This window comes from Mizuhopecten yessoensis, unplaced genomic scaffold (genome assembly GCF_002113885.1).
Source record: "Mizuhopecten yessoensis strain PY_sf001 unplaced genomic scaffold, ASM211388v2 scaffold716131, whole genome shotgun sequence".
Lineage (NCBI taxonomy): Eukaryota > Metazoa > Mollusca > Bivalvia > Pectinida > Pectinidae > Mizuhopecten > Mizuhopecten yessoensis.
In genome coordinates, this window is record NW_018479963.1 from 84056 (window position 1) to 156144 (window position 72089).

Sequence of the window (72089 nt, forward strand, 5' to 3'; positions counted from 1 at the left end):
TTTATGCTGTTGTGTTACATTCCAAACATAATATTTTAGTGAGCAAAGAAAAACCACGAAAGTTTTATCCCGCGGAAGTAAAGCGCAATACTGTATCATAAGATTTTTAAGTAACTACAAATTCCAAAAAAAACTTTTACAAGCTATATTGAGTTTGAACATATCGTGCTCTTCTCTAGGGAATACTCCACTTAACCGTTGTCTAGGTGAGTATACTCGGATTTCAATACGGGCAATATTCCTCCGCACACGACTGTAAGTGGGTCTGCTTGATAGGACCATAAAAGACGATACAGGAATCCTGCATGACCGAACTCGGTCACCTCTAGTTTCGTTAGAGGTGAGGAAGCTCGTATATCCCGAATGGAACGTGCATAGAACAATTTAAATGAAAACAATCAAATATCTAATTCTGGCCTATAACTAAAACACCGTCGACTTTATAACTCTGCAATCGATCGCCTAATTTAAGTCGACAGTTTCTTTTTCTCCTTGGTGTCACGTGATCACGTCAAAATATGTCATATTGCTTTCCCAGACGATGTAAAAACGCTAACATGTACACCTATATGAGACGAAATGACTTATGTTTACACTTACAACACCTAAGTGCACGGAAACGTTTCTTCCTAATGTGCTGATAGACGGAGTTACATTGGTACTATCCTTCATGCATGCCATTGTTGTATCCGTCTAACTCGCATTCATATAAATGAGATATAACTCTAACTTAATATCGGATATCGATATATATGCTTCATTTGAATATAAAACTGAAATTGTCGTATTGGTTGTCACGTGTGTTGCTGAAACGCTAACTTTAGGCGGAATAACGAAGTCTTTCTGTGCTCTTTGGCTAGCGGTTCATGACGGTTTCTTTTTGTTTTTGGTTTTGCTCGGTTCTATATATTCCCCTCATGTATGCTGCAATTTGATAGATTCCATTTAGATGTGTTTTCTGACCGTTATGTCAGAGATATTACACATTTTCTTACAAGAAAACAATAGCATCAGTGATTATTTTTTTTATCTAGACTAAGTTACTTAGTTTATATAACATTCCCTCTCGAAGGTGAAAAAGGATGCAATACATTCTCGTCAGTTCATCTGGATGATTAACAACATCTACATGTGTGTTGGTGCATAGCTGGTTTTGTTTGGATCAGCCGACCGCTGCATGCGTCTTTCTTAAGTTAAATTACCTGTAATGATACACGCTTGTATTTCGTGTCCTATGTGAACATGAACTCCTGCATGTTTAAATGCGTCGTCTGTAATTGAGGGATTAAAAGTCAATATATGGTACACAACCCAGGGAGGGTAAGTACTACCCGTTTATGACCCCCAATCATGTCTCACTTGGACTTTAACCAATGTCATGTTTCATATAGAGTATTTTCTCTTTTAGAAGCGATTTTAATGATAGATGACAGCATTTGAAACATTCTTTGTTGTTACAGAGACTCCAACCCAATTTCTTCACTTTTACCACCTTCGTTGCCTTTGAAGGCACTTGATTCAAAATGATATATTTCACGTGTGAGTGACCGCCGAGATCTTGTTTTCATTTCTCCTGATAAGAACAATTTAATTCAGGAAACTTTAAAGTCATGTATAGGATACATATATATGTATACGTGTAACAGAGGTGTAACAGAGTATCATCACACGAAAGACAATCAGAACTCAGATAAGATGGAAAAACATAAGGAACTTAGAACACTGAATAAAACAAACGGAACGATTCGTGAAACTCCAGAACAAAACTGAAGGTAAAACAATGTGATATTAGATGTCCAATCAAGCCGTCACTGGCTATGACAAAGGACACAATACTACGGTGATATTAGATGTCCAATCAGGCCGTCACTGGCTATGACAAAGGCCACAATACTAAGGTGATATTAGATGTCCAATCAAGCCGTCACTGGCTATGACAAAGGACACAATAATAAGGTGAATACACATGGTACAGCAAAGCAAGTGGAGTGGTCACTTGTAATAAGTATCATCTTTTCCTGCACCGACAGACAGATAATTACTTCCTCAAATGTAAGTGTTTTATGGGAATACACATTAAAATAATACCCCTGTGTGTTCTAACTTAACCGAAAACAATCCTTCTAAATAAACGTTTAACTCAAATCAGTACCAAAGCGAATCTGAGACAACGAAATAAGAAAGATACAAGGATGTATTCAAAACACAATGAAATACTACTCTACGTACGCCTCACCCGAATACACACTAATGAATAGGCCACAGATGGTTTGCACTGAGGGCGCTCCATACTTACTACCCTTAAGTATAAGAACACACCTGGTACCGGGTGGCTCTGTTTCCCTTCACTGCTAGGTGTATCCCATGTCTACAGACTTTTTCCGCGGGGAAGAAGGAAATAATTTTAAAAAATTGACCTAATTATCATCTGTAAATTATCTTAGACACTTTTCGAGATATTTGGAAAATATTTGCTTTTGGATAGTTTAAACAATTTGTCAGCGTGATGAAGTGTACCTATTTACTTGTGCAGTTATTTGGAGTGTTTCATGTCATTAGCGAGGCGGCGGGTAAGTAACAGATACGATCTTTTTTAATATCCTAGCATTATACTTTATGATTTGATATGCATCCACTTTTATTTAAAACAGTTTTAAACAGTTTTCCTTGTAATTTTTTATAGTAACTATTTTACAAATATATGTTTTCAGATAGCTGTGAAGTTGAAATAGCACGTTAAAACGATAAACCAATTTTAACGCATATCTGTTAAAGTTTGCAATGGTCAAAAAGAGAAATAGATATAAAAGATACCATTTCATCATATCTTTACTAAGGTAATAGTTATGAAATTTCCTTTTAAAATCTTATAAGTAAAATATTACGTTTTCATTTTAAGGTACGATTCCTGTTTGTACATCTCTTTATAGTCGGAAAACATTCATGCTACGCCATTGAATACCTGTTTAGAATTTAAATCATGTAATTACTCGCATCCATAAATACAAAAATTACATAATTCTAAATCTGTTTTCACTACCCTAAACGCTTATTTTGTTTTGTGAGTGTATACCCATTACTTTCTGCGTTAAAATGTGCAGCTCTAGGATAAAGGAATGACTAAATGATTCACTATCGCACATTCAAATCAAATGTCAAAAATAATATTTTTCAAGCACAAAGATATATGAAAACGATAGCACTCGTGCATACGTTATTCTTTCAACAATAGTATTTAATGCCTTTGTTATGCTTTTCGTCTTAATGGTTTTTTAATGGAATTTTGAGAAGAAAAAGTATCGGCAGCAGGCGTTGAGCAACGATCCAGTCGTAATATCCTTTGTTAACAGACATTAAAAACATTTCTTTTCTATATTGTTGTAATGAACATTATAAAAATATGTACATTGTTTTTGGAGTGCTTACAATCAGAACTTACAATCAGTGCTTACAATCAGGACTAATTTAGTTATGATTCTAACTCACTACGTTCAACCGAACATAAAGCATTTATCATATAAAACTCAACACCTATGTATGGGAGTGGCCTTCGACGGTCAACCATTTTATTAAAGGACAAGTACATGAAATACAAAGGGCACGTGCCCGATCCTTCTTCCCTTCTCCCTTCTCTTCGTCCTGAATCCGGGTCCTGGCAGACGCTAGGAATTCCTTTTCCAGAATCTTCCCTGGAGTTCGTGCCTGTCTCAAGGAAAACGGGGAAGTTTCATAATTCTATGGTTTAACAAAAGGAAATATAATTTCTTGAAGTGAATCGTTGAACCGTCAAGACTCGAATGGCTATGTTACCCTCATATCTGGACACTAGTACACCCTGTACTTCTACCTGCACAACATATACATTACGGTATACCGTGACTGTAATAATTACATGTATAATGTGTTAGCCAGACAAGGCATTTTAATGGAGAATGCCCAAGCCTGAGGTTTGTTAGGGATTAGGCTTACCTCTTTCAAAATAGCATGCCACGCTAGCTAGTTTGGTATGCTAATGTAAATGATTGCTTCTTTTTTGTCTCTGTCACTCAAGACAAACATATTCAGAAATAATTCCATTGGTTTAACTGCGTATTATTTCAATATAGATCAAACAATACAATACACATTGTCATAAATATTCCCTCTTTTGGTTTACCTATTAAATCGATGGAAAGTTGTGCTGCAAATTTTGCAGTATTTCAGTTAATTTTTATCGGGTTATCGAAAAAGTAGATGTTGTTTTTGTGTGTTAAAATTATGCAATGTGCTGTAGTTGTGTGTTTACAATATGGTCCATGTTGTTGTATGTTGACATTAAGGCGTGTATTGTAGTGTATTGACGCAATGGATTATGTTGTCGATATCTTTTGACGCTGTGTTGTATATTGTATCGTGTTGACGCTATGGTAGATGTTGTCGTTATGTATTGACTCTGTGTTATATATTGTATCGGGTTGACGCTACGGTAGATGTTGTCGTTATGTATTGTCTCTGTGTTATATATTGTATCGTGTTGGCGCTACGGTAGATGTTGTCGTTATGTATTGTCTCTGTGTTATATATTGTATCGTGTTGACGCTACGGTAGATGTTGTCGTTATGTATTGACTCTGTGTTAAATATTGTATCGTGTTGACGCTAGGGTAGATGTTGTCGTTAAGTGTTGACGCTGTGTTGTATATTGTATTGTGTATATGTCCCAATTTTTGACACATTGCAAGGTATTGTAAAGATATACATTTCCCCGAATTAAATAGCATTTGATTATTTTGATTTTTAAATAAGTTGTGCCGCTTAAATCTAGACCATTAACTGGGGCATACGTCATTCAGCTCTGGTGACTATTTTGCGCGCGCTCTCTCTCCACTTCTCCCCAGCCAACATCCAACATCCAAAAACGGAAACGGATCACCTTCTACCTTCCACTCCAATTAGCTCTCCAAATAGAAAATCTTGTTACAATAAATAGAATAGGCTTATAACATTATAAACGTAAAAAAGTGTTGGATCTACCGTAATTTCAGTTTTCCCATGTGATTTTCATAAGATTAGTTTAACCTTTTATGTACGAATGTTATCTATCCAATTCCTGTCGTATTTCAAATGATTAACTTCAATTATGATTTCGTTATCAGGTATGTATATAAATGATTGGTACGATTCAATCCATTTACAACGGTTTTATGAATTTAATAAATAGGTCACTATTATTTATTAGCTCAATCTTCAGCCAAGCATTCCCCTGTTGAAATGATATCAATGCATCTTCAACGTTTTACTAAACTTTCAGTAACCTTTGACCGACAGTTTATGGCTAATAGAATCAAACAAGTTTATGACAAGTGTAAAGGGTATCATTCTCAATAAACATAATCATACACTGAAAACACGCATATTAAGTAAGGTAGATGAGAGTTAATGTACCATGTAGCGACCCGCACCACCAAGTCAATTCGCTTGATTGGTGTGATGTTGGATGTCATTCACCCTATCGGAGGATGTATACACTTTCCTATTCAGTGTTCTCTGAACAATCAAAACTCTATTAGAATGTCAATATGTGTTGAGGGCCATTCACTTCAGCCTATTGGTAATCGTCGACCTTGACGTATGATACATAAGGTGTTCTTATTTCGTGCATAATTCATAGACGATCGCATGGGAAAAAATGCAACAATCCTGCCGTTTTGGGCTGTAATCCAACAGAAAGGTCACTTCCGCTGTTTCTGTGTATAAGTCTGTTGAGTTTTATTTTGGCTGGATGAGATTTTTAATTGCTCTGAAGGGGTGTATCGAGAAGATTTTAGCCTGACCTTGACCTGAAAAGGTTGATATAATTATACTAGTTTCTCATAGGATTGATTTCCATGTGTCATGTTATCAAGGTAGGACATACGGTAATATAGATATAATTATGTAATACATCGTCAGTAAACAATGACAAATCAGACGCAAAAACAGAAATAAACACCCAAACAAAAGGCATTAAACACCCAGATACAATATAATGTTCTCCGTAAACATAAAACATTTCAGGACCATAGGTAGAACCTACAATGACGTCATATCCAGAAAAGTGTGAAAACCACCAACGACCTACAGGATAGGTTTTTAAGGATACCTGTCTCACTGCATCGTGGTGATTTATATATACCGTAACCTCCTCTTAACCTCGCTTAGGTTAGAGCGACAGTCTATCAGTATGAGGTCCAGGGTTGGAATCCCGTTAAAGCCCCGCTGCCTGTTTTACAATGGTTCTTGATTGTACTTTGTTTATTTCGTCTTTATCATTTCTCATAAAAATCAGCACGATGTGGTTTTCTTTTTATAAATGTTTTAGCAAAGCTAAAGTCATGCCGGAAAAACGATTTCCAACACTTGGTGTCAGTTTTTCCCACTTGAACACCTGCCTACCATGCGTATTTTGTAGGAAATTTAAGATGACTTTTTTATTGTTTTGTCTTGTCGCTTGGTTTTGTTGTTTTGTCACCTTTTCAGTTCCTGTTGCTTTCTTGAGTTTATTGTCCCGGTTGTTTGTAAGGAGTGTTTGGGACGCAGCTCAATAATTCACTTGCCACTTGATACTATAGTATTTTATTTGGTTTCAATCTGGCCAAGTTCACATAAAACAACCATTACTGTAGGCTACCAGATAAGAAAGAATGCCATGAAAATACTTGTAAGTTATCTGATCGTAAGTTTAGAAATTGGATCACCGGACTATTGATTTAAAACCAAAGAAACGACATTTTATACAGCCGAAGACTGACTAGTACAGCGTGGTTAAGACTGTGGTTAAGACTGTGTATAACCATGTTGTTATTAAAAAAAAAGGTCATCGTTTCTAAGTTGACTTTGATTTTGACGAAAACAGTCTCTGGCCGACAAAATTCGTACAGCGCTTGGTAGATATTCTATATTGTACAATATCAATCTCGACCATGTTGCATTAGCTTTTCGAATTTGTTTTGTGTGTAATACCATATGACTAGAATTCCTTGTTCGTCGAAAACCACAAAAATAACGCTTCCACTAAAAATAACCTGGGGATAGTATATGTGATTAAACAGTTTAGCTAATGGTAAAATATATAAAATATCTGTGTAAACAATTTTTTATGGCAGGTGACGGCAGTTTATATCTAGATGCCCCGTTTGTTCAGTATCCTCACAGAGTATGGCGTTTCAAGTGCAGCTCATTAGCAATTGAATACACGTTATAAAAAATCGACATACGTTAATATATTTTTTCGTATCGCTCTTCACACCTGAACGAAGGCTAGTATCCATCAAGGAACAAGAAATAGAACTATACAAGTACAAAAGATAATATTTTGATATGTACGACATCAAAAGTGTTGAGAGGTCAAAGCCCATGCGTTAAGTTTAGGTACACAGGCCAGAGTATGATTTTCTTTAATCGTTAGTATACTTAAGTTGTAATATATACATAATTGATCCCAATGTAAGCATAGTTGATCCTTCTTAAATGTTTAGGCTTAAGGCGATTCAAGACCAAGTTCCACATTTTCAACTGATCGGGTCAACGAAATACTTATTCTCCTTAAAGGTCATTTCATGTGAGGTCTCATTTTGTCTGTCCGCTCTTCCCTCTTCCCGACTGACCATGTATTCACAGTGGTCATTCTTGCAGCTCTAATGAGACAGATAGCGTTCGCTAGATTGTACAGGACATAAGTGATGGTCAATTATAATAGAAAACGCTGAGATTGCAGATTTAGATCTCTGAAGAGTTCACACTTTAATTCCATAGTTAGTTATTTGTAAGAGTCTTCGTTAAAAGTGCCTTTGGTGTAGTGAGAAATGTTTACCCTTCACTATCTCATGGTCTCTCTAGTTGTTTTTTGGGAGGGTGAATGTTATTGTTACTTTACGATATCTCGAAGATTTGATTTCTTATTTCGTCATCAAGTATGTTCACACTATACACTTAGTTCCATGTCATTTAATATACAGTTAATATTTTTATCACATTGAGTATTATTGTATTTTGGAAAATTCGTCGAAGAAATTCACAGTAGTTCACGTTCTACTTTTATATTTTTGATTATACAACTGGCGTAACAAAGGTAACAGATTGTATGTGCAAAGTCAAGCCATCTTAAACACAAATAAATATCACCGTCAGATATATACTTGATGTACACCGATGCAGAGAGATATTTTAATATTGAAAATTACCGCAAAACATTATAGCTACAGTACTAGTGATGATACAAATGGGTGCATTTTATTGTGATTTTATTATCTTTAACTTTGTAGTTCTATGGAATAAACTAAGTGCACACTGATAACTGTATAACAAACAATCAGACAAACTCATATGTATATATATTATGTAGTCACAATAATATTCCATATTTAGATACGGATTTTGATTTGTCCCTTAAAACTACTGATTTGATCACGCGACAAATCAGTTAACCACGTGATACATCAGTAAACCACATGGCATATCAAGAAAGTAAACGATTTTCACTACATTGCGTTGTGATTAAACATTTATCCAAATCTGATACATTTAAGATAATTGTCCATGTTCTCTTTTTTATATACATCCTAACAGAGAGGTAAATTGTATTTATTTTTAACATAACAAGTAAGTTGTTAATTGTACAATTTATTGAATATAATTACACACTTTATATTGATACCTTCCACATACCTTCTGCTCTCTTCATTGACAGCACACGACGAGACGACTATATGTGTTGTTAGCCATGTAGCATGTATTGTGTTGAATATTTTCTTTTATCAGAATCACAAAAGCAAGGCCCTCTACATCTTTGGAATACAAATATTTCGTTTTCGATATATCTGTGTTCTCATCAGCAATAAAATATGTCATGACAAAATGGAGGGATAAGTACTCGCCATCTTGTAGATGATACGACTACCTGATACGGGTCCCTGCACATCTTTGATCTTCTTTCAACGACATCAAAAGAATCAGGTGGCGACGTGAATATCACATTGATCGCCTTTAGGTAGCTCATCAGGTATAAGCCTAGCGATTAGTCGGATTTTATTTCTATATCTGAAACCAATCTAATTGTAAACTGTGAGCTTTCCAAATCTTCAGGGAAAATATAAGTGTACAGAGCTGATTGGTTTATCGAAAGCGAAGGCCTTAGATTTTGGACCTTGTCATTTCAAAAGGTTTTTGTCAAAGTATGGTGTTGCAGAGTAATAATTATTGTAGTAAGTATAAGAAACAATAGAGTTTGCTTAAACATAAGATAAAAACGTCAGAACCTTCGCTAAACTGAATTGGCATCTGGTTTTCACTTAAATAATCTACAACGAACGACAAAAAGACATTCGCATGGTTCGAACTACATTGAAGTAAATGTTCTCGTTGTAAATGTCGTTGTTCACAGCAGTAGAAACTTGAGTCATAACATTATGTAAATACAAGGATCACTTACGATATAAAAGGACACCCGGTAAAATCTCAGTATCTTTAGACATTTATAACGTTTAATTGAAGGAACTAAATAATCAAAATGAATTTATTTTTGCTGTAATAAAATGTTAACCCATTAAAGGTCACAGTATTTTAACAGACTTGAATATAGTATTGCATGTTAAAGACGGTATCTTTAAAGAGCTGAAAATAGCATTATTAAATTCTTCATTTTTGAAAGATTCATATCTTTACCACTTAAAACATGATGTGTTTAACTTATAAATCATGGAACCTATACAGCGCAATACTATCAGTTGTTTAAGTGTACACATGCTAATTAAACACCGTGTTAGACGATCTCTACATTAAACTCTACGGGACAGGAGCACAGTATGATGGTCCGGAGATATTAGACCACGCCAAAACTAAACGATCAAAGGTATCGACCTTGAACAAATGGGTTCAAAAACAGTATGTTTAACTGTGTCGTATTTCAACAATTTGCATACTTTTTATTTGTGTGAACCTCCAATGAATTAGTAACGGTACACAGGTAGTTTACATATCTTACTATACGACCAATATGGGCCCGCCCGTATTGTCTATAAATCAAAACTATGCGCCAGTGATATTATATAGGGAGTCAGAAAATAAGGAACGCAAGTTTGTATAAAACGAATTACACAAAAAATCAGTATATGGGGCGAGAAAGAAACTGCAACAGTGTATACAACATAATGTGAAAGTTTCAAAGCCATTCGCACATTTATCACGATACATAACAAAATCACACGGAATAATAACATGTTACGACAAAATATTGAAATTAAGAAAATTTAACCTAATGACTAAAAAACGAAGATTTAGGCTAGTGAAGCCGAGAGGGTAGTTACTACTTACATCATATCAAAATCGAAGAAACTAGAGCATATATATTTAAACAAACAAATAAATGATGTATATAGAGACAGTTTAAAAGATACAAGGAGGATAAGACAAGGTGTTCCAGAAGCGCAAGCGTCTACTAGTTGTTATGTTAACCTTGGTCGAATAATGTCACATCTTCATAAATGAACAGGAAAATAACAATTGTCGCAATCATAAGTCAAATGATAAAATCAATGTTAGCATCAGCTCGTAAGTATCATTAATATGGCAAAGGTAAAAAAATGGTGAAACGGCAAATCACTAATAAAATTGCGTTCCCCACGTTTGTCGCCTAATACGCGATTATCTTTTTGATAACCAAATTTTATTTTCATGAACAAAATTGATACCCTTCGCTTTTTAGTGGAAGGGGTATTGGCAATAGCTAGAGAAATATTAGAAATATAACAAATAAGATCCAAGAAAAGTGAGATTGTAAGATGTGTTAATAGGAAGTTTTTATTTTATGTGATTTATGCATATGCACTTTTTAATACCATGTCTTGCTATAATTTTGTAAGTTATGTCGTTACTGGCTGTGACTATAACAGGTGATATGTATCGGGTTAATCAACAACTTGTTTTTATCATCTACACAATCTGAACCCATTAATTTTAAATCCTGTTGATAACAAACGTGTACATGTTTTGCATGACCGAGTTAAGATTAACTTCACAATGTCATTGCAATAAAGATATCTTTTTTTAGATTTTATCATTACAATGAGTTAATGCAGTGCTCCTTTGTTGTTTAGTACTAACAGTGTGACTAATGGAGACACGTTACAGGCTACTTCCTGTTTTAAGTATGTTTATATAACAAAGTGTAATGATGGTCCACAAAACAATGGAGTATCTTTAGCTAAGGTTGATCTAAGTTGACATCGTATAGTCAGAATATTGTCATCACGTGTTTCTGTTTTGAACTGCTGCTGTTATCATTTTAATCTAAGAATTTTTTTGTTAAAGATTAAACGAAGATTCTTAACAAAACAATATTTGTTCAGTTTAAAAATATTTCTCAGATGTACATGCATCATTTTGAATAATCTGCTCGTTACTGCCTCGTTAAGATTACCATTCTTTGAACAGCTAGACTTATTTCTTTTCTAGTTTTTATTTATTTTTAAGTCTGACAAGTATACCCTGTAAGTTTTTAACTTAGATGGTAACTTTGGATTCTTCTGATTTCGAAGTGATAAAGGCAAACACATTTTAAAAGTTATGGTAAAAATTATCAACTTAACATTAGAAATGCTTCAATTGATATGTAAGCTTAATGAGAAGTAAAGCAAATTGATTTTACTCGTGTATTTTCTCATACATTATGATGCAAACTTTTATATGGAAATCACCATCATACATGTATTTCGTCTTTTCGTATTGCAGAGTTATCTGCTCTTGAGAGCAGGTATTGATTGTTACGTCATTAGTTTGGGTGAGAAAATTACGTCGTTTTCTCAAAATGTCATGACGTTTCTCTCACAAACAAATGACGTAACAATCAATACCTGCTCACAAGAGCAGATAACTCTACAATACGAAAAGACGGAATATGTGCCTCTAATCCTACATTGCACGTGACCCTGAACAACCGCAACAAATGTAGCCCACAAAATAGTTTACTGGAATAAAAACTAATGAACTCTATCCTCTTTTCAGATTGGTCTTACACAGGCACTCATGGTAAGTAAGAGTAGATTCAGACCCTACTCGCGTCACTATGACGACGGCTGTTTAGTGAGCTTTTTAAAGGGATATTAACCTAACAAATTTGTGTAGTATTTGCAAATCCAATGCAATGTTAAGAAACCCAATGCAATCCTTAATAGAAATAGAGAAATGTTTCATCGTTTCTGCATGTGTAGGGTTGTTTATTTTTGCAATGCTAAACGTGTTATATATATACATTAAAGAGAAGTAACTCTTTATATTGATGTCGAATTCTACAGGAGTTCATCTCTGTTGTTTTTTCAAACCTTTTAAATCTTATCGTAGAAGGTCATATAGGTGTATGGGTTCGTTGTATATAAATCAAATACACTTCGTTATATTCTGGGGGTTTTCTCCGCAGTATGACTTTGGCAATGTTTTGTTAAAACGAACCATCACATTTTAATGAAAATCGTACATAGAGAGGGCAGCATTGTGTTATATAATTACTGTAAGTACTGGGAGGGGACAGCACTGTGTATTCCTTTTGGGACCAGTAGGAAAATGAGTAAGAGTAGGGAGCAGCACTGTGTAGTATAGTTACTGTAAGTACTGGTAGGGGGCAGCACTGTGTAGTATATTTACTGTAAGTACTGGTTGTGGGCAGCACTGTGTAGTATAGTTACTGTAAGTACTGGTTGGGGACAGCACTGTGTATTCCTTTTGGGGCCGAGTAGGAACAGCACTGCGTTTAGTATAATTCCCATGAGTAAGAGTAGGGAGCAGCACTGTGTAGTATAGTTACTGTAAGTACTGGTAGGGGGCAGCACTGTGTATTCCTGTTAAGACGAGTAGTGGCAGCACTGTGTGTTCCTTTTTGGACCAGTAGGGGCAGAATGGTGTTGTATAATTCCCTTGAGTAAGAGTAGGAAGCAGCACTTTGTAGTATAGTTACTGTAAGTATTGGTAGGGGGCAGCACTGTGTATTCCTGTTAAGACGAGTAGTGGCAGCACTGTGGGTTAAATTTTGGACCAGTAGGGACAGAATGGTGTTGTATAATTCTCTTGAGTAAGAGTAGGAAGCAGCAATTTGTAGTATAGTTACTGCAAGGATTGGTAGGGGGCAGCACTGTGTAGTATAGTTACGGTAAGTATTGGTAAGGGGGAACACTGTGTAGTATAGTTACGGTAAGTATTGGTTGGGGGCAGCACTGTGTAGTATAATTACTGTAAGTATTGGTAGGGACCAGCACTGTGTAGTATAATTACTGTAAGTATTGGTAGGGACCAGCACTGTGTAGTATAATTACTGTAAGTATTGGTAGGGGGCAGCACTGTGTAGTATAATTACTGTAAGTATTGGTTGGGGGCAGCACTGTGTAGTATAGTTACGGTAAGTATTGGTAGGGGGCAGCACTGTGTAGTATAGTTACTGTAAGTATTGGTAGGGGGCAGCACTGTGTATACCTTTTGGGACCAGTAGGGGCAGCACTGTGCTAAGTATAATTCCCTTGAGTAAGAGTAGGAAGCAGCACTGTGTAGTATAATTACTGTACGTACTGTTAGGGGACAGCACTGCGTGTTCCTGTCGGGACGAGCAGGGGCAGCGCTGTTTATTCCTGAAAATCTTATCTTTATTACAGGACCTGGCCATTGGGATGATACATACCCTATCTGTGGCCAGAGTTCCCAGAGTCCCATCGATTTACCTTCCACGGTGTATTATAACCCTGACCTGAAGCCATTCAGCTTCAATAACTACAACGACCTCTCCGATTTTACTCTTAGGCTCCACAACAACGGTCATGGAGGTATGTGTGATTTTTACTAGTTTGCGCTTAATCTTACCGATATCAACACCAGCTCTAAACCATGAAGTCTCTTTTGATATGCATTTATATTTTTACCTAATAAGCTTTGTTTTTTTGCATTTCATTCGTTGTCATCTGTCAGTTCTATTTTCAATGTCATCACTTTCGTCTAGCGCAAGTCGACATTACTTCCGGTAATATTGAAGACGTGACAATAACCGAGGGAGGGTTGCCAGGAACCTTCAAGGCTGCGCAGTTACATTTCCATTGGGGTTCAGTAGACACGAAGGGTTCAGAGCACACCATGAATGGTATAGCGTATCCTATGGAGGTGAGTATAATTATGTAACACTTGTTACTCGTCTTCCGTTATTTCTGTTTTGTTCTAAACACTCATGTCATTACGGTTTACGTTAAAAGACTCTGAAACTCAAGAAGCTTATTTATCTGTCACTGTGAGGGCATGGGTCGGGCAGACCTAGGTTTTGGTTAGTTCCGGTATAATCTATATGGTATCTGTTTTATATAAAGTAAATGAAATCGCCCTCCTCCTTTTCTGTCAATGTCTTGATGAACGTTTCACTTATATCCATTTCTAGGTGCATATCGTCCACTACAACACAAAATACGCTGACATCGGCACAGCTATAGACAAACCCGATGGATTAGCTGTCCTTGGCGCTTTCTTCACTGTAAGTAAAGCCACATAAATTATACTAGTGATACTATAAAACCATAGTGTTATTATCACTTTAAAATTAATGTGTGGTCAAATGTTCAAGAAATATTTTTAGTTACTATGCGTATGTACTTTAATTAGAATAAAGTCAATGATAGCAGGGTTAGCAGTCTTGTCTGAGTGAAAACGACGGACCTCGACTGCTGTTGATTTATTTGGACAGTATCCATGTGTACGGGATTAACGGTTATTTGATGGTCAGCTAATAACCTATTAAAATTTATGTTAATTTTCGTTAAACATTGCAGGTTAAACATAAGCCTTTGCTAGTCAGCTCGTAATATATATGTATTTAAGTTCACGTAAAGGTTCAATCAACATGGCTAGCTAATCACGTTGTAGATAAGACGTAAGACAAACGTTCGATTGAACCGTTGATTTACCTCGCCAATAACGACTTAGAGAAGTGTTCCGAAATAGACTGCACATAAAAGATAATCGACAGAATACGAACCATTTTAAGAAGGCGGAGTCGATAAGGATATTTACTGATAAATCTAATTTTGATATACAGATTTATAACAAGTATAGAGGTTCCCGGTCACTTAATGTTTAGAACTCATTAGCCTGTTAACGTGTCAAAACTGGATAAAACATCAATATCCCTCTTGAAACTGTCAGTGCGCATCAGATAATATAACAGTTTGGAATAAATAATTGTTTTGTGATTTCTGATTTGGTATATAAAAGTTTGTGATGGACGATAATATTCAATGAATGGAGTCACTGATTTTTGTGTTCTAATTTTTTTTACAGATCTCCACAAATGATAATCCATCATACGCACCGATCGTAGACAGCCTAAGTGACATTACATATTATAGTAAGTTAAATACACGACATTCGTAGACACTTAAAGTGACATTACATATTATAGTAAGTTAAATACACGACAATCGTAGACGCTTAAAGTGACATTACATATTATAGTAAGTTAAAAACACGACAATCGTAGACACTTAAAGTGACATTACATATTATAGTAAGTTAAATACACGACATTCGTAGACACTTAAAGTGACATAACATATTCTGGTAACATATTATAGAAAGTTACATACGCACCAATCATGGACAACTAAAATGACATACCATATTCTTGTAACATATTATAGTAAGTTAAATACGCACCAGTCGTAGACAACTTAAATGATATACCATATTCTTGTAAAAAATTATAGAAAATTAAATACGCACCAATCGTAGACAGCTTTGGTGACATATACAAATTCATAGTAACATAATCAAAGCACGTGTTATAAGCAATTTAATCAAATCAACATGGATTCCGGGAAACGGAGACATATCAATAAATTTTGATAGAGTTGCAGAGACGAACATATATCATATATATAGTATATAGAAACTGTCTGTAACAATCAAAGTTACAAAAACTGCTAAATTGACCACCCTGTTTTCAATATCAAAATATTATAAACTGACAATACACATTAAGGTAACATGTACAGCAACATCAGAACATGTAATAAAAAAGACTTATGACAATTATTAATGATAAAATACAGAGGAAAAGAAGAAAGAAAAAATAGAAACGAAAGTCATTACAATATCATCTTCTTTTTCAGAGGACGACAAAGCGCTCAGCTCCTTCAATTTGATGACTCTGTTGCCAAGCAATAACCTTGATAAGTTTTACCGTTACCAAGGTAGTCTTACCACTCCTGGTTGTTTCCAAAGTGTGACATGGACAGTTTTTGAGGAAGCCATTCCTATATCAAGTTTCCAGGTGAGTTTAAGATCCTTCTCCTACAGTCTACATTGTTACAGGATTATGTGGAAAAATGTCAATTACGAATTTGACGTCAGTACTTCTTGTCTTTAAAAAATACCGACAAGGTGCAATCAAACAAGCTCTTTATCCAGCTGAAACCACACAAAAGATAGCCTAAACATTATTTTGTTGATGACCGACGTTTTCCCCTATATTTAATATTACACTATGCTGACTTGATACATGCAGATACCACAAGCGTTAAACGTTTCTTTTAGATGTGATGTCTGTCCTCTTGTGTTGAAGTCCCGTCTGTCCTCTTGTGTTGTTGTTCCGTCTGTCCTCTTGTGTTTATGTTCCGTCTGTCCCCTTGTGCTGATGTTCCGTCTGTCCCTTGTGGTGAAGTCCCGTCTGTCCTCTTGTTTTGATGTGCCGTCTGTCCGCTTGTGTTGATGTTCCGTCTGTTCCCTTAGGGTGTTGATGTTCCGTCTGTCCACATGTGTTGATGTTCCGTCTGTCCCCTGTGTTGAAGTCCCGTCTGTCCGCTTGTGTTGATGTTCCGTCTGTACCCTTGTGTTGAAGTCCCGTCTGTCCGCTTGTGTTGATGTTCCGTCTGTTCCCTTAGGGTGTTGATGTTCCGTCTGTCCACATGTGTTGATGTTCCGTCTGTCCGCTTGTGTTGATGTTCCGTCTGTCCACTTGTGTTGATGTTCCGTCTGTTCCCTTAGGGTGTTGATGTTCCGTCTGTCCGCTTGTGTTGATGTTCCGTCTGTACCCTTGTGTTGAAGTCCCGTCTGTCCGCTTGTGTTGATGTTCCGTCTGTACCCTTGTGTTGAAGTCCCGTCTGTCCGCTTGTGTTGATGTTCCGTCTGTACCCTTGTGTTGAAGTCCCGTCTGTCCGCTTGTGTTGATGTTCCGTCTGTCCTCTTGGGTTTAGGTTCCGGCTGTTCCCTTGTGTTGATGTTCCGTCTGTACCCTTGTGTTGATGTTCCGTCTGTACCCTTGTGTTGATGTTCCGTCTGTCCCCTTGTGTTGATGTTCCGTCTGTCCCCTTAGGGTGTTGATGTGCCGTCTGTCCTCTTGTGTTGAAGTCCCGTCTGTCCTCTTGTGTTGATGTTCCGTCTGTCCCTTGTGTTGAAGTCCCGTCTGTCCTCTTGTGTTGATGTTCCGTCTGTCCCCTTAGGGTGTTGATGTTCCGTCTGTCCTCTTGTGTTGATGTTCCGTCTGTCCCCTTAGGGTGTTGATGTTCCGTCTGTCCTCTCGTGTTGATGTTCCGTCTGTCCCCTTGTGTTGATGTTCCGTCTGTCCTCTTGTGTTGATGTTCCGTCTGTCCCCTTGTGTTGATGTTCCGTCTGTTCTAGTTGTTGTATTTAGTTTCAGTTTTGACGATGTGGTGCATTGTTGTTTTTTTGCAGATGAGTAAATTCCGTACAATAATGGACAACGCCAACCAGTCAACCGTAGATAACTTCCGACCTGTGCAGCCATTGAATGGGAGGAACGTGTACATCAGTTACCAGGCCACACCCTGTAAGTGACATCTGGTCCCAGTTGTTCAAACAGTGCTTAGCGTAATCACTGTAAACAATATTTTACAACCTTTACAGATCTTGTCAATATACCAGGTAAAATCTCACAACTATCAGATATCTGGAAAGTTGTTTAAAAGATACACAAAAAAATAAAATTTGCACTTATCACTGGTTAGGATAATCATCTTTTGAGGTACTTGGCCCAGATATACACTCTTGAGAGCTTATGTTATTCCGGTCGATACATTATAAGAACCCTAGTGTATACTTTTCAAAGAGTTGTTTTTACTAGAATGGACATAATATACTAGTAGTTAATTTTAACTGAATGGTAAATTCCCATCTACATATTATTTTCTCATTTCCAAATTTTATCTTCTTTATAATAGGCTAGGGTATTTGATGGTAAATGTGATATTTTAGGGTTATCCATTTTCTAGTAAAATAACCATGTTGTGTCAAATGCCCCTAAATAACGTGTTGGCTTATTATTTGAACAAGATTTTAATCAGATCCAAACCCGAACAAACCCGGTTAAGAACAAAGGAAGGAAGGCATATTTTATAATTAATTATAACTTGGCATTCCCGAGCTCTTTCAACTTTAATTTACTGGTTAATATTTCTATTTTTTTTATTTCATTTCAGCGTCATGGACTTATCACGGTGCTAAAGGTAATCTCACTCGATAGCAAAACAAGTAGACTATAACACACCCAGATTTATAAGGATGTACTGGCATCGCTAGTTATACTGATGATGTACCAGTGTACTAATATCTTTAAAACTCGTGACAGAGAGAGCAACACGACATCACTTAAATACAGCATGGTGACGTCACAGGAATACACCATTATGACGTCACTAGTTTTCATCATAGTGATGTCAATTGAATGCATCATAGCATGTTATTGATTAATTGTGTTTATAGGACCACAAGTTATTTGATTTATTTTTTATACTTTCTATACAGGATGTGATACTCTGAAGGAATTTCACTTCCTTAAATGACCGTAGCTTTTGATAGGACATTAAACCCTAATATGAAATAGGCACTGCCTATAAGCGAGCGCACATAGTGCAGTAACCTTTGTGATGATAGTGTATCGGTGCCCCAGCTAAGAATTTTAGGGTAACAAAACGAACAGAATCCCTCCTTAGGACATAAGTGAGCTGAATATTCTTCCATGAAAAAGAAATGAATGGTAGTTTAAAAGAATGTATTTTAATTAAGAAAACCTGTCAGATATTCCATGTAGGCCTTTTTGTTGTTACTTATTTACTATTTTTAACACCCTTGTCAATGTATTGCCTGATTCCTTTAGAACAAAATTTCTCAAGACAAAATGAAAGAGATATGTTCTACTGTGCATAGAAAATATTAATTAACAAGGCTAAGTATTGCAAGGCAATCAATAGACCCCCATGGCCACAGGTAAGAATTTCTATACACAAACAGTACACTTATGTCAGAATGCATAATGGTCACAGTGAGGTCATAGTGAGCTACTTCACTCCGCCATCCCAAGATGTCCTTGTTCACCAAATCTGGTTACTCCAGGTGAAAAAGCATATGCCCCGTACAAATATTTTCAAAAGTAAAGATCAAAGGTCAAGTCATACATCACAATCTTGCATTATTCACTTCGCCATCAAAAGATGTCCTTGTACACTAAATCTGGTTACTCCAGATGAAATAGTAAAAAAAATATGCCCCAGTCCAACGTTTTCAAAAGTTAAGGTCAAATGTCAAATCCTATCGACACAGTGAGGTCAGTTCATGAAAATCTATATGTTTGCCTAAATTGCCAAGCCCCATGCCCCAGACTAGTAAAAAATGTCAATGTTTACTTTGAAACATAAGTTGGGCTTGTATTTGTTTTTTCGAAACAACCTTCCAACTATAGTTCATAAATTATTATGTTGTATATCTCGACCATGTATGACCTCTTGAAGAGACTAGCATGATTGTATTCCTGTGGTACCAGACCTGCGGAAAATTTTGGTAGTTGTCTATGGATTGCCAGTAGGTGTTTTTCATTATAGGACACTGATTTCAACCATGTGATGATTTCAATGTTATAAAGTCACCATGCTGGAGTGACTGAACCCTAGGAGCAATCACAGTTAGTATGAGTCTATCAATCTTTACATAACCTGTAAAGAGCATGGTAATTTCTAAGTACACACGGACAAACAATAAAGAATTGATCATGTTACAACATCTCTCATTTACAAGCTTTACCTGGTCTATAGGTGACATGCAAACACAATAAAATTTGCTTAAAGATGATTCTAAATCAGTTCTAAGTAGTTATGAAAGACGATTCTAAATCAATATGAAGTAATTATATATAATGATGGTTCCCATTTTGTAGCTCCAAACCAGCATTCTATTTCTCAATATTCCAATATTGGAGAAGCAATGGCTGCAATATCCATTCCTTTTGAATAACCAAATGTTAAAACAATTTAATCATTTACATTGTAATGGAAAAAAGCATTATATTGTGAACATTTTTGAACCTAAAGCATGATACCACTGTACCAGTATCCTCAGAAACCAGATGCTGCGATAGATATAAACAGGACCATTGCAATTATAACACATAAATTATACATATACAACAGTGTTCGTATGTTATACAAGCTTAAGAGATACATGGACCTGAGTTGTAATGCAATTATGTTATTTGTTGTAGTGATGTAAAAATCAAACAAAAACAGAACAAAAGTTCACTTAATCCAAAAAAGGCTTTATGAATTCCTTGAGGGATATTCATATTGGGAGTGACCAGCATATATTATTGATATATCATTTATGGTGGGTACATAATTGTCTGACATACGGTCTGTATCGCTGACAATTTTCCGAAAAAGGGGATATAGTGGAGAAATGAATGACACGGGGTAATGAAATAACAATTTCAGATAAAGCGACTTATGAACTTTCCAACCATGAAGAGTGTTTGATTCTAGCATATCTGGATCTTAGGAAGAATATTGTTGACATTTCAGCAATTTTGCCCTCTACAGGCCCTAGGGAAGGGCCAGGTTCTTAATTTTCAAAACATCAAAATTTAGTCACATGATGGTAATTTCAATCAACTTTGAATTTGTACCCAAAAGTGTTATTTCCCCATATATACTACAGTAAGGCCATAAACAAGATTTACATAAACTTCGGATAACCTGATCATGACAAACCTTATTTTTTTCCTGTGGACCTTAGGGAACATTTTATCACCTACTTTGTATCCATGAAGATTATTTTAATAATCCGGCAAAAAATACTTGCACTGTTATGGTCAAGGGATCCTGACCACATTCTTGACAGAATAATAACAATTGAAATGCATAGAAATTCATTTTTCATACATTTGTTATTACCCTGTAAGTATTCCGTCTTTTCTTATTGCAGAGTTATCTGTTTTTGTGAGCAGGTACTGATTGTTACGTCATTTGTTCGCGAGAGTAACGTCATCAATTTTTGAGAAAACGACGTAATTTTCTCACACAAAACAATGACGTAACAATCAATACCTGCTTACAAAAGAAGATAACTCTGCAATACGCAAAGATTAAATATATTGATCCATGAAAATTTAAAAAATCAAATGAAATTGCCTGCTTACTGACCAACCCTATTTTTCTCTGGAATGTTGACTGAAGAACATGTTGTTTTTGTTTTAGCCTAAACATTAACCCTTTCTAAGGACAAGTGAATGATCCAGAGGTAGCAAAATATTCATAAATTTTAAATGGGCCTACAGGACTTTCCATCTATGAAGAGTAATTGATTTTAGCATCTCTGTGCCTGAATAAGAAGACTGTTGAAAATTTAGTCAATTTGACCTCTTTTGGCCTCAAAACCCTGGCAGACTAGATCCACATGTTATTCATAAATTTGGCTTGCATTTGACCATGGAACTTTTCTTCAAATATTACCTGAAGTGGTTTAAAGGTTAATATGACGAACAAAAGGCATTCACAAGAGGTCAACACAAAGACTTTGATAGCTAAAAAAAATCCATTTTCTAGCTTAAGTTCACAAATCATAAATGTAATACTCACTGCCTACCAAGATGTTCGAATGTCCAGTTGATGTATGCACACATAGACTGGGACATGCCATCAAATCTGTACATAAAGTTACACTTCTATACCAAATTTCAATTTTATATTTGAAAAATTGAACGAGTTATGATGATGAATAGAATTTTACGATCGGCGGTGTGGCACGTGTGGTTACTAACCTGCACAGTTAAGAAAGCATCGCCACACAATATCTTTAAAAATACTTACTCAAGTAAGCGACATAAGAGGACATGTTTTTCATAAGACTTTTATTGGTGTATATTCTAAACTTCAGCTAGATGTTTACGATCGTCGGCGTGGTGCCACGCATGTGTGATTACCTCTAAAATTAGCCTATAAAGTAAGCGACATCAGAAGATGTTGTTCTACAGGTGCTTGTTTTCAGGATACTTTCGGTTAGTATTAAACCTATACACACCAGTAAATAACAGCAACATTTTGTATCGAATCCGGTGTTTATACACATTCGAAAAGCTTATAAAAATTGAGGGTATCAAAACAAACTCAGTACCCTCATTTTTTATGTGTATAAACACCGGATAAAAAGTAACCGAAAGTATCACGAAACCGAGCCCCTGTGTGTTATTCATATGGCTATATGATACACCTATATGTACCAAACTTCAGCCAGATATTTGAAAAATTGACCGAGTTATGATAAATTGAATTTTTATGACCGATGGCGTGGCAGACGTGTGTAAAGAAATCTAATGATCGTGAAGCGTCTTCAAACTATATCTCTAAAATTATTCAAAAAAGTAATCGACATCAGACGATATGTTTTAGTTATTCAAATGATTATAGCACACTTTATTGGATGCGTACATTCATATTAATGATTTCAGCTTCTGAAAACAAACCTGACGTGTTCAGAGCTGCAAGGCTTTTAAATTACCTCCAATACAATACAGTCAAAACCTGACATACTACATGTTATATGATTTTGTAAATTATACACTTAATTTTTCACACCTCGATGTGTAAGGCTATGAATGAAAATAGCATATTAAAGCAGTGCTCGTCCTTGAAGTTGTCAAATATGTAAACACCTCACAAACTCGATATTTAAAAAGTGATCAAAAGTGACTGGACTTGATCTCTGAGGAAGTGTTACGACAACAGTCTAATGTAGGTGTTTGTGACAGGGAATACCAATGGTCTATGATAAGTGTTTGTAAACAGGTATCTCAGTGCACGTGGTCTATAGTGAGAGTTTGTAACCAGGTATCTCAGTGGTCTATGGTAAGTTTTCGTGTCAAGGTATCTCAGAGAACTATATTTTTTTGTGATCAGGTATCTCAGTTGTCAATAGGTAGTGCGTCTGTTACTGTTCGTGACTAGGTACATGTAACTCGGTGAACTATAATTAGTGATTGTGACCAGGTATCTCAGGAGTTTATAGTATAATTAGAGTTTGTGACCAGATCAATTTTTCATTTTCATATTATAACTGATTATTTCACACGTTTTCAAAAGTGAAACATGTAAAAATTAGTCAAAGTCATGGACCTAGGTTTAGTCTAATTCCTTGGTGAATTGACGAAAAATATAGATCTACATGTAGCTTATTTTTCCAGATCTCGTGAGTTACGTCCCCTTAACACATCTTGACTCATAGGCCTACCCACGGAATTAGATTGCTATCTAAGTCTGTGCTAGAATTGACCATTTTTAGCCTGTTAACTTGCTTATCTATTCTGATACTCAATGATTTCATCAGAAACCAACTAAAAAGACGATTGACACTCTAAAGTGGGGTTTTTTCCCTATGGGCATATACACATCTTTTATAATTATTCATGTTTTGTAATATTTGATTTTGAGCACACAGCTTCTCCCCCATAACAAAAATTCAAAAGGTTGGCAAGTATGCATTTATCATTTATTACCATGTATCATTTGTTTACAAAAAATAAGTGCAATTAACGCCTTCATTAGATACAGATACAATGAAAGGGTAGAACAAATATTAGAAATAATAACGTTAATGGTAAAAGACATTGTACATGCAAAGGGGGGGACTTAATGGAATGCTTGGTGTTTGTCCTTTTGTGTAAGTTTCGTTGTTTTTAATTAAAAAGAAGTGACAAAACTAATGAAATATCTTGCAAAAAGAAACCTTTTGTCAACACGTCTAAATACATTTTGTGCATTTAAAAAGTATGGCAATGTATTTTTCTTAACACATTACAAACATCCAGCAATTGGCCTGCCGCCTTATTATTTATAAATGAATCTCGAATCCCCCTCGACTTCCCACCTTGAACCACAGCGGACCAATTCGTTACAAATGTCTTAAATATACCATATGCTATGCTGATATATGGGTCACAGCATTATGTGTCCTGTATCTCAGGCGGCTCATCAGCATTGTCGTTGATAAACAAAGAAACCCTTTGTCTGACCGGTTATCCTTTGTACTAGGTGACTAGACTGGCACAATCTTTTGTTGATAATTTTATATCGGATATATCTTCTCGCGTTCGGTAATGCAGGCTTTACGGTGAAGTTTTCTGTTCCGGTCTTTTTCAACCAATCAGAATGTGACAAATTTTGAAGCCCGTGATTTTCAAACCGCAAACATTTTTATTGCGAAACCTGATTCGTCAAAAACGTCGATAACTTTAATTTTTAAATCCGTTTAAGGGAAGAAACACTTCAAACTATGAAGAACACGTTTGCAAAGATCACGTAAACAAGATACGATTTGAAACATATTTTTTATTCCCACAGAGATGTTTAAAACGGCGATTGTTTAGCTTCTGATATATTAATAACCAATCAGAGCGTCACAAATTTCAAAGTCCGTTCTGCACGATGTAAAGAAAAAAAAATCGCATAGTATTGTAGTTTCGTTTTGTGTTACTTATACCACGCGTACGATAAAAGAAAGCGCTCGCTGCACTCGTTATAAACCATAGCAATTCTGAAGAATGTGATATGACATGCCAATTTTTTTTTATTTAAAAATGATTGGCGACGTTTGAGGTATAAACATTCATTCATTAATTTCTTACCTACGGAATCATATGCCGTCTAACTGTTACTCAATTTAGGTTTGTATAGTTTCACTGATATTAAAGGGACATTTTGATTGTTTTCCCCCACCACTAGGTCCTGATAACTGGTCTAACAGCTACTCTCTGTGTAGCGGTACCAGCCAGAGTCCAATCGACCTGCCGGAAAAGTCTTTGATGACATATCGAACAAGTCTTGGAATGTTTGAAATGACCAACTACGATAACAGCACCATACACGGGCCACTACTGTACAACAACGGACACGGGGGCAAGTTTTATCTAGGCAATAGTGTTTAATACTTACTTTCGCTATGTATATGTAATACACAACAACGGACACGGAGGTAAGTAAATCTACAAAGTGTAATATACTTGCATACACTATGTATATATAATACACAACGACAGACACAGGGGTCAATAAATCTACACAGTGTAATATACTTACATACACTATTTATATATAATATATAACAACGGACACAGGGGTCAGTAAACCTATAAAGTGTTATACTTACCTACACTATGTATATATGTTTCAAAACAACCTACATGGAGGTCAGTAAATCTACAAAGTGTAATATACTTACCTACATTATGTATATATAATACACAACGACAGACACAGGGGTCAGTAAATCTACAAAGTGTAATAGACTTACCTACAATATGTATATATAATACACAACGACAGACACAGGGGTCAGTAAATCTACAAAGTGTAATAGACTTACCTACAATATGTATATATAATACACAACGACAGACACAGGGGTCAGTAAATCTACACAGTGTATATACTTACCTACATTATGTATATATAATACAAAACAACCTACATGGAAGGTCAGTAAATCTACACAATGTAATATACTAACCTACGCTGTGTGTATACAATACACAACGACAGACACAGGGGTCAGTAAATCTACAAAGTGTAATATACTTACCAACATTATGTATACAATATGTTGTAATAAAACAACCGACAAGGGGGTCAGAAAATTTACACCTACTGACTATAGTATTTTACGACATTACGTAGCCATTTTAAAACATTACGTAGCCATTGAATTTATCATCACTTGCTTGATAGGACAATAACTAACAAGGGTCTTTTAAATACGAGATCACAGTGCACTGTCACTTAATACGAGATCACAGTGCCCTTTCACTTACTACGATATCACAGTACCCTGTCACTTAATACGATATCACAGTGCTCTCACACTTAATACGATATCACAGTGCCCTGTCACTTAATACGATATTACAGTGCCCTTTCACTTAATACGAGGTCACAGTGCTCTCACACTTAATACGATATCACAGTGCTCTCACACTTATACGATATCACAGTGCTCTCACACTTAATACGAGCTCACAGTGCCCTGTCACTTAATACGGGATCACAGTGTCCTGTCACTTAATACGATATCACAGTGCCCTGTCACTTAATACGAGATCACAGTGCTCTCACACTTAATACGAGATCACAGTGCTCTCACACTTAAAACGATATCACAGTGCTCTCACACTTATACGATATCACAGTGCTCTCACACTTAATACGATATCACAGTGCTCTCACACTTAATACGATATCACAGTGCTCTCACACTTAATACGATATCAAAGTGCTCTCACACTTAATACGATATCATAGTGCTCTCACACTTAATACGATATCACAGTGCTCTCACACTTAATACGAAATTACAGTGCTCTCACACTTAATACGATATCAAAGTGCTCTCTCACTTAATACGATATCATAGTGCTCTCACACTTAATACGATATCAAAGTGCTCTCACACTTAATACGATATCACAGTGCTCTCACACTTATTACGATATTACAGTGCTCTGACACTTATTACGATATCAAAGTGCTCTCACACTTAATACGAAATCACAGTGCTCTCACACTTAATACGATACTACAGTGCCCTGTCACTTAATACGATATCACAGTGCTCTCACACTTAATACGAAATCACAGTGATCTCACACTTAATACGATATCACAGTGCTCTCACACTTATTACGATATTACAGTGCCCTGTCACTTAATACGATATCACAGTGCTCTGACACTTAATACGATATCACAGTGCTCTCACACTTAATACGATATTACAGTGCCCTGTCACTTAATACGATATCACAGTGCTCTGACACTTAATACAATATCACAGTGCTCTGACACTTAATACGATATCACAGTGCTCTGACACTTAATACGATATCACAGTGCTCTCACACTTAATACGATATCATAGTGCTCTCACACTTAATAAGATATTACAGTCCTCTCACACTTAATACGATATTACAGTGCTCTCACACTTAATACGATATCACAGTGCTCTCACACTTATTACGATATTACAGTGCTCTCACACTTAATACGATATTACAGTGCTCTCACACTTAATACAATATCACAGTGCTTTCACACTTAATACGATATCACAGTGCTCTCACACTTAATACGATATTACAGTGCTCTCTCACTTAATATGATATCACAGTGCTCTCACACTTAATACAAGATCACAGTGCTCTCACACTTAATACGATATTACAGTGCTCTGACACTATTACACATACACATTCACTTATTAACCGAGCGTAAATTCGGAAGTTCAAATAGTTTTGAATATTTCTTTAAACCTTTTCTTCCAATCTTATCAACAGTACAAGTTAATCTTGAGGGGAACGTAGCTGTGACGGCTAGGAATGGTGGACTTCCCGGGACGTTCAAGCTGGCACAATTCCACTTCCACTGGGGGTCAAACAATGCTATGGGATCCGAACACACTTACAGGGGCCGGTCCTATCCAATGGAGGTCAGCATCGTGTGGTCTACGATAGCTAAATAGTTATTTTTATACAAAATATTGCAACGTCGAACAAAAACCGACGATTTTATTTTATACGTGACGTAATAGTGCGCTAAATTGTGTCAGTCTAATTGTTTTGATGTCTTCTCTATATATAATATATAGGATCTGATTGATTGAAAATGTCTTTGAAAAAAATATCTTGTTCAATTCTTTCAAGAAAAGTCAAGAAACTTTCATATATGTTAAAGGTGCACTTCGTCCATTACAACACAAAGTACGGTGACATAGGAACCGCTGCTGACAAGTCCGACGGTCTCGCTGTATTCGGTTTCTTCTTTGAGGTGAGTCTTTCAAACTCCAATCTCCTTGATAAGCAAAACATACCAGTACTATATGTAAAGCAATGTTTATCATTTACAAAAAGACTTTTCTTAATCTTTTTATTTTATCGTTGTCGTTGTTTTTCTTCTTCTCAAATTTACAGCATTATCTTACGTCTACGTTTGCAGCGATTATTTTTGTTACCAGTGTAATAATGATTTAAAATATGTAAACAAAAAGGTGCGGTCTATTGTATTAAGTCCCCTGAATGATATGTTTTATCTACATCTATCATCTTGTCACTGATAACCATGTTTTAACTTTTGTCTCTTTCTGTCCAACAGGTGGGAAACACCAACAACTGCAATTACAATCCTGTGATTGATCATCTAGACAAAATCAAATATCCTAGTAAGTAAATATCAAACATGTCTTTCTCTCCGATGGCATCCTTCCATTGTGTCATCATGTGTCATTTTCTGCACAAGCATTGGCTGGTCGAGAGCTAACGAATATTTTATAAAAATGTCTGCGCTGGTAAAAGTGTACAATGATAACTTTCGGAGCGAAAGTTCAAGAATTATTGGATTAAAATAGTAGATTTTAAAAGCATTAATAATAAATTTGGAAGTTTTGCGATAATTGACGTTTGGCCCCCACCTCTTTGTTTGAGATGATTGACGTTTGGCCCCTACTTTTCTGTTTGAGATAATTGACGTTTGGCCTCTACTTTTTTGTTTGAGATAATTGACGTTTAGCCCCCATTTCATTTTCGGAGATAATTGACGTTTGACCATCACCTCTTTGTTTGAGAAAATTGCCGTTTGGCCCCTACTTTTTTTTTTGAGATAATTGACGTTTGGCCCCACTTCTTTGTTTGAGATAATTGACGTTTGTCCCCCACTACTTTGTTTGAGATAATTGACGTCTGGCCCCTACTTTTTTGTTTGAGATAATTGACGTTTGGACCCACTTCTTTGTATGAGATAATTGACGTTTATCCCCAACTACTTTGTTTGAGATAATTGACGTTTGGCCCCTACTTTTTTGTTTGAGATAATTGACGTTTGGCCCCACTTCTTTGTTTGAGATAATTGACGTTTGGCCCCCACTACTTTGTTTGAGATAATTGCCGTTTGGCCCCTACTTTTTTGTTTGAGATAATTGACGTTTGGCCCCACTTCTTTGTTTGAGATGGTTGACGTTTGGCCCCCACTACGTTGTTTGAGCTTATTGTCTTTTGGCTTTAATATTTTATTTATTTGAATTTTTAAGCTTACTGTGAAATGAATTATTTTTGGGGGATATAAATTTCGTTGATTTCGTGAGTAATCTAGTAGACATGTAGCATAGAGGTAGCCGTAAGTGACTGAAAGGGCACTTCCAGCAAAATCCTCAACATTGTACTGGTTGATATACGCTACCGATTGTATAAATCATATCTGTGTATTGTGTTTGAGCAGCTAGTCTCAGCTTTATCAAATGTTATACCAGTATTTCTGTCATTTTTTTTTTATGTCCAACACGTTTAATTGAAACGATGCATGATGGGATACATTGCTAGGTGCAGAATTTGATAATAATTATGATTAAGTTATGGATGATTTTCGTGTTATTCTGTTGATGGAATAATGTTGTTTTTTTACAGAGACTACAGCGACGATCCCCTCATTTAACATTCGTCACCTGATGAATGAGGACATGTCGCGTTACTATCGCTACAAGGGAAGTCTCACCACTCCAGCTTGTTACGAGAGCGTCACGTGGACAGTCTTCGAACAGACAATCAAACTCTCATCGGAACAGGTATTAATGAATTATACAAAATACATGTAGTTTCGACACGTATTATAGGTGTAAATGTGCCCACGTATGGCTATCATCTCCTGCATACACTGCATTACTGAGTAATTGTGTAATGAAATGGCTTCATAAATAATGAATTTATATTATACCTCACTCAGACACAAAAACATGAAGTGTTTTAGAGAACAGTTGCTGGAATATGCTTGACCAATGGATATGCAAATGTTGTTGAATAGGTAGAAAAGGTATGCCATGATGCAGTTTATGAAATTTACAGTTTAATCTTGCGAAGATTTTGTGCATCGTTTAGATATGCACACTTAAAAAATCAACAAGGCAAAAACAGTTTATCATCACTAACGTTTTCAAGCGATGGCAAGTCATGAAAACATTTGTCAAACTGTATTTGAAACTAACTACAACGGCAAAACGTGAATCTGATTTCGATTCTTATGTCTTCCCTAGAACAGTTTCATCAATTTACTTTGATAAGATATTAAGTTTTATCTTCGTAAACATATTTTACCGCAGAAAACATTCCTTGTTTACAGACAAATCGCTAGTTTTTCCTACGACTGTAGTAATAACCATCAAATATTAATGCCTTTTTTTGTATTTTTAGCTCGCCAAGTTCCGGGAAGTACTTGACACCAGTGGTCACAGGACTGTGGATAACTTTAGACCGACACTTTCGCTTGGCACACGGGTTGTCTACGCTAGTTTCGACACCTATGTCGGCGCAGCACCATCTGTATCCGCAAAGCACGTCTTAGTTACATTACTGGCTGTCGTTGCGTTTCTATTGTAATTCGCTATTCGATAAAACGATAAAGGAACTTGTCGGTACTAAACCACCAGCATTACATCACACCATAGGCTATCCAGAAGTTCCCCAACGAGGGGCGGTCATTATAATTTTCTAAATCGGATTTCTTTTTTAAATGATGTAGATTTTAATATTTGAAAACCTACTTTGAAATCATGTCTGGAAATCATATTTGTCTTTGAAATTTATGATTCCGGTTATTTCTATCGTGGATATGCACATGTGTTATCAAAATGTCCTCTTACTCCTCGCGTGTTTGGCCTAAAGTTGAGGAATGGGGAAACAAATAGTGATTATGGGAGAAAACGATACTGTATATCGTGAAACTTTTCGCCCAGTGAGGTATTCGCCCTTTAGCCATTGCAGAGGGCGAAAAAAATGAAGATTAACTCTTTCACCCCTATGTAACTTTAGTAAACTCAACCATGCATTGATCTGGATGAGTCCATTATGGTCCACAGTGGTGAAAGAGTTAAAATGCGCGAAAAGGTCAAGGTATACAGTAATAGAAAAATTGTATTATTGCTCAAGGTGCCATGTTCACGTCGCGATCAGAACATTATCATTAAAGAAAGCCATTACATATTTCAAAAGTTTACGTTTTTACATGCACGTATGTTAAGAATACCCTCCTACCGATTAAGAACGATGTCAGAAAATTAAAAGCAAATTACGACAGCTGAATATAAGATAACCTTACAAACGTGTATGCATACTCTTTACTTACTTTACATCATAAGAGGCGTCCTGGTTTTATTTAAAGTATGTGTCACTTTTGACGACATTAACAAACGATGTTTATGACACACGGGTATTTTTGATTGCCTTCGCATAAATGCTTCCCTGCTAAAAATAGGCATTTTAGTGCGTATTCATCATATCTGCAAAAGTTTTGTTTGTTTTGTAAGATTTGTTTTCGAACGCGAATAGGACATGTGACTGTGGACATGTGACTGTGAACATGTATGCTTTTACTACATTGGAATTGATTCATCATGAATATAAAGTATGTACAGTGTACTAACTAATGCCAGACACAGTGATATATATGTGACACATACACACTTTTAAACAAAACGAATTCTCGCATTTCAATCAATGTGCGGTCGAGTTATTCAGGTTAGGTACGTTTTCCCGGTATGTTTATTTTTACTAACAACTTTTCTATTCTTGTGCTCAAGTGTACTCTTCACTTTCATAAAAGTATGACCTTATGACCTTAATATATCCTTGCTCATTTCCCATATGCGGCCTAATTAGACTTCGTTATAAATATAACGTGACGTGGAGCGTGCTATTCGAAACTATCAAACGAGGTGATGGCATGTCACACACCAAGACATGTATTGGTAGATCGTGTGTGGCAAAGCGGTGTTTCAACAAAATGTAAAGATCCAAACGGTGAAAACATTTCAGATATCCGAAAACAAAATTATTTTTAAAAATTACGAAAGTCGATTTTATTACAATACCTATAGATTTAATACACATTTGCTTGGGGTATCTAAATAATTACAAAGCATTAAAAAAGTATATTTAATACGTATATATTTACATGTAATAGTATTTTTGTTATATATTACTACGTTAAGTCGTAAACTTAACCATCTTTCGTCATGGAACTGGAGCTTACATTACGAGTAGTGTACTTCATTTTTCATATTTTTTATATACAAAGGAACTATTTTACATTTCATTTTATGTGTATGTTCATATTTTTAGTAATTGTGACTAATGAACCAAACAGAAAGTATTTTTATAGTGGCTATACCAGAGTTACACACAAGTTCTCGTATATCTGGTATTAGATGCACAGATCCAAACACACAAGAAAGTTTGCTTTGGATATACAGGAAGATTTAATTATATAAAAATACCATTTATGGGAAAATCTGTTCCAGTTATCAATTTAACGCATAATATTAACCATTACATTTACAGAGAAATATTAGATTTGCAAACACTATCTCAATTGTATTGATATCGATGTATATTTAATAGATAATCATGTTATTTTACATTTTAATGTTTATTTATTAGTGCTCAACAGGGACAGACCCTTTTACCATGGTTCCTGAATCGTCAGTGCTAAATTATTAATGATATTGTATAAAAGAAATCCTATTCTATATATTAACCCTGGTCCTTGTCGATAGTCGTTCATAAGCCACCACAAATCTGGAACATCTAGGACATTGTTTAAACGTTCCCAAGGTCAGCCACCTATAACCTGGGACACCTAGGACATTGTTTAAACGTTCCCAATGTCAGCCATCACTAACCTGGGACGTCTAGGACATTGCTTAAAAATTCCCAATACACAGGCTTGGTAAACGAGACTCGACAGTAGCAGTCTACATAACCATTGTTCATCCCATCATATGTGTGAGATTGACAACTATTTATGTTTAAGTTAGAATTGGTATGAAATTCATTTTGTTACCATTCACCGATGTTATATTCTGTATTTATACTAACATGAATGTTATAAAAGGTTTAATTTCGGAAATAAACTTGGAAATAAAACAAAATTTTAATTGTTTTTTTTCTTTTCATGCTTCAGTTTAGTATGAAAGAATTGTGTCCTTAGTGTCAGCATAAAATGATGAATTTATATAATATACCGTCAACAAAAAATGACAAATTTATATTATATAAGGTCAACACAAAATGATAAATTGATTTATTGTTTTTTCATATTACTCCCAACAAGTGATTGACCAGGAGTGCATCACGTGTCCACCTATAAAAATCGATATCGACTTTGAGTGCGTGATTTTTGTTGAAGGACTGGGTGTTTCTAAAAGTAGAATTATGACGAGTCTCCAAACAACGCACCGTCCCGCTTCCGAATTTTTTGTTTTTTTGTTTTTGAGATTGCTTACATCACTGTTTTGAAAATAATAAAACAATTGTAGCCTTTAACTTCGACCGCAGCCAAAGGCTTTATTGAATAATAATATAGCGTCAACACAAAATAATAAATTGATATAATATAACGTCAACACAAAATGATAAGTTAATATGATATAACGTCAACAGAAAATAATAAATTAATATGATATAACGTCAACACAAAATAATAAATTAATATGATATAACGTCAACACAAAATAATAAATTAATATGATATAACGTCAACAGAAAATGATAATAAATATGATAAAACGTCAACACAAAATAATAAATTAATATAATATAACGTCAACACAAAATGATTAATTAATATAATATAACGTCACCACAAAATAATAAATTAATATGATATAACGTCAACACAAAATAATAAATTAATATGATATAACGTCAACACAAAATAATAAATTAATTTATTATTAATTAATTCATTATTTTTTCATATTATTCCCGACAAGTTATTGACCAGGAGTGCATCACGTGTCCACCGATGAAAACCGATATTGAATTGGAGCGCGTGATTTTTGTTGAAGGACTGGGTGGTTCTAAAAGTAGAATTATGACGTGTCTCCAAACAATGCATGGCCCCACTTCCGAAGCTCTTTTGTTGTGTTTTTTCTTTAGATTGCTTACATTACTATTTTGTAAAATAATAAAACAATTGAAGCCTTTAACTTCGGTTAATACCTGGATTTATCAACCCGAGAAAAGATATATTGACCTCGGACTGCGTCATCAGTTATGTATCTTTTCTCGGGTTGATAAATCGAGGTATCGACCTCAGCCAAAGGCTTTAATTGAATATTATTTGAATTATAATGGGAATGTATGTTTTGTAGAGAAATAGCAATATACAAATGGAAAGTCTGATGCCTTAATACAGAATACATATCGTACAAAAACAAGCAGACATCAGCAATGCACTAGCATTGTACTCAGATTTGGCGGTGATTTACAGTCACATTAATTGTTTTGTCGTTTTGTAACCTTTTAAGTTATAACTGGATTTTTATCTTTTCATTACATCACAATAATGTCACACCTCAAAATAATTATCTTTGAAATCAGCCATTACACAGAGAATATCTGTTTAAATTACCTGTAATATGTTTGGTCTAAATCGTAGCCAATAGTTTATTATTACACAAAAATGTTGTAAAATGGTTAACTGTCGTGATCTGGTAAGATACTGGGAACGTTAAAAGATCAGAACGAGCGATAACTACAATCTGTTCAATTTTTAAGCAAACAGTCTATCATTGTCAATATTCACATATTCTTATCATCAGTTTTAGAGGTCACCATTACAAACTTATCTTGATAACTTTTTTAAATATTCATTAAAGTCTGTTTATCAGATTACACATTAGCATATTCATAGAAGGCTGTCATTTTTGTATTGGCGTGAAAATGTATGTTGGTGATACTAAGGCTGATAAGAGTACGTAGTGACAATGGTATATTACTGTTAATAGATATGAAATTAGGATACACAAAATGTAAATGGTCTTTAGACGATTTTCTTTTTCGTATCATTAAAAAACCCTATAGGATTCTTTACAGATCATTAGAATACATTAAACTCGGGTTGGAATGCTTCCATTAATGTTTGTTTTAGGGGATCCTTTTTAATATTGCCCTTTCCCGTCGTTATCTTACCTTATTTGCATGGTTACTTTATGTATGATAAATAAAATCAAACATGCCATATGGTAGCCCGGATGAAGAATTGTTACAAACTCTTCACAAAAAGTACATTTATTTTTTTATAAAATCGTGAATACATCTTTTTATTACATACTTACTAATAAATACGGGTTTTTTGTATATGCGATACGACACAATTGCTCTAACCCATATCAGCCCTCGCCGTATCACACCCCAAAATCCGTATCAGCCCCGCCGTATCACACTCCAAAACCCGTCTCAGCCCGCCAAACCCATATCACAACCCTTTTGGATTGTTTTTCGTTTTTCAATATTCCAAAAATAAAAATAAATCGTAAGATTTATAGTAGTTTTTATTAGTAAGTATGTAATAATTAGACGTTATTATATGACCATTGTGATATCATATCCCTTATCAGCCCGAGAGTCCCGATATCAGCCCGTAATATCTGAGCTGATATCGGGACTCTCGGGCTGATAAGGGATATGATATTAAAATGGTCATATAATAAACTTTTTATCATATGTTCAAGTAACAAAAAATCAAGTGAACAGGAAAAACAATTAGATAATTTAATCAACAATGTCAACTGAAACAGATTATTACAAGATGATATTCAGTCAATTCTGAATAAATATCGTTTCAAATCGCTGCTGTCAATAATTATTAGTCCGACTACTGCTATAGTATTCATTGCAGATGAAATGCCATGATTTATTCATTATCCGAGTCCGTTATGACATTCACTCTCCTTTTCTGTAAAGGAGTAGGCCCAGGGTTAAAATTGATTGTGAATGAACCGCCGTGTGCCGTCTGCCTTGCACACATTCAGAAAGAATCGGGCCAAATAATTACCCAAATCCACTGGGGAGATTGCTTCCAGGTTTCGTAACTCTTCAACAGAGGCAAGAACAGATCTGATCAGTCGGACGTCCGACTCCGTTTTTCTATGAGTGTTTGTGCTTTTGACGAAGTTCTCCGTGTCCTCGTCACAACCGAACCTAACCTCCGCATTTTCCTTATCTATGAGGTCACCCAATTCAAGTATTCTAGACGCTAGAGAATTAAGCATTTCCTCTCCCTGGTTTGTTGACATTTTGTTTGTTGACGTCTGCTCAACACACTGTCTAAGCGCCAATAATTAACCGTAATCATCTGAGTGTTTGACGTAGGGGCATTATTCACGCACAGGGGCACGTTAACTGAAACGAGGCGACAAGACTCTCATTAAACAAGGTTAATCCATGACGTCATTAGTAACCACGTGATATGTCCCGAGAGGTTTTGATTTCAACCTCAAATGAAATGCATTTCTGCTGGTATTGTTCAAATAGTGGGTTGCAGCGCAAAATGTAAATATATGTATATAAAGAAAAAACAAATACCCATGAAAATAATATCAAAACTACATGTTACGTTGCAAAGTTTTAGATAACGACTTGGTTTAGACATATTTTATCGAAAACTTGACAACATAAGAAATGGACACAGATTACAATAACAATACAAATGTCTTTTCTTAAAACTCATTGGTTTAATTTGTATTTTTTCAAGTAATGAAATACATGGTATCAATAATACAAATCACATTAGCAAACATGATGAGGAATTAGAAAAGCAGAGTGTTTTGAATAGTGGACAGTGTTACTAGTGCCGTCTGTGTCGTAGAAGATCACTACCACGATCTCAAATTAAATATCTTCAAGCTATGCTCTCTCTCTCTCTCTCTCTCTCTCTCTCTCTCTCTCTCTCTCTCTCTCTCTCTCTCTTTCTCTCTCTCTCTTAATTAATTTAAAAATTGCCATCTTGTATATATAATATCAATATGTTATAGGGAAAGGGCTTTACATAAGTTGGACAACTTGTGCCCAACCCTTTTGTATATTAGATGCAAATAAAAATATGTTTAAATCAAATGATGAGGAAACAAGTAATGTGTACTTATACAAATCCTTCTCACCTTTCTAACAAGCTAGTAGCCTTGTAGATTACTTACAACTGCTTACACTACAGGTACATGCAAACAAATGACAAAAAAGAATAGCACGTGGTAAGGGACATGTTACGAGAGATATATTGAAACTATAACTGTGTAAGTGGTACTTGTGCAGTCATTTCTGCTTTGACACACAATAAATATATGTGTCGGTTATTTCATCCGCAACATTGGTTACGTAATATCAATGAATAAGTCCGACAAACACAGCCTGACATCACCAATACCATTATTTACAAGATCTACCATTGTTTCCATGATATCTGGCGCATAGAAATAGTTTTTCCTTTTATCCCTGTTATATAGTTTCGTATTGGCGGTGAGAAAATGATTTTTTTATCATGTGTCTTTAATGACGACACAAAAATAATTAAATAAATTAACAATTAGAGGCAGACAGTTAGAAAGTTCGGGTTCACTCACGGAAGTCATGGTAACATGGATTTTTCAAAGAGAATGTTTTCTCTTGTCAAAACAATTCCAACAATTCGAGTTGATCATTGGACTGCCTATCTTGTATCTATACATATATCTATACGTTTGTAAATTTATTTTGGAAAAGGCTATAGTACATATGTAAGTTGTGGTACATTGTCCCCAACATATTTATAATAAATGTGGTTAATCATAGAACTATCATATTTACGGCTGATATAGTATCAGTGAAGTTGTGCTATGGAAAGAACATTCCCTTGGAAGAAAAATATAACTGCCCTTGAATTAGAACAAAATACATATCCAGCACAAACGCAGGTGTTCACAAAAGAGGATATAATTTATTAGCAAGGTGGCATGAGGCTGGTAGTGAATGCCTGATAAGGCAATTCCTGCACAATCATCAAATTGTATTTATATTGATGCTATAAAATGGACATTAATGTATTGAAAAGCACCTTAGAGTGGTCAATTCTAGCAGTTTAGGGCGTTATATCGGATGTAATGAATTAATAAAACTAGCTCAAAACTCCAGTGGCAAAACCAGATGCGTCGACAGAATAGGTATATTTCACACTACACCTGGTTTATCTAGTGTGCACAGTCTCATCTAGGTACGTATATTGGTAAAGACTTCAATTCCTACCCAAATTGGACTCAATACAACTACCAATTGTAACCCGTTTCATTTGTCGATGAATTTGACCGGATTAACATTGCTTGGCGTATGATTTTGCGAAGGGAGATAACTATTGACATGTTTAACAAAGAATACCACTTGATGAGATTTTACATTTTTATTGAAGCCACACAAGAATTTGTTCAAACAACCAAAAACGATCAATCAGCAAAATATTATCAGCTCACGGTTGCTAGCGGTAGTGACAAGTCATGTACTGCCCTAGAAATTCTCCCTCCAGCTACCCATTCTATCAACCCCCGGTACAAATCGAAAACAACGTAGATAAGCAGGGGTTCGTTACAAATTCTGAAATATACATATCATGCTATAACTGAAAGGGGTCATAGCACACATAAATATACATATAAATGTATATGTATGTGTGCTGTGACCCATATCAGTATAGCGTATGTGTATAAATGTATGTGTATGTGTGCTGTGACCCATATCAGTAAAGGCATATGTGTATTTCAGTCATTTTTAACGAACCCCTGCGGTAGATCCATGTGGTCCCGTCTTATATGAAATACAGCCGAACAGCCAAATGTCATATTAAATGTTTCGTCTTTTCAAGCAACGTCTGGTTTCCTGTTTAATTCGACATTCAATTACTGCAACTTCACATTCCAGAAGATGTAAAACCTCAAAATTTAGCGGCTCTCCACTCTGCGCTTGTAAAAAGATGGCTGCCGTAGACTCGCAGCTGAGCCTGTGCACCGCGTCTAGACATTATTCTTCCGCGATGACGCATCAGAAAATTTGATATCTTTTGAATTCATCAACAAAAATTAAATATGACATTTAAAATATGGTTTTGTGTTTTGTTTCTACATATTTTGGCTGTATTGAACTATCAGCGTACACCATCATGTTGTATGATGGTCCTTCAATGACGGTCTATATTTTTTACATTATTTGCACAAGCTGCAGAATCTGGGACAAACGAACAGAATGGACTTCAATAGTTCTAATTATTGAAAAAAAACACGTTGATTGAAATATAAGGATTGAATCAACTCAATTCATCACCCCATGAAATAGATCAAAGCAAGATTCAATCCTTAAGTATATCGGTACGTTTATCGGTAAGTATATCTTACCTCGAAATTAGGTGTTTACAATAAAAAAAAGCGGAAGTCGAAGTCAATATAGAAGAAATCAAACCAAAAGTAATGAAAGCAACAACAAGAACCGAGGTGATACTAAAACATAAAGGGAAAACGTCACCAAAATTAGAATACAGGACCTGAGGAGATACCAAACTAATACGAAAAACAACAACAGAAACTGAAGAGACGCAAAAACAAAGAGAAAGACGCCACAAGAGCTGAGAAGACACCAAACAAGGCAACAGTAAAAAATGAAGAGAAAGAGAAAGACATTCACAAGAAACACCCCCAATGTTTGGGGGCGTCACCTACTGATTTCATTTTTTTAGTACTTGTGGATTTAACCAAAACACTAAACAGCCCAGTAGACGATCGTGAAAAATAGATTTGATATTAGACAAATAAAACTCTTCTGTACTGTACCACTGACCTTAAAGGACCTTAGCCAATGTTACTATACACTGATACATAGAGAATAATACATGCCTATTTCCATATCACACCCAGTATCAACCCGAAACTGCAATATCAGCCCAAGGGCCGAAGGCCCGAGGATTTATATTGGTCGAGGGTTGATACTTGGTATGATATGAAATAAATAATGTTTTAATCTGTTTATTACATACTTATTAATAAAAGCTACTATCTTATGATCATTATTTCTTTTGAAATATTGAAAAAGGAAAACAAATCCAAAAGGGGTGTGGGTTTTGCGGGCTGAGACGGGTTTTGGAGTGTGATACGGCGGGGGCTAATACGGCTTTTGGGGTGTGATACGGCGAGGGTTGATATGGGTAAGAGCAATTGTGTCGTATCGCATATACAAAAACCCCGTATTTATTAGTAAGTATGTAATACATTTAATTATGTTTGGGAGTGCTAGCAATAAATTTTGGGAGTGCTAGCAATAAATATGTCAGCAGAAAAAACACGATGATAATGAAAGACAAGGAAAGTGCTGTGTCATTGCACTACAGTCAAAATGGGTAGCGTACGGTGTAGTGTTGTAACAATCGAGGTCACCTTACACTCACCTTGGATGGTTATCACTACATATCGTGTAACGAATGTGGTTTTTATGACACTGGAGGAAAAAAAATTGAACTTGAATATGGTGAGTCAAGTAACATGACTAGGTGTTTTTTTATTATTAGTAAGAGCGATTAACAGATATCATCCAACTAATGTTGGTTTTTTAAAGGATTGTTTTCTTCAGATGATACGTGTTTAAGTAGTATAGTTTTCCCAATGATGCTTTGAGGCAATCCGATTGGTTCCATATTCCTTTTTCTCACCTCGCAAAAGAAGATGATAAAAAAATGGCTAACAACATAAATGTGAAATGTAATAGATAGGTTTAATAGAAGGTGAATTTCGGCTCCCTGAAAACCGAACAGGTTGCCGCAAAGCATCGTGGTAGAACATTTCAACACCCTGTCGTTATTAACCTTTAAGTTTACCTCCCCTTTTCCCCCCACCAAATGGACCACAGAAGGGGACTGTTCCGTTTCTGTTACAGATCTGAATATTTCCGACCTATTTCTTTCTTTCTTTTTAACTCTATATGTTATTGCTTTTCCATCAGATTTTTTTTTTTACATCTTTATTTGTTTTTCACATGTTTTTGTTTACAAAAGACAGCACAAAACACAACTAGCATACACTCTTGCAGCCCTACTATGGACATTTAAGGAGAAGTTTCGACTTCCCATCCGAGATGTGCATTACACAAGTAGTACCTGTATATTTGTGGCAACGGAATTTATAACTAACTGAGTGTTCTAAGGGAAGCAACTGTTATCGTTTCTAACGCCGTAACGAAAACTGCATTCCATTTACATGAATGCGATTAAATTAGATTTGCCTTTTATGTAAATTGAGAAAAAACTACCTTTTCACTCAAACGACACTTTGAAGCTACCGTTATTTAATGCCAGCTGTAGATGCTGATTTAATGAGCTTTTAATTTGAGAAATTCCCGGAATGAATTAAGGTGGGTCCATCCTTTTTGAAAAACCCATGTCATTTTTTTCTGATTAGGCTTATTTTCTCGCATTTTTTGCGTAGATTCCATATATGAAAAGATCAAAGGGAGTTCTTGACTTACTGTTTGAGATATATGAGCTGAAAGGTAGCCACTTTTCTCAAATTTTCCCGCAAATTATGAAAACTAAGTAATAATATGTTTTCTACAATATTTACAAAACTTAAGTTACCATCAAGTTTAATATTTTTAAAACATTATGTGATGTACTATCAAAAGCAAAAATTGCTGAGAGTATGATAAGAAAACAATCTGACAATTACGCAAACGCCTGTGCACTGTTTTGAATATGACACTATATATTTACCTCATTGTAAAAAGTGACTGAAACTCGTCTGCTCGTGTCTGAATGGTTCGGTTCGGTATGGGTTTACGCTCACTTTCACTCTCTACACCCCTGGAATATGTCGTAGCAAAATCGAAGGCTCAATGTGTAGCACCTTGTGGATAAGACGAGAAGACTAGTTCGGTCCTTTGATGTACATCAAAAGAATCTCGCGGTCGCGTAACGGTAAAAAATGACTTTGATGTCGGGCGTTGCTCCTTTGTAATCTTTAAAGGACAAGTATCAGCCAAGTGATTGGTCAGGTTTTTTTACCTGACACCAATCAAATAGCTAGCTATGACATATTCCAGTGGTGTAGAGAGCGAAAGTGAGCGTAACCCCTGGATATCGAGGATGGGGTCCTTCACTGGCTTCGGGAAATTGACGATGACTCGAGACATTAATTTTCAGTTGCAGTTTTCAGACGCTCTTTCGTATCACTTGAAGCTGTTTACACCGCAATTTATTACTTTTTTTCTGAACAAAATCTCTGTCTACCGTCAAGACGGAATAGCTGTAATGCTTCGAATGACATTTTCAACGTCAAGATCTAGCGAAGCGTCGCCGTCAGCGTGATTGGTAATGGTCATAATTCTTCCATCGTACGTCATGATCTGTTCTGTTCAAGTGATGATGTGAAACTCTGCGTATCGTTTGTTCTATTCAACATGTAGATAAGTGAGCAATAACAATGGAAAGCACATATTCTTTCACGTTCAGGCTCCATCAGCAGCAGCTGTCATATCGCTGTCATCAGCTGCGAAGTTAAACTTTCGGTGTAATCGACTTTCGTTCTTATTTACGGGAGTTCAATATCAAATTGAATAAGGTTATTTATATAAAAAAAATGGTCGCCCTGGATAGTTTTCATTTTTTTTGACGTTATTATTTATTGCTAATAATTATTGATGACACTTTTTAAATCCAAGCGTGGTGTTGATAGGTTACCGTAAATCATTCTGAAATGTGGCCAACATGCGCAGCTTACAATGACTTTATTTAGCAATATAATGTTAACCTTGTACAGATAATATAATGTTAACCTTGTACAGATAATATAGTTTTAACCTTGTACAGATAATATAATATTAACCTCATACAGATAATGTTATGTTAACCTTGTACATACAATGTAATGTTAACATTGTACAGATAATATAATGATAACCTTGTCCAGATAATATAATGTTAACCTTGAACAGATAATATAGTGTTAACCTTGTACTGGTAATATAAGGTTAACCTTGTACAGATAATATAATGTTAGCCTTGTACAGATAATATAATGATAACATTGTACAGATAATATAATGTTAACATTGTACAGATGATATAATGTTAACCTTGTACAGATAATATAGTTTTAACCTTGTACAGATAATATAATATTAACCTCATACAGATAATGTAATGTTAACCTTGTACAGACAATATAATGTTAACCTTGTACAGATAAAATAATGTTAACTTTGTACAGATAATATAATGTTAACCTTGCACAGATATTTCAATGTTAACCTTGTACAGATAATATAGTGTTAACCTTGTACTTGTAATATAATGTTAACATTGTACAGATAATATAATTTTAACCTTGTTCAGATAATATAATTTTAATCTTGTACAGATAATATAATGTTAACCTTGTTCAGATAATATAATGTTAACCTTGTACAGATATTTCAATGTTAACCTTGTACAGATAATATAGTGTTAACCTTGTACAGATAATGTAATGTTATTCTTTTACAGATAATATAATGTTAACCTTGTACACATAATATAATGATAACATTGTACAGATAATATAATGTTAACATTGTACAGATGATATAATGTTAACCTTGTACAGATAATATTATGTACAGATAATATAATTTTAACATTGTACAGATAATATAATTTAAACCTTGTACAGATAATGTAATGTTAACCTTGTACAGACAATATAATGTTAACCTTGTACAGATAAAATAATGTTAACTCTGTACAGATAATATAATTTTAACCTTGTACAGTTAATATAATATTAACCTCATACAGATAATGTTATGTTAACCTTGTACATATAATGTAATGTTAACATTCTACAGATAATATAATGTTAACATTGTACAGATGATATAATGTTAACCTTGTACAGATAATATAGTGTTAACCTTGTACTTGTAATATAATGTTAACATTGTACAGATAATATAATGTTAACATTGTACAGATGATATAATGTTAACCTTGTACAGATAATATTATGTACAGATAATATAATTTTAACATTGTACAGATAATATAATTTAAACCTTGTACAGATAATGTAATGTTAACCTTGTACAGATAATATAATGTTAACCTTGTACAGATAATATAATTTTAACCTTGTACAGATAATATAATATTAACCTCATACAGATAATGTTATGTTAACCTTGTACATATAATGTAATGTTAACATTGTACAGATAATATAATGTTAACATTGTACAGATAATATAATGTTAACCTTGTACAGATAATATAATGTTTACCTTGTACAGATAATATAGTGTTAACCTTGTACAGATAATGTAATGTTAACATTGTACAGATAATATAATGTTAACATTGTACAGATGATATAATGTTAACCTTGTACAGATAATATAATGATAACCTTGTACAGATAATGTAATGTTAACTTTGTACAGATAATATAATGTTAACCTTGTACAGCTAATATTATGTACAGATAATATAATGTTAACCTTGTACAGATAATGTAATGTTAACCTTGTACAGACAATATAATGTTAACCTTGTACAGATAAAATAATGTTAACTTTGTACAGATAATATAATTTTAACCTTGTTCAGATAATATAATTTTAATCTTGTACAGATAATATAATGTTAACCTTGTTCAGATAATAAAATTTTAATCTTGTACAGTTAATGTAATGTTAACCTTGTACAGATAATATAATTTTAACCTTGTACAGATAAAAGAATGTCAACTTTGTACAGATAATATAATGTTAACCTTGTACAGATAATATAATGTTAACATAGTACAGATAATATAATGTTAACCTTGTACAGATAATATTATGTACAGATAATATAATGTTAACCTTGTACAGATAATATAATTTTAACCTTGCACAGATAAAATAATGTTAACTTTGTACAGATAATGTAATGTTAACCTTGTACAGATAATATAATGTTAACCTAGTACAGATAATATAATGTTAACCTTGTACAGATAATATAATGTTAACCTTGTACAGATAATATAATGTTAACCTTGTACAGATAATATAATGTTAACCTTGTACAGATAATATAGTGCTAACCTTGGACAGACACTATAATGTTAACCTTGTACAGATAATATAATGTTAACCTTGTACAGATAATCTAATGTTATTCTTTTACAGATAATATAATGTTAACCTTGTACAGATAATCTAATGTTATTCTTTTACAGATAATATAATGTTAACCTTGAACAGATAATATAATGTTAACCTTGTACAGATAATGTAATGTTATTCTTTTACAGATAATATAATGTTAACCTTGAACAGATAATATAATGTTAACCTTGTACAGATAATATAATTTTAACCTTGTACAGTTAATATAATATTAACCTCATACAGATAATGTAATGTTAACCTTGTACAGATAATATAGTGTTAACCTTGTACAGATAATATAATATGCCAACGTTAAGCAAGGCCGTGTGATAAATGACAAGGAGAAGGGATTGATATGTTTATGGACAGTTATGAAGCTGTTAGATTGACTCTGTGATTCATTTGTCAATTGATCACATTAAATTCACTGATACCTTTAACCTTGTACAGATAATATAATGTTAACCTTGTACAGATAATATTATGTACAGATAATATAATGTTAACCTTGTACAGATAATCTAATGTTATTCTTTTACAGATAATATAATGTTAACCTTGTACAGATAATCTAATGTTATTCTTTTACAGATAATATAATGTTAACCTTGAACAGATAATATAGTGTTAACCTTGTACAGATAATGTAATGTTATTCTTTTACAGATAATATAATGTTAACCTTGTACAGATAATCTAATGTTATTCTTTTACAGATAATATAATGTTAACCTTGAACAGATAATATAGTGTTAACCTTGTACAGATAATATAATATGCCAACGTTAAGCAAGGACGTGTGATAAATGACAAGGAGAAGGGATTGATATGTTTATGGACAGTTATGAAGCTGTTAGATTGACTCTGTGATTCATTTGTCAATTGATCACATTAAATTCACTGATACCTTTGTATTGTTATTCAACAAGAAAGTCATGAGTACTTAGTACAAATGAGACAAAATGTCATCATCAATTATGGCGATACCTACGTTAACTTTGCCATCTTTTCCGAAGAATACGGTTAATATCTAAATCGAAGGTTACTTACAAATTCTGTGCACACGAAGGAATAGAATGAACTTCTCTGAGTTTCGTGCACAAATAATGTGTGACATTGAGATGATTTTTTTTAAGAAATGTGAGCTTACCTGAGCACTGAAGCTACACAAAATGATGTCTTTCATATGAAATGTTAGCCTGACGATCATGTAGAAAGGTCCGGGAACCCCGGAAGGTCATTTTGTATATCGATTATTTATAATTTATAATGAAACTCAATTATCGAAATGGAACATGCAGCATAAGTTATGAATGTTCATTTTCGTATTTTTCTGACAGTTCGTGTAATGATAAAATCACCAATCAAATAACAAACAACAGTCACGGATGCACCAAGTACTACAGTGTGTAAGTGGATCAGGGGAGACAACTTCTCCTACAGCTGCAGTGCAAAAGTAATCGCTTCAAACATGAGACAAAGAAAAGTATTAACGAATCTTTAATATCGTAGAATTCTATATTTAATCATGTACAGAACGTTATTGTATCTGAATACTTTGCTTGTATATGTTCGCTATGATGCGAGAGGAACAAGGTACCAACTTGTGATAGTAGTTGATGATAAATTATCGTGTGTTAATTCCCGACCGATCATGTTGATGTTTATAGACCAGGTACAGTATACCTTGTTTGTATAAGCTTTTATAATATCATCTTTTAAAGTAATTAAGGTGGCGAAAATCATCATAAATAAAGAAGGAACTAGTATTCATTAAAAACACGAAAGAAAGAAATCGCAACAAAATCCCATCGTCACTACATCAAGAAGCCAATTAGAGTTATCCCCCTTGTTGTATGTGTTTTTAGTCATAAGTTAACATAACCATCCTTGATTCAACGTCTTTCACAATAACTTTATGCTTGCATTGTTTACTCCTTGAGTTAAACTCGTAACAGAAAATCTTACGATTTTACGAGAGCAACAATACCTCCACTTGACGGACTCTCAATTGAAACTCATGTGGATCTTTCTGTCATACATGTCTATATAAGTTAAAAGAGCATGTATTTGTTAGTAGGATAGACTGTGCCATCACCTTGTACACACCTTCTTTATTTTTTTGTAATGGTTCGTTACTGTGATGAAGGATTGTCTAATTATTGTTAATGTTATCAAGTATATGAATATTTTTTTTATCTCAATCTGACGTCAGCAATTGATGTGTAGTTCTTTAAGCTCTATACAGTTTGATTTCAACAGGGAATCTTCTTCTTCGGTCTCTTTATTGTCGTTTTCATCCAGTTCCAATATCGTGTTTTCGGTAAGACACGATTCCTGTCTACGGTACCAGCCTTGGGCATTGTTCATTGAGTTCTCAAGATCACTACTACTAGCTCCATCATCGGTGTCAAGGTCGGAGTCAATTTTCTGGTGTGGTTTCTTCACTTCCGGTTGCCGAGAACAATCGCTCATAAACACAGGAAGAGCCATAAATGGTAAAAGTCCTGACCCGACAACACTCACGTTTTTGACTCGTGTGTCTATATTCATTGAATCTAGAAGTTTATTAATAGATTCTAGTCTGCCTTTTTTCTCCAAACGAATTCTAACTTTATTGATGTCTTTCATGAAGTAATCCACCTCTTCATCAACATCAGAATTCGTTTTCCTGCTGTTTCGTAGTCCCATAACTAGTACGCCCACCATTCCTATACTATACATAGTTACCACAGCAACGGTGAACTTCATTGCACCTTCCGCATCGTAGGGACCCTCAGTACTGTTTTGGGAAACGGAAGTGACATTAGAAAGGGTAACATTATACGCACTGTTTTCCATCGTTCCTGCCACATCCGCTATATTGGACAGGATCTGTAAAAAACGATATTCATTTCAATGAATGAAGAAGCAGTAGACGTGGTGTAAGAAAACATTCGTTTTGTCTGCCCTATCGAACTGATGATGTTTTGATGTACATGTGTCTCTCTACATATTGAGTAATGGACACCAATAGCTTGGAATCTTTGTCTGCAAAACTTCCATTGTGAGTAATGTATTTTCAAAGTTCCGTACTTACGGAAGCTTACTGAGCTTAATGGGAAATTATATAATATCAATACAACAGGATAAAAAAGCATATACCATGCCTTCAAAACTCAAGACAAATCTAAAAATAGAAAGGAAAAAAAGAAGATACACCATATCAACAACACGACAGGATGTTGTAAAAAGATAAAAGAAAAGCAAAGAGAAGCGTCAACGCACGAGGACAAAGAAATACAGCAAATATAGCATAGCGTCAACAAAGTAGCAAAACAAATATGTTCAAGCTTCAACAAAAAAGGACATAATAGAATAGCAAATATTTGGCATAGTCAAATCACAAATACAAAGTAGCATTGCAAATACAGCATAGCGTCAACTAACAAAGACAAAGTAACATAGCAAATATATCATAGCGTCAACTCACAAGGACAAAATAACACAGCAAATATATCATAGCGTCAACTCACAAGGACAAAGTAACACTTCAAATACATTATAGAGTCAACTCACAAGGACAAAGTAACACTTCAAATATATCATAGCGTCTACTCACAAGGACAAAATAACACAGCAAATATATCATAGCGTCAACTCACAGGGACAAAGTAACACATCAAATATAGCATAGCGTCAACTCACAAGGACAAAATAGCACAGCAAATATATCATAGCGTCAACTCACAAGGACAAAGTAACACTTCAAATATATCATAGCGTCAACTCACAAGGACAAAAAACACAGGAAATATACCATAGCGTCAACACACCAGGCAAAAAAAATAACATAGCAAAGCGTCAACACACAAAGACAAAAAAACACAGCAAATATAGTATAGCGTCAACTCACAAGAACAAAGTAACAAAGCCAATACATCATAGAGTCAACTCACAAAGACAAAGAAGTATTGCAACTATTTTGTTTTAATGTGATATTAGATTAATCTTCCAAAATAGCATTTAACCAATTCTAAAAACTTAGTATCCCTGTGTAATTTGAAAAAATACACACAAAGAATGTGCTTTAGGTAGTGAGCAACTATAAGGAAAGTAGGTTACTTGTGGTATTTATTTTATTTTGTTAAAGCCGTTTATAATTTTTTAAACATTGGAATATATAATGCAATACAAATTTGTTGTTTTAAATGGAAAAGTAATTACACATCAGGTTGTTACCTCGGCAACACGCGGTGTTTTGTTTACAGTACACGACTAACATTGTCATATTTACAGTGTTTTTTTTACAGTACACGACTAACATTGACATATTTACAGTGTTGTGTTTACAGTACACGACTAACATTGTCATATATACAGTGTTTTGTTTACAGTACACGACTAACATCGTCATATTTACAGTGTTTTGTTTACAGTACACGAATAACATTGTCATATTTACAGTGTTTTGTTTTCAGTACACGACTAACATTGTCATATTTACGGTACACGACTAACATTGTCATATTTACAGGTTTTGTTTACAGTACACGACTAACATTGTCATATGTACAGTACACGACTAACATTGTCATATTTATAGTGTTTTGTTTACCGTACACGACTAACATTGTCATATTTACAGGGTTTTGTTTACAGTACACGACTAACATTGTCATATATACAGTGTTTTGTTTACAGTACACGACTAACAACGTCATATTTACAGTGTTTTGTTTACAGTACACGAATAACATTGTCATATTTACAGTGTTTTGTTTTCAGTACACGACTAACATTGTCATATTTACATTGTTTTGTTTACAGTACACGACTAACATTATCATATTTACAGTGTTTTGTTTACAGTACACGACTAACATTGTCATATTTACGGTACACGACTAACATTGTCATATTTACAGCGTTTTGTTTACAGTACACGACTAACATTGTCATATATACAGTGTTTTGTTTACAGTACACGACTAACAACGTCATATTTACAGTGTTTTGTTTACAGTACACGACTAACATTATCATATTTACAGTGTTTTGTTTACAGTACACGACTAACATCGTCATATTTACAGTGTTTTGTTTACAGTACACGACTAACATCGTCATATTTACAGTGTTTTGTTTACAGTACACGACTAACATCGTCATATTTACAGTGTTTTGTTTACAGTACACGAATAACATTGTCATATTTACAGTGTTTTGTTTTCAGTACACGACTAACATTGTCATATTTACAGTTTTTTGTTTACAGTACACGACTAACATTGTCATATGTACAGTACACGACTAACATTGTCATATTTACAGTGTTTTGTTTACAGTACACGACTAACATTGTCATATTTACAGAGATTCAAGTTGTTGAGGACTATGATTAACTTTAATTGTCGTCGTTTGTTATCTCTTTTGAAAATATTCTTTTTCCTTGTGCGATATGAATTACTGAGGCATTTAAAAGACAAATAGCACACTCATACTCAAAGTAAGAAGCTGCTTAAATTTAGGAAGGTTTGTACGACGTTCTTGCCTTTGCTTAACGGTAAATGAATTAACACACACTAAAGGGAGACGTCAAGAGGGGCACCGACGCTTTATAAACACAAAAGCATTAAATGTTCTTTGTTATAGATACGTAATGTCAATACTATTCTTATAGTCAATTATTGTTCAAACCAAATAGCGTGTGTAAACAATATGTTGAATTTTCAATCTGTAATATTTGCATGGAATTTTAATTGGATGCTTTTGGTTTACATCTCGAGATTTACACGCAGCATGTCACATGAAAGTAGTGGAACGATTTATTGCTAAAGTGCGTTCGCAATGAAACAACCGAAAAATTCATATGTCTAGCAAATTTATCTCTCACAAATAACTGTATCTCGAAAATTCGGGAATTCCGCGAATTTAGTTTAGTTTCAGTTATATCAAAAAGTAAGCATTTAAATAAATTTGTTTCTATTCTGGCCGAATATCTCGGAAAGTGGGATGTACCAATAAACATAGTTCTTAAATATGAATAAAAGGGTTAAATAAGAATGAAGAAACTACGCCCCTCAACTCACAGGGACATGGTAACACATCAAATATATCATAGAGTCAACTCACAAGTACAAAATAACACAGCAAATATATCATAGCGTCAACTCACAAGGACAAAGTAACACTTCAAATATATCATAGCGTCAACTCACAAGGACAAAAAACACAGGAAATATACCATAGCGTCAACACATCAGGACAAAAAAAAAATAGCAAAGCGTCAACACACAAAGACAAAAAAACACAGCAAATATATCATAGCGTGCAACTCCAAAGAACAAGGTAACACAGCTAATACATCATAGAGTCAACTCACAAAGACAAAGAAGTATTGCAACTACGCCCCAAAATAATGAAGAAACTATATAAAAATAACATGTAGTTTTGAAAAAAAAGCGTCCATTTGTGATTTTGGGCCCTCAACTTTACCCCTCATATATCGGAATGGTCTCCAAGCTGACCTTAATTTCATGTTATATCATGACCATGATGGCATAACCCCAAGGTATGTATATACAAAAAATAAAACGTATCGGTGAAAGCTATTCAAAGGCCCTTATTTGTATCCCGCCTTTTGATAACAGATCAAAATAACATTACCTTATACAACTGATCATATTTTGTTTTACTTTTATACATGTTATAGATTTCAAAGTTAGCATTTTTAATGTCAAAATTGTCAACATTTTATAACAGAATACATGTAAATAATGTCAGTATATATCGTCTATTTATGTAAGTTTGCTTCTATCGATGTTATGATATTTTGAACATGATTGACTTTAAAATGATATGGAATTCTTACATTTTCTATTTCATACCATTTAAGCTGTTAAAAAACACATTGGCGTACCGACATATTGTACACGAAGTAAAATAAAAAGCAATCTATGTAACAAAGCGTCATAAATCAAGAACATAATCGAACATGAAAGTTGACTGGAAAAGAAACTAAATGGAATCAAGCGGACACCAAAACCAAATCAAAAGAAGTAGCACCATGGCACAGAAGCTAAGCCAGATGATTCAGAAAGAAAAACCTGTTTGTCACTTTTTCACGTTTAAGGTGGTGGACTTTTAGTCACCGAGCTGGCCGTGACCATGTAGCTGGCACGCTTTACATGATAGCGCTGTTGTTTTGATACGTTATCAGTTGACAGAAGTTGTAAACTTGTTGCGAAATAAAGGTTTTGATATTCCTTTTTTTCTAATATCTCTTCATTAAACCGTATTTCCAGTTATTGTTTAATCTGTTTTTCTTAATTGACATGAAGAAGAGACAATACGAGTGTAAAGGGTTGTCAACATATATGCAGTATTAAGAAGTTCCAACGATTTGAGGATTAAAATGCACATTCTTATTGTTCACAAATAAAATTCCATGAAGTGCGGTATTTCAAGAAATATATTTCGTTTCGTTATATTGTGAGTGAAGGATCTGTAAATTGTAGTAACTAATGGCACGTGAAGTCCGTGCTTTACCTGTACAGGTGTGTAAATACCTGGGTTCAACTGGGGGTTTTCATCGAGGTATTTGTTACACACAGAGACGGATGTTCCACGTTGGCTCCGTCAATTATTTTTTATGATGAGCGAGGAGGAACCTATCGAGAGGGAAGCAACAGTCTCCAATGAGAGTTCAGCTAATAGCCTTACCACAGAAGATGCGTTGTCATTGTTTTCGTCACGGCTTGACTCCGTGTTAAAGAGACAGATGTTTAGTATTTTTAAGGAAATTGACGCCAAGCTTCAGGCACATGACGAGTTGGTGGCAGAAAACAGTAAAAGTGACTTTAAATACAAGTTTCAGTCCAACGAGAAACAAGTCAAGTTTAATTCCGACAGAATCGTGGAATTGAAGCGTGCAGTGGCGCCCGTAGAAGAAGGCAACAGGCAGTGTGCTACAGAAAAATTAGAAGCGTGTGTGGCGGCCCTTGGGGAGAGGAACAAAATTGTTAAAATAGCCGATAGACATGGCTGGGATACCGTGGGTGAATATTTGGACGATCCTATTGCTGACGACGCTGAGGATTCAGTGCGATTACGTCAGGTAGAGGCCAGGGCTATTCGAAGTCGTAAGGTTAAAGGGCACGGGGTAAGCCCTATGCACGGGGAGGACAGAATAATTATACCAGCGGGGGACAGCAGAGAGACCGAANCCGTAGAAGAAGGCAACAGGCAGTGTGCTACAGAAAAATTAGAAGCGTGTGTGGCGGCCCTTGGGGAGAGGAACAAAATTGTTAAAATAGCCGATAGACATGGCTGGGATACCGTGGGTGAATATTTGGACGATCCTATTGCTGACGACGCTGAGGATTCAGTGCGATTACGTCAGGTAGAGGCCAGGGCTATTCGAAGTCGTAAGGTTAAAGGGCACGGGGTAAGCCCTATGCACGGGGAGGACAGAATAATTATACCAGCGGGGGACAGCAGAGAGACCGAAGAGAATATGGGTTTCCTTCACAGGAGTCACAACAGCTTTTTCGTGGCCTTCAACAGTTTGGTGGATACATGGGGGAGAACCCCGGGGCCCAGCAGGGTTTCGGAGGGGGAGGAGCAGCACCGTTCTTCCAAGGAGGAATGCCTCAGTTTGTCGGAGGCGGTGTCAACAGGTTCGCCGGCAACAGTTTCGGCGGAGCAGCGAATGGGACGAACACGGGAAGAACCGGGGGAGTGTGCTACTATTGTAACGGGGCTGGACACTGGGCACAGAACTGCCCAAGGAAAGTCAGGGCTTTGCCTTCAATTACCCAGACAGCAGCAGGACCAAAATCCTAAGGTTTCCATTGATATGGTAAGAATTGACTGTGATGCAAATTTAGCTGATGATATACATGAAATTACTTGTAACAAACGATACCTGATTAGCTAATTATAGCGTATAAAAGAATTATAGTCTTTTTGTTGTTTGTTCACTTACGATTTATAGATATGAAATAATTTATATTCGTATGAGGGACGAAGGAGAATATAACACATTTTAGTTTCATACCGTTAAAAATAGTAAAAAAAATGCATTATAATCCTTCTGTTAACTATAAAAGAAGGAAAATTCTAATTTATCATTCGGAGTGGTTTCTTTTGGTTGATAATACATTTTAAAGCAGCTGTTAAACATGTTTTGTGGAAATACCCGGACTATTTCTGATTGGAAAAAAAATGTTTTGTGGAAAGACCCGGACTATTTATGATTAAAAAAACATGTTTTGTGGAAAGACCCGGACTATTTCTGATTGGACAAACATGTTTTGTGGAAAGACGCGGACTATTTCTGATTGGAAAAACATGTTTTGTGGAAAGACCCGGACTATTTCTGATTCGAAAAAACATGTTTTGTTGAAAGACCCGGACTATTTCTGATTGGAAAAACATGTTTTGTGGAAAGACCCGGACTATTTCTGATTGGAAAAACATATTTTTAATAGTTATTGGTATAATGATTTGGAGGTTGTTACAGAGGCATTTATCTATAACATATATAATATTAAAACAAATGAGAAGAGTTTCTTAGTTCCTTCCTAGCGCGTTAACCTCTTTAGATGTTTCTCTTATTATATAACTTTGTCTAACTTATATATAATACTGTGCCTATATTCATTTCGCGAATATCGTCTTAACTGTTACATCAATGATTGTTGATTCCTAAAATTAGCAATACTATCTTGACGATGTTTATTCATCACTTCGAAATGTCTGAATAACTTGTGCAAAACATTTGAATGCTAATTTACTCAAAATTTACTTACAATATGAATCGCGAATTAAACAGGTATACAGTTTTCTAATTAGTACTAAGTTGGTGCCTAAATGACCTCAAAATACCTCTAGTATATTTGTATATCATATTAAGGGTTTAAATGGAAGTAAAGCGGTTTATTTAACATACACAAAGACTGGTTTATATATATTTTTATACTGTACACGATCACCAAAATTCTCAAAATCAACAATAGATTTTAAATATGTCACTTTAATTTTAAACGATTGCTGCATTAGTTCAAACTAATAAATATTGCAGATATATCTTTATTACAGATTTTGTCGTGAAGGCTTTTCCATGTATGAAACCAATAAGGCAATTTACATGCATCTGGCCGTCAACACAATAGCAAATGATATGCAGAAAAGAAGTTTAAACCTCTCTCTAAAGCCTTCATGCTAATTATCAATATACATATACAAGCTCCTTCATAAACCCTTCTAACACATGAGTATACTGGTATACTTACATACTGTTTAATGTCCACTGTCTTCAGTTAACGTACCAACACCATGCTGATCCTTGTAACACTGTCTTCCTGATGAGAACATCATTTGAAGCTTGAAATCCAATGGAAACTTAAACATTATAACCGTCTGTCCTTTCAATATTCCCTGTTTTCAGCGCGCTGCTTGTAAAATCCACCCTGTCTTTTTGGACTTGTAGTGGATGTCATCCAAAAATAGCAAACGTCTCTTTTCAATTTTTAGAACTGTCAATGCCAAATGCTTGCACACCTTGAAACGATACCCTTATGATTCGACCCGCAATAGCTAACCAATTGTGTATATATATACACACACACGAACACGTACTATGTATGTATTCTAAACTTACCCCGTCAGAATACACTAAAAAGATTTAAGTCGAACTTGTGTGAAAATTGTAATTCTATCTAACAAAGCACACGCGTTCCACCACGATTGAACTATAATTAAAAAAACAACGTGATCGCTACACATTTGTGTACTCAAATCAGGTAAATAGCCGGCCATTAAAGTATCTGAACACAGAGTATAAGGCATTGCATTATGAAACGACCATTCCATATGTAGCCTACCGATGGATAGCATTGTTCTGACATATATAACAAAAATACAGAGTAGATTATTTACATGTATTTTGATATGAAATATTTAAATGACATTTATCTGGATGAATACATTGCGTGAGTGATACCACTTAGATTTAATAATTGATGTCCCTGTATGGTATAATAAACCATATATACCCACACCGAGGACAGAATATAGCCCAGCGCCAATGTACAAAGCAAATAAAGAATAGCGTCAACACTCATAGACTCAATGAAATATCAAAACCGACATGACAGGTACCGATGATATACCGACCAAGTAGAGACATCCATTGAACCCTATTACAGTAGGAGACAACAGAACCAGGTCAGCATTACCAAACATCAAGCTTGAAGGACGTTCATAACTTAGATATAAACGGAAGTTTCACATTTCTTCTGAAATGTTCTTTAGTTTTTTGTTCTGTCTTCCTTCCACTTTCTCATCTAGGGATTACAATTTTTAGTCCTTTAAATATGATCAAATATAGCCCTGAATGGTGATGGGGGAGGGGGGACCGGGAAGGGGGGAATTTCTGAACGTACTGAGTTCCATTCATATTTTAGAAAAAGGAGACTAGAAAAAAGTGACAATGAAAAGAGAAAGATCGACACTGAGAAATAGACACTAAGGCTTCCTAACAGACAGCAAGATACAGACAAAATCAGCTGCAGATAAACTTACTAACGGGAAATGTCCACAGACAAACAGAGGGATAGATGACAGCTGTCAGACTTTCAGAGTTACGATCTAATTGGGAAGCTGTATTATGACTTCATCACAAGCCAGCGAATGTATACTAATATGGCTAGGTGACATAAAAACATCCAGCCGCAGCAGGAGGTTGAAGCGTTTAGAAATTAAATTATTCTTTTAAAATATATATGCAACATGTATAGATGAACGATTTAATTCAACAAATTTAAGCGAATTTAACCAGTTTAATTTCTGATGCAGTTCCCGTTTCCGTAGGAACCTGAAAGTAATCTAAAGTACAAATGTACAATTTAAAATGTATTATATTAAGACCATGGACTTCATTTCACTCCTTTAAGATATGAGTAATTGTCTCCTTTCTATGATAAAAAGTACAAAGTGAGGCATATTTATCAGAACCATATTGTTTAAATAGGACAGAGAAAAAAAAGAAAAAAAATGGCAATATTTTTTTGGCAATCGAAAAAGTTTTATGGAAAAACCTTTAAACAAAATGATAGATATGCATGCAAATACTGTTCAAACTTAAAGTGAAATTCTCAAAAAATCGAAATCAGACAGTTTATGTAATTTCTGTCACAGTAGTTCAAAACCTGTATCCTACATTTTCCTTATAACAAACAATGTGATGAATTAAGTAGAAAAATGTGTCACACCTGTAGAGATTTTGACTTAAATACATACATTTATTACTCGAGTGTGCATCAGAAAATCATGTTGTAAATATGCATAGTAGTTCAGTATAATTTCCTACCAAATTGAAAGTATGAATCATAACAAGAGAGGAAACCTACTGGTTGTAGTTTCATCAATGAAACATAAATTGACAATTTAGCATAACGATTCGAAGCAAGACAGCTGTACATAAGCCAGACTCTATTAATTTTGAAAAATAAAACACATAACTACCACTGATGAGTATGTAATATACGATATGACTATATGAGGATGTTAGACGTTTTCTTTGTTGGATGTTTTGCACCAACAGACTGAATTCCAAATAGGTGATTCCTTCTTCATGCTTGTCGTGGTTATTTTATGTTACAAGGTGGTTGACTCTACTGCTGGACTGTCAGTCCCCGAAATGATTTTGTAGCTGGGATTTCTTCTTGTCAGATTTACATGAAATACGAACTAAAATATAAATTATCTGTCGTAACCTAAAGTTGTAAATTTGAAACTTTATAAAAACAGTGTTTAAGTACCTTTCCCTTTTCGATAATTTCTACAAAACGGCTTTATAACTTTTAGATATAGTTTTTTTTCTTTCATTGGACTTAGAGTATCATTCATGAAGTCTGTATAGACAAATGGTGCAGTACAATGCTTTCTGCGTCTACAAATCAAGTTTCAATTCCATATAATTTGTTACTGATTATTTAATATTCAACCTGATAATTATTTTTTCTAGTATTTGACATATCAGAGGATGAAGTTAACACCCACAGGTGAGTGCACCTTTAACCATTAATAAAAGATCAAGAATGCCGCAAATGAATTTCACTGCATCATACAGCTGTTTTGTCCTTCTAGGACTCATCGGTGATGTAAGGGGCAACACAAAGAGGGAATCCAAGATGGTTTATACTTATATTGATACAGAAAGGGAGGTACATAAAACCCTTAATTATATGAATTTCAAAAGTCAGAAAAGTACTGGTTGATTTCAAATCCCAACATTATGAGATAAGTAAATATTATGAACCGTACCACTACTTAAAATGAAAAACCGTGGCTACAGGCCTAATCTACCAACTTGTATCGTTAAAAGTAAACGTTACACACATATGCAATAAACAATGATTTTCGCTTTCATTGGTATTGATTATAATGAACCAAGATTATCATTATTAGAAATATTTGCTTTGTCAAACCATGACTTTTATTATTGCTAATTTCTGATATATTACATCATGATTATCACAATTATTTTTATCCTTTGTATAAACAATAACTAGTATTATTGATTAATAGATATTACTATTATCATTACTAGAATACATTTATTAACTATGAATGTTTGTCACATATCGACATTTGAGGTTACTTTATATTCCATACGGTAAGTATGATCGAGTATTAAATAGGAAAGGTAGGTAATTGGTATTTGTATTTCGCGGGTAAAGAAAAGCGCGCCAACTTTATATTTACCTGGGCACGCGCAGAGTTGTTTGGACAGGTGTGAAAGGCATGTGTAATGGCGTGACCATTGTTTTCATTACTGCTTCTGTTATTGTGAAGTATTCGGAGGGTTAGCGTGAAATACAGCTCACGGTAAGTTATATTTTAATCATCGATAGATCTGTGTGTATCTTCTGAGTTATATTGTTGATTCTGTGTATGTTTGACCGTGTAATAAAGGGTATTTTTCAAATAGTAAACAGGTGCGAAATTGTACGGAGCGCAGTGAGAGCGAATGGGTTTGTGTGGTAGTTGTTTAGATAGTGAATTAGGATCATTGGGGCTTATTTATTTATAATAAACAAAGTCACAATTATATTATACAAATGTAATAATATATCAATGTAAGTGTGGTCATTAATATATACGATTGAGCATAGATGAGTGAGCGACGTGGTGTGTTTACGCATGTTGCAGAATGTTGTATAAGTACTATGTTTAAAGCGTATATTATAGATATGTAACATGATAGTGTAGAATTATGTAGTTACTAGTATTATTTATATTTTGTAGCTTATTTCCCAGTGAGAGACCTGTCAGTTTTGTCTGAGGACAAAAGTATGGAAACCCGTAATTGCCGACGGTGTTATTGTCCATGTTTCCACCTACGAGGCACTGAGACAGCAGTTTTATGAACTGACTTATACCTATGGCTATGATTATCCAGAGAGGGAACGTGTCGATATTTTCCCTAGATATGGAGACATAGTACTCTATTATGGAGGCCGGGAGTATGATGTGACAAACTGTGGTATGGAGGCCCGGTAATAGTTGAGTGGAGTTGAACTCCGACACAGCAACTGCGACTTCAGCAGCTGAGATACAGTTCAGCCATAGATGTCATCTGCCAGCTGACCAGGAGGACATTCCTAGAGTGTTTGGCTACTGATTGTGTTTGCCAGAAGACGGGATTGAAATTAAAAGTAACGGAACTTGGTGATCTGTTCGTGTGGGAAGCTACAACGACTATTCATTATATTATAGATTTAGGGATTTAGGTGTAAAATAATATATATATTTATCTATTTATAGATGAAAGTAAATCATAATATATATGTCCAATGTAGAATTGTGTGAGAGTTATTAGTGAGTGTGAAAGAGTATGCTTATATAGATATTGTATATTGTAAATAAATGTATATTTGTAGATCCTCTTTTGTTATCAATTGCAAATGAATTTATAGTTCGTCATGCGTTAACAGTGTTATTATTTTTAGTACATATCACATAAACTTATGATGCTTAATACGGTTTAATATGTTACTGATCAACATATTTACCTGTAGGATATATCATAGCATGTGCCACATGTTATCAAGGAACGGTTTCCTCTTAAATAAAATATACATGGATTCGCCTCACTGTTTCTGTCTTTTTGGGGTTTTTTTGTTGTTGCTCCTTTAGTTCCAGTCGTGTCTTTCCGTGTTGACGTTGTGGTATTGTTATTTATATGAGTGACAGGTGTTATCCCACTTCGTTTTCCAGTGACAGTTGATTAATCGCTTACCTGTTAACGTCTACACTCTTTACAACAGACATCTTGTAAATCTCATGCAACTATATATACATACATTTACAAGCGAAGATTTACGAACTGCATACTCATTGTATAATGGCGATTTATATACCAGAAATATTTATAAATGTTCCTGTATCTATAGAATCTAAATAATACACTGTACCCTAAATTAAGTTTGAAAATAGGTGGTATTGCAATAATTCAATTATAAGTTTTACTATTATCGTTGGAGAATCGTTCAGCATCGACTTATAAAGCCAGTATTTTTAAAAGTATTAAAATGAAGACGCGGCATATAAACGTGTTTCGGTCACAGAAAATATCATTTTGGAGCAACACTAGATAAGATGTTTATCATCAAAGACACAATGAAATACAAGTGTCATTTCTTCATGTGATTGTCGTTCAATTGTCACTGTAAATCAAACAATGAACACAATTACCACTTTTCCAACTCTGTATAACGTTGGCTTCTATGTAATATAAGAGATAGCCAGATTCATATTCTTGTTATTACTATATTACTAATGATAAATTATTAAGAGTTAAGATGATTTTAAAACGACAACTGCTTAAATACCATCATGATTTTTTCCACATCAATTTTTGTTCGTCATTCCCAAATTACAGCAGAAAGTGATATGCTTTTCCAAATTAATAATGTTTTGTTGAATAATCACAGAACACCATATCAACGACGAGCTTGTCATTTTATCAACGTTTTGCCTATTCATATTTTTTACTTAATTTTTGTTGAAATATATAAAGGAGGTATTTAAAAATTGTAATGCATTAATAATTAAGAAATTTAGGCAAACTACATGTAAACTCTGTATATCGTCCCAGTATTGATGCCTGTAGGTATTCTAATAAAAAAAAGTTCCACTGATCTGATTGCCTTAAAACAATGTCGGCATTTATATAATCAGTATATAATATTTTCTTGTTTTGCTACAACTTTTAAGAATGACCGTATTTATTCTATGTTTATTCGATTCAAACCTATGGCCATATATACACATTAAATGTTCCAGGAAATTTCAGGTTTTTTTATGTCATATTTGGGTTCGATGTTTTTCCTCTCTTAATACTGATGTCCTCAATCGTATTATTTTGTCATATGGGAGAATACTCCTCATACTATATATCAAGTACGATATTTTGATTTTGAATAGAAGGAAGAGTTGTTTCCCTTGTAGAAGTAAATGAAATTATAGAATGTCCAATACTTATTTTCCCAACAATTAAGTTATATGCGTTGTATTTGACTATTTATTGACAAAAATATCGCACTCAATTTAGTTATTACTTAATAGTAGTTTGGTGGCATTTAAATGCACGTGTATATATATATCGCATGGTAGGATCCTGTGATGTTTGGCCATGTGAGATGAAAAAAATATTTTTATTGATTATCTATTCATCCCTCAAGGCATATTTCAAACAATTATATTTACAATGAAGAGTGTTTTTGATTTCGATTTTGCGAGTTTCACAAACGTTTGAAGTAGGAAATAACTACCTTCTTGCAGTAATCAAATTGAACTAGCTGTAACCAAACCAAAGAGAGGTAATTAATTTGTGCACTCAGTCATGAATATTGAATACACAGATATGAAATTACCTCAGAGTGCATCACAGATTTTTGTTCAATTAAGTCAGCTACGACACACACTTTCACATACGAAATTTGTTTTCGATTTGTGAGTCATTTCTCATACCGTGCTCGTTGAAATGAAATATAATATAATTGTTGGCACCGCAAGTAACTTGTCATTGTATAATTTGTCATAAAACAGGAACTTATCAGATTGTAATCAATGTACAACCTCACATATAACTTTCAAAGTTTCTGTGTCATAGCGTGTCTATTGTTTTTGTATTGCTCAATGTCATCAAAGTGTTAGTTGCAGATTGATTGTTTTCATATTATATTCTTACTCCTATTCAAAATATCATACCTTCTTTAACATATCATACAATGATTCGAGCATTTGCTATTGAATTGACAGCAATAGTGTGGTTTCTTTTAAATTTGAAAAACTTCACGTAACGATTGTGTTCAGTCTCGTCCGAAGTATATGGCTTTGAGCCGCAAGGCTTAAAGCAAATAAAAAATAAAATACATCTGCATCCTCCTGGAGAGTTCAGACCTTTTCCCAAGGGAGATAAGTATAGTGGGCCCCGTTCTCATTTGTGGTTGTTCCTGATAGTATCGACCTCTCTTACGAATCAATGGTCGACAATAATTGCATCATTTTGATGAACAAACGTTATTGAAATTCGTTTCACTCTGTGCAGAATATTGAATTCTGTAACGGATTTTTACTTATTCATTTACGTGTTCGACGCAGGAACAATAAGGACAGTTTACCACAGTACCTGACTCCGACTACAACATGAATTCCAATCGTTGTTCTGTGAATTTGTGAAGTGGTACCCACACACTGGAAGGGGTCTCTACAAGGTGATTTGAAAGCATATCCAAATACAACAAACTTGTCAATATGTGTATGGTTACTATTTAACTAAATCAGTAAAATGTCTTAGATTTTATCTGCCTGATAAGATCACAATGCATGCATGGGAAAATATCAAGACTTTACCTTTACTGCGTTTAACACCAGACATAGAAAAGAAACTTTTGATTTTTCCTAGTGATTTGGATAAAGATATTAAGGTTGAATGTGACTTAAGAATCAACCTGATCTCCTCTGAAAAGCTTTTCTTTTTAATTAATTAATTGATACAATAGTAAAACACATGTAATATCTAAAGCTAAATAAGAGAAATACCTCCTGTTCTATTTATGGGTTTGGTGACTTCTCTCCCACGACAGATATATATTTACTGAGATCTTAATCTGCTGGGATTATTATCTTATTTTGTGACGATAAAACCGATCCACACCTATTCTACCTAACTATGTGTCATCGTAGATATAGTCATCCCTGTAGATCAATTTATTACGGTTCCAACTCATTGAACTGTTACACACATATACGATTGATGACGTCTGTCTTTGGCAATCAACGACTTGAAACCATGATGGGAGCCACATGTGGTGAGGAAGAGCTTTCACTTCCAGAATAAATTGTTCCACTCATGTTTGTATGGGTGTCCGATATCATGATGACTTTTTTCAATGTCTGTTTAATTTCATTATTTCCTAATTGCAATCATTATTGGGCACATATAGGAGAAAGAGATATATTGATTTTGGTCTAGTTTAATTTTTTTAACGTCCTATTAACAGCTAAGGTCATTTTAGGTCGTGCCTCCATGTGTGTAGTGTATGCGTGCTTGCGTGTGAGTATGTAGGAGACAGGATATGTTGTTGTGCTTGCCTCCTTGTGATAGCGCGGTTCTAATGCCGACTTTATAGAGATATCTCACTGAAATGCCGTGCCGAATGCACCAATCACAGCATTCCGCCCGGTCACATTATGCTGACAACGGGTGAACCAGCTGTAACCATTCCCCTTAATGCTGAACGTTAAGCAGGGAATAACAATGAACATTTTTAAGGACTTTGGTATGTCCCGGCCTGGGGACAGAACCAATTGCCTTCCTCACCTGGGCGAACACTCAACAGTCAAGCCAAAAGGTGTTGCCAAGCAAGGCGCTAGGAAATAAAAGGTAGTAAGAAGTAGAAAGAATGATAAAGATCCCAAATATTGCAATGGGCGCAGCAGATTTATTATGGTCGCTTTTGTGACCCAAAACGAGGACACCAAAGCAAATCCCCAATTATGCAGGGGGTTCCCGAATTAGTCGCCTCCCACGATACATGCAATGGGTAACAGCAGGTGTATTCTTTTTCCGATCCCCAGCCTGCAGGGGTGTGGTTAAATTAATTATATATAGTGTATCAACTATTGACTGAAATAATTGCAGCTTTGTGATGGCATAATCATTTTAATGGGTATTTGGATCAGTGTGATACAACTTTCGACTGGTGTATTTGTTACCTACATGTATTAGCTATTGCTTTCTATATTTGGACTGGCTGGTGTATTACCTATTGTTCTGGTGGCATTGAAGCTTTATTGTATAAAGCAATTATTACTTTTGTCTTTACAGAGAAAAACAATTTGGCAGTCTTCCAAGTAAATAAAATCAGCGAGATAATAGGGATATACTTTCTCGTGCCAGTAAAAACGCTTCTAAGGTAACTGTTTTGTGGCTCGGAAACTGGCAAATGACAGCATGAAGATTATTAAATATAGAGTAAAAGGTAAATAGAGTAACAGGTAAAAAAAAAAGTTACAAGTAGTCGTTCGTGCATTTTCAACAGAAAGTAACAAATATATTTATCATAGATGAATTTTCCCCGGGTCTGTTTTGTTACCTGATTATATATTTTAAAAGTTTCGTTCGGTCTTGTGCATATTTCCAGATCATGTCGGTATTTGATATACAAAGTCGCTATAAACACAAGACACACTACATAAAACTAGTACATGTCTCAAGTTGTTTTTAAACATCATAGACAGAACGGATACAGTAAAAACTATATCCCTCGCGATCGGTATTTGAGGTCAACCCTTTGATCTTTTAAATAGTAAACTTGGTTGAGACAATCTCAAGAAAAGACAGGAAATACCCGATTTGTTATAATTATCTCCCATAGTTCTACGGCCTCGAGAATTAGTTAAGCGGCCTGATCCCACACAGATAGTTGTGACAGTTTAATAAAAAAAAAATGAAATGATTTAAGATAACACTGGTTCAGTTGGTGGTGTGTGCTGTCCGCCAGCTTTTGACTGGAATATGTTAACTGGACGGTAAACATGTATCCCTCTTAAAGGTTAATATCCCAAAGATTTTTGTTTTGAGTATGTCATAAGTTGTCGCTTATAGTGTGATATTTTCTAATCTACATGCAAAAGGCGTGCAATGTGAAAAGGGACATTAATGTGTACAATAAAAGTTCAATTGTCATTTATTATTGACGCTTATATAGTGGTAAAATAACATAGATTCGATATGATTAAAGATAAATAATTGTAGTTCAGTATCGTCCAATCGTGTAAATAACTGTATTGCCCAACAAGACCAAATGATTAGGTCAAAGTTATTATAACGTCTCCTTACCTACATGTACATATATATATAATATCATAGATTCACTAGACTGTTAAAAATATAATATACGTTCAATATTAATTACAACCTATTGCTGGGTTTGTAGCTTTCCACGTGCCATAATGAAGTGAGTATTAGTGTCTACGGCAACCTCTACGAGTCATACATTTAGTATATGTAATTCAATTTGAAAATTCATATCAATCATATTAATATCATGGAAAAGCATATTCCTTATAACATTATAATTTGTACGTTCGAAGAAAACGGTTATCAATATCTTAAGCCAGATAAAGATCGGAGCGTGGAGGACTGCATTGATCTATATTTCGCCCATTCTAGTAACTGGTCACTTTTAAGAGATGCGAAGGGTTCCTGAGGAAACGACAGAGGGATTTTACAAGTCTTCAATGTACAGTTGCACATTTTAGTAACTGTGGAGATGCATAGAGATAATTTGGGAGCAGAAAGACAGGGAATCTAAATAAAATGAAAAGCAATGTGATGTTTACAAAAAGTGCAACTGTGAAATTACTGACCGTAGTAACTTGGAGAAGATAAAAGTGCGATAAATTGAAATTGATGGGTTTGTTTAACCGAAGAAATGGATTAGACTTTACAAGTCCCGTTTTTGCAGTCGACATTTATGGTAACATGGGAGAAGGATTTAGGTTGAGTTGTTTGGGAGAGAGGGGTCAGGTAACAGGAAATAGTACAGGGATTTTACAAGTACAGATAAACAGTCAAAGTGATCAATATCTTCGAGAACCTCGCATTGTATCTTTTTAAAAAGCTATTGACATGAAATAATTATCTGTAGAAATTATCAAATCAGAAATGATTTTGATTGGATTTATTCATCCGAAATAATCGCTGATTGTGTTAAAGGCCTGTGTTGAGTGATTGAATGGATAGTGTCGTCTGCTTTGATAGGTCATCGGGTATATCACCGTGTTCTCAAGGGTATCAAATGGCGGGAAAAAACTACTAAGACACTGGCTGTAAATATAGATATATGTTTAAACTTGATTGATTCATCACCCTCCAAAATAATACTGCTCTCAATTTCAAACATTAAACCCATTTTATATTTAGTATTATTATAATTTAAATAAGTTATATAAGTTTTAATTTTCTAGGTAACTTAAGTATGTTATTAAATGAAATATCATATAAAATGCAAAATTGACATATATACCTGCAGCGCAGATTTAGGTATTTTTTTCGATTTCGTTAAAGATTTTAATATTCATTCCAAATACACACATACATATTGCTACTCAGAGCAAAATAACGGTGGTGTAAGCTTGTTACTTTATCTACAAATGTTGACTTTTAGCGAACATAACTTATTGATATATATATATTATATATTTAAAAGGTACAACATCAATACTGATGGAAATAAAAGGAAGTTGAGTGCCTATGTTTTAGAAGTAGGTTGTTCTGTGAACGTTGCTAATGGTAGTTTGGGAACAAACATGTCTACAGACAATCTTTCATACTGGTTTGGATATGTACTGCAAGAGAGCAGTGGACAGAATAACTTTCCCTTACTTTTCAGATTATGTAGAACGCATATCCAAGTATAAAGTAAGATACAGTGAATATGACGCGACATATGACAAAACGAATAAGGTCAAGGTAAAAACAAATCATTTTGTAGTTGCAGTGATCATAAAATGGTCTGCCCTACAGTTGTATGCACAAGACAGCAACCGAAATTTGCATTTGTATTTCATTTTAATAATTTCATTTTTTTAATAAAAAAAAATGCATTTTTCATATACAGGTATACTACACCATTGATTCTTGTACACAATCTGGAGAGGCAGTGTCTTCATGTTGCCATAACAACACACCATTGTCAACCATTGTACCTCGCCCCGTCATAGGAAGAGCGGGAATGGGTGGGCGGCTGGCCCCGCTTGAAGAGGGGCCAATTCTGTCTGGTTTGTTCAAATTATGACTGATAAAGCTTGTGGCGGGAATGCTAGACACATTATTATGATGAGTTTTGCCCCTATAGGAGCGGTTAGGATGAGGCGATTGCACTTTGCCAGTTACAACAGGTGTACGTCGATACGTACTGTCGTAAACACTAGAACTACGATGTGAAGTGTCACTGTGATGAGATGAACTAACGTACTGGTCCTGTAACTGTCTGGATGTCTTGTCGAGCACGTCCGGCATTTCATCTACAGCCACCTCTGGTGGCTCTATGATCGGCTCCCACTCCTCTAGTTGGCTAAGCCAGGTTTGAACACTTTGGGTGGCTGAGGATTTATCTTTTGGCAAGGAATGGAGGTTGACAAGAGAGACAGGCTGTGCCCAGGTATTGGCGTCCTCGGAGTCGAAGGAGAGCATGGTTGACCAGTCTGTGTCGTAGTAGTAGCTGTAGCTGATGTACTCTGAGTCATCTGACGACTCCGAATCGTCCGGGTCGTACTCCTCCACGGAGTTACTCAGAACGTGCTTGGCTTTGGGAGATCCAAAAGCTTTGGACCCCTCGATCCCATTACATTCATTAGGAAATAAAGGAATATCTTTTGTTTTCCTTAATGAGAATTGTTTAACCAATAAATTGTCTCTTTGTTTCGGAGCCCCTCTATCCGACAGTGTTCCCTGTGTCGGAATGTGTTGCACTCCATTAGTTGACTTCCGGTGTTTGGTAGACGACCGCGGTAACACTGTGCCCCCTGGCGACGCCAGGCTGTTGTCAGGATAATCGGGAGGCAATGTGCCCTTTTTACTCTGTCGGTTACTTTGGCTACTGATATTAAGTGTGTTGGTATTTCTACTATTGCTGGATGCCACGTCGCCACTACTTCCGGTCAACCCTATTTTTCTTGGAGATTTATCAGATTGAGTTAAAGAATCATCTGCAGATTTCTTCTTCTTGGAACTCTTTTTATTAGAGTGTTTCAAAGAAGTGTCTAAATTCGGCGATGATATACTATGAAACCCTTCATTGTCATATCCTGTCAGATGTCCATCTTCAATTTGTATAGATTCTGGAAAGTGGCTGCCGTTTTCAAGGTAGCTCTGGTCATGTGATCTGTGATCAGCATTGTGATTATTTGTCTGCGGAGACGTTATGGCCTGTTTTGTGATGTATAAGGCTAGATCCATTGTGTCCACTGATATAGGATCGTCTGAATCGACCCAATGGATACAGCCACAACTTGACGACTTTAAAATAACTCCAAATATAAAACTTACGATGATTAATGAAACAATACACAATTTGAATAAATAATCTCCATCGAATGCAACCATCCAAACTGCTGTCATTGTGACGTTTTCTATGACAACAGCACTGTAATAAAACACATTCCTACAACTAACCTTACTGGACTCCCTCTCGACAAGGTCAAATATGTTCAGGTATGAGGTGAGGCCATTTTTTATCTGACTCCACACGCCACAACCATTCGTATACCCCGAGTAAATAGAGGTTATCAGAATATACACAAGGAAATGGCCACCTATAGGCACCAAAATCCAATAATGGAAAACCGACATGAACAAGATGAATGATCCACACCTTGATATCAGCATAAGGAACGTTCCGAACACTAGTAAACATATTCCAACGGGCTTCCGAGCTCGAGCTTTCCATTCCAAGAATTCCTCGGAATCAAATAAATACTTCCCAAGATTAAAGGTTGCTAAGGCTATGGCACTGGATACAAGGAACAAAAACAACGAAAACACGGACTCGGAGTCGAATAGGTTAGAAGTGAACATGTAGTAACCGGAAGTGACGACAAAAGGTAAACTCTGTAATGCTGTATGAATGAGCCTCAAACCCAGGTACTCCTTCCAGTCGGATTCGTCGTAAAGAATGAGCAATTTGAGGCAGCGCCAGATCAGGCCCAGCTGACAAGAGTGGAGGAGAACACAAAGGCATCTGCCGCATGTCTTCCCGGAGAAGTCCATGGTGCGGAGAACCATAACGGCCGACACGATATTCACGATCACAAGAGATCCGAGCACGTAGGACAGGCTCAATCCCGCCAGTACGGACGAGACTTCCCAAAGACGCCAACACACGTGAAGCTGGAGACCCGTCTCTATCAGGTATATCAGCATACCGAACACAGCGAAGAATATCCCCATCGTGACGTATGTAACTAGAAGAAACGATTGTCAGCAATGGTTAATGTCAATCACGTCTGAACTACCACATATTGGACACGTGCGAACAGGGTTGCGTGATATCATCACATGGTCACTAACTTCTAAGTAGGTAATTTTGCAGGATCATTTTGTCAAGTATGCACATCGTTCATGCTTTGTCGGTGTCTCGCACACGCGATGGAGGACAGTCTTGTTTCAAAAAGCCATCACAGCAATAATAATCCGAGTGTTGTGGTACATTGTGACTTCAGCCCATTAATATGTCAACATCCAATCCGTAATGAAGATCATGCGTTACTGTGTTGGTTCCGTTAACGTACCTTTCCAACATTTTCAACCATCACCGACAACTTATTTCCCTGTGTGAATTATTTAAGTACACAACGTCTACCTACATACTTGATGTAGGTTCCTATGTCGAGTAATGCGTTATTGATATCGTGTAATAGTCCACTTATTTGTAGTTTATTTTTCGATAACAATCGTTCACTGTATAATCACATCCTATAGCAGGTTTTTTTACCTGCTATATACAGTACTACTTGTGTTAATGTGCTATCGTCATTGCTCTAACGTTGACCTAATCAAGTTAATCTAGAGCTAGCTGGACGACACTATCGCTCGTCTCGTCTGACCCTGGGCCGTTCCTAATACCACCTCCCCGCCACGCCTTGGGTGAGCATTGTTCTCCGTGATTGGGCGTCTGTGTACCCGAGACAATGCAAAAATCAATGTTAAATTCACGAGAGAAGGCGACTCATTGCGCTTGGTACCCAGCCCCGGGCCATTGTTGTTGGAGTACCTGTGTAAATCATCAGAGGGATTTAGAACGAGATATGTATATGATACGTTGGCGTGGCTACAATACGTGTATAGGTAGAGTAAGATCCTATCGTCGTCACCAGTCTAATATTGCACAGTAGTTAGCACGGCTCGCTGATCTTCTTCAACAACGTCAACCTGGAACGAAACGGATATAAATATTACAGTGGGTATATGTGGGTAATCCCGCTGGGATATAACTGGTAAACAGATTTGTGATAATCCGTAGATCGATTTAAGTGAACAATGACCGCACCAAGTAAAGTTATAAATGTACGTACACTCCAGCAGGGTGGATTAAAGCTGGTATGTAGCACTAAACCTTATTTATGTACGAGGCGGAACTAATGAGTGTCAATACCTGGGCGGGATACCTCACACTTATCCTAGTCTGGGGAACATACCTGCTATTGGATATAGAGCTTTGATATCATTGAGAGGGCCTCACTACAAAAGTAATAAAGAGTTGTAATACTACATTTGATGCTTCAATAATACGATCTGTCACCAAAGAATGGATTCTTTTAATATATTGTATGATCCACCACTGAGATAGATCTCTCAGAGGAATAGCTGTGGTCGGTTTCACACTTACAGATGCGAACAATACAAAAACATTCACAGGTAATTAGATAGATGATAACAGTTAAGTAACATTCCGTACAACTATCCTGGGTACAGCCAGGATTACGCTGGCAACATGTATCATTCTGAAGATATAAGTAACACACACACACACATAGGTGATTGTATCATTGTAATTTGTAATCGATACAGTATACCAAAACTAAATGACACTGCCCCATACAACTGTCACCCTAGCCTATAGCTAGGGCTCATCGGTTTCCCGATTCGTCTAACTAGCTTTGCGTCTGAGTAAATATGTTGCCAAAATTATCACAGTGTTTAAAACAATGAATAAAGATAAAATTATTTTCATATCAATGACAAGAGAACATCATCACTAGAAATACGGTATAAAGGACTATTAATGAACAAAGTAGACAAGGTTACAGCAACATATACCCGTGTCGTCTATTCATGATTTAGTTGTGGTACTGAGTGTCGACATAATTAATATATGTATAGTGCACTGTAACCGTGTCCGGGATATAGGTAGGAATGCGGTGAAGGGGAAACGGTACCTATAAACCTTTTATAACGTGGTACTGAGTGTCGACATAATTAATATCTGTATAGTGCACTGTAACCGTGTCCGGGATATAGGTAGGAATGCGGTGAAGGGGGAACGGTACCTATAAACCTTTCATAACGTGGTACTGAGTGTCGACATAACTAATGTCTGTATAGTGCACTGTAACCGTGGCCGGGATATAGGTAGGAATGCGGTGAAGGGGGAACGGTACCTATAAACCTTTCATAACGTGGTACTTACTGAGTGTCGACATAATTAATGTCT

General features: G+C 35.3%; 3 protein-coding genes across 4 annotated transcripts in view; 1 reads left to right on the top strand and 2 right to left on the bottom strand.

Moving 5' to 3' along the window:
* The first annotated feature begins 2314 nt into the window (after positions 1-2314).
* Positions 2315-33267, top strand: LOC110441790 (carbonic anhydrase-like). The gene is made up of 15 exons (XM_021485042.1): positions 2315-2570; positions 12018-12041; positions 13652-13819; positions 13993-14150; positions 14419-14511; positions 15315-15381; positions 16145-16305; positions 17706-17820; positions 18470-18496; positions 25034-25207; positions 27640-27791; positions 28037-28129; positions 28454-28520; positions 29758-29915; positions 30538-33267. Exons 1-15 carry the CDS (start codon positions 2507-2509, stop codon positions 30721-30723), a joined length of 1707 nt encoding a protein of 568 aa, XP_021340717.1. The 5' UTR covers positions 2315-2506; the 3' UTR covers positions 30724-33267.
* A 12716-nt stretch (positions 33268-45983) lies between these two features.
* Positions 45984-56024, bottom strand: LOC110441787. Of its 2 annotated transcripts, none has more exons than XM_021485039.1 (2): positions 55597-56024; positions 45984-48189 (listed from the first exon to the last, which is right to left on the bottom strand). In XM_021485039.1, exon 2 carries the CDS (start codon positions 48154-48156, stop codon positions 47527-47529), a length of 630 nt encoding a protein of 209 aa, XP_021340714.1. In that variant the 5' UTR covers positions 48157-48189; positions 55597-56024; the 3' UTR covers positions 45984-47526. The 2 variants fall into 2 exon arrangements, with proteins under 2 accessions (XP_021340714.1, XP_021340713.1); XM_021485038.1 differs by having other exon boundaries at positions 55593-56024.
* An 11141-nt stretch (positions 56025-67165) lies between these two features.
* The window catches only part of LOC110441791, a 10221-nt gene continuing 5297 nt past the window's right edge, over positions 67166-72089 (bottom strand). Inside the window, exon 2 of the mRNA XM_021485043.1 lies at positions 67166-70807. Within this exon, the coding sequence (XP_021340718.1) occupies positions 67502-69826 (2325 nt within the window). The 5' untranslated portion in view covers positions 69827-70807 and the 3' untranslated portion in view covers positions 67166-67501. The remainder of the gene's footprint in view (positions 70808-72089) is intronic.

What these genes read in the sequence shown, in the direction of transcription:
- LOC110441787 (XM_021485039.1), bottom strand. Translation starts at nt 48,156, where the DNA reads ATGGAAAACAGTGCGTATAATGTTACCCTTTCTAATGTCACTTCCGTT.
- LOC110441790 (XM_021485042.1), top strand. Translation starts at nt 2,507, where the DNA reads ATGAAGTGTACCTATTTACTTGTGCAGTTATTTGGAGTGTTTCATGTC. An exon ending in CCACAACAACGGTCATGGAG is followed by an intron (nt 13,820 to 13,992) that starts GTATGTGTGATT and finishes ACTTTCGTCTAG; the next exon opens with CGCAAGTCGACATTACTTCC. An exon ending in TCAAACTCTCATCGGAACAG is followed by an intron (nt 29,916 to 30,537) that starts GTATTAATGAAT and finishes TTGTATTTTTAG; the next exon opens with CTCGCCAAGTTCCGGGAAGT.